This window comes from Chanodichthys erythropterus, chromosome 10 (genome assembly GCF_024489055.1).
Source record: "Chanodichthys erythropterus isolate Z2021 chromosome 10, ASM2448905v1, whole genome shotgun sequence".
Classification (NCBI taxonomy): Eukaryota; Metazoa; Chordata; class Actinopteri; order Cypriniformes; family Xenocyprididae; genus Chanodichthys; species Chanodichthys erythropterus.
In genome coordinates, this window is record NC_090230.1 from 28,295,364 (window position 1) to 28,364,064 (window position 68,701).

Here is a 68,701-nt window from a genome sequence, read left to right on the forward strand (position 1 = left end):
TTGATGGACTCGTAGAAAAAGGAGTATGAGAGAAGACTACGGTAGGCACGGATAACAAGTAAGGCTAGTGAAAAGCTAATGTATTGTGCTAGCGATTTAGATTTAAAGATTAAAAGCTAGCAACATCAAATTAATGTGATAGGCAATATTAAACAATATCAGATATATGGTGATGATAATATAAACAACAAGGAATGATAGTAAGAGATTCAAAACAAAGCTATACAGAGCTACAGGCACAAACCATTCTGAGCAGTGAGGCAGACAGAAGCAATCAATTAGTGGTAAATGTTTGTAAGGGTGGTGATTTGTGGAATTTAAAAACTTCGTTCATGGCACAATGTTTCTTAATCACTTTTGTTGGGAATGTTGAGGATGTTTTATCCGATTTAAAACTGGTTTAATCATTGAGTGTTTTGTGGTTTGTAACAGAGGTGTGTGTTGAATTGAAATGCTTCTCACTGGATGTTGCAGCGCCATTTAATAATGATGTCCGGGACCGGGAGTAAACGCAACTCCTTTGAGCTTGCGTTCCGTTATCCACTTGGCTGTGCAGCGTAGCTCAAACTAGTGAAACAACTTAACAACAGCACTATTTGTTCTCTCGATATACGGTCTGTTTGTTTTACTGACCGAGAAACCTCTTCAACGAATACGATTAGTATGTAAGCGTGTTAATTTTAGGAATCGGTACTATAGTTGAAGTGTTCCATACAGTTGGCACTACATGCTGGTCAAAAGACTTTTGAAACAACAAAGCAAAAACTGTAGATAATTGCTGAGCACAGGTTTGTAAGACATTACCACAAATATTATCTGGCCCAGGACTCTTGTGTGTATTGTATTATAGTGTGTATTGTGCATTTTTCAAAAATTTTCTTGACATCAGCTTCTTCTATGATAGAAAAAATATTAGTCAATGTCAAGATATTTTGTTCATTTTTATTTCTCTCTTAACTATTCCACTCAAAAATGAGAAAGGAACAAATTTAACCTGTCCGGTATCGTCTACGTTACGTGGTTGTGTTTCTCCTCATGATTCTCCTGTGTATTGTTTGGATTATTAGATTAAAGACTGTTCTTTGAGTTATTTCCTGAGTCGTGCGCTTCACTACAGCCACCGTCGCTGACACTAACAGTGAATGTTAATCTTCTCTAACTAATTTAACCAGTAATTTATCACATGGTACCAGAACAGACACAAATGAAGCCATAAAAACACATTTAAAACTCACCATCCAGACGCCACAAACAGAGCAAAACTAACTTGAGGAACATTTTCTTCATCGGTTCACTGAAAAGCCCACGATAGTGACTCTTAAAATGTCTGAAAACCCTCAGATTGACCTGAAACACACTGAACTGTGATATTTATCTGGTTGTGTGTGAATCCTCCCCCATCCTCAGTTAGTTTCCGCTCAGTGCATCTATCTACTATCTACTGAATCTACTGCAAGTCCGTAACCATGTCTTGAACATTGGGGGGATCTTTTTTTGTCTTTTTTTTTTAAATAAAGCATAAAGAAACAAAACTGTGAACGTAATTGCTGCTAATAGAATGCTATATCCGATATGTACAATAACATTTGTAGAAAAAAATAACATTACGATGTCCAGAAATCAATTTGAATGTTTAATGTGATAGTTTCATACTACAACATATGTTAGTTCCGAGATTCTTCAATTTAGTGAATAAATACATAGATCCGCTATGACCTTTGGAATTCCCTAGTGGTCTAGTGGTAGATTTTTTGTTAACAGTATCAAAGGTTGCGTGTTGTAATCCACCCTCCCATAGTTTTTTTTTTTTTTTCCCCACATTAAAATCAAAGATGTCCATCAATGTTTGTATATCAAGAACAGGGACACGTTTGTGTGCATTTGTTTCATGATTTTACCGGAAAAACAGAACCTCCGCAACAGCGTAAAGCTAACGATTGACGCACCCGTCTGTGCTGTGAAGACATGCACGAGCAAAAAGAGAATGTACGTTATTTGACTGTTGATGGATTCACTTTATTTCAGTGTAAAGATGTTTAGTGTGGAGTGGAAGATTGTGATCTTCTTATTATCAGGAGAGAAAATGAAGAAACGCTTCAGCCTCAAACTGCTGACACACACAGAGACGACAAACATCCAGCAGAAGCTGTTTATCCACCGACAGATCAAACCAGACACACTGATGCTTGAACAGATCAAATAAAAGGAAAAAAATATTACAGGGTTCATTCGACTCAAAAGCCAGTAAATAACATGTATAATGTTTGCATAATGTTGTAGGATGTTGTGCAGTCCCATGTTGACTGCTTCATCCACAGACCTGTTAGCTCGATAAGCAAACTGCAGGGGGTCCAGCAAGGGTCCAGTAATGTCCTTCAGGTAGGCCAGCACCAGTCTCTCACATGACTTCATGACCACAGATGTTAAGGCAACAGGTCTGTAGTCATTCAGTCCTGTGATTTTGGGGTGTTTTTGGGGATGGGGATGATGGTAGAGTATTTGAAGCAGGAAGGAACATCGCACAGCTCCAGTTGAAGGGAACAGATTCTGGAATCCACTGCCACTTCAGTGTATAGCTCTTGAGTGATTTTTAATGAAGTTATTAATCAATATTCATCCTTCTAAATGTTAAATGATTTGAATGACTTTTTCAAGCATATGTTAAAGCATTTCTTTTCCTTTTCATCTTCAAACACTAGAGAATAATGATGAATATTGTCTGCACCTCTCACTGAGAGAAAGAATATGTCATCAGTATATTTTGGGGAAGTTTCCTGGTCAGAGCTAGAAATGAATCTGTTTGTGAACATTTATTCACTCATCTCATCTCACACAAAAACATTCTTTATTCCTCAAAATGTAATAATTTACTATATTAAATTACACAAATATACTTTATGTATTTATTCTCATTTTATTAACCAATGTATTTGCTGCTGACCTTCAATGATCTAATTCAACCATACTAAAAAGCAAAAATGACTTTACTTTAGATTAGATTTAGAAATAAGTGTTGAACTTCCTTCATTCTTCTTTAATCCAGAATGGCAGCACAGCTGAAAGGTTTCCTTGAGCTGCGCCCTCTACTGTACAGGCGTGAATTTGAATTTCCTTCATATACTTGCATATACTTTATTCAGTTCACTTTTGGTGTGAAAGGGCCTTAACATTTGCCAAAAATAGAACTTTTTTGTTGTTATTAAAAAACATAAGTAAGCATAGCCCAAATGAGAAAAAGTAATGCAAAAGTAATGTAATGGATTACTTTTCATAAAAAGTAACTGACCAATAAGTTACTTTTTTAGGGAGTAACGCAATATTGTAATCCTTACAATCTTGGCCACTTTGAAGCTTGTATTCTCTTGAGAAAAGTTTGATGTGTGACTTTTACCGAAGAATCGTAAATGTCTTTTTTTGATGTTGAATTAATATAGTCCAGCTGAGGTGTATCAAAAGACAGAATTGAGTCCATATTTACTTCCACTCTCTCCTCAAGTATAACTGGAGACGCTCTGATTTTTGGTAATTCCTTTTCTGTATCTCTTACGTCCATCGACCGACCACTTTCAGTGTACTCTCTGTGGCCACTTCCAAATCTCTTCTATCAGTTTTGATACGAGACGTTAAGATTTCAATCCTGTCATTTCTTTAAGGTTTACAACTGGCTTCCACCCATCATTCAAGAGTTGTCTCATTTTTACAACCCCATTATGCTTTAAAACTGTAGATACACTTACTGAAGTCAAAAGCTTTGTTTGGATCATTGGATTAAAAAAATAATGGTTCCTCCAAAACCCAGTGTCCTGTGTCATCACTACTCCGATCCACTTTAAAAACTGTTTTCCAGAACTGTAACATTGACTTATAGAAGGGAATGATCTCTGACAAGCTCACCTTCCCCAAGTCCATTATGAACAAATGTTTATCCAAACCGAGTTCACCCCAGCCCTTGACCTCTTTCATGAAGAGGTAAATAAAGAGTGACCCACTCCAAAAAACATTCATGATTGTCTTTTGTATTTTACAAACCAACTCAACTCAATCCCTTCTCTGCCCATTGTAACCACATGGTAGTTTGGAGGTCCTACTTCTTCCCACTTACCAATAATATATCCCTCACTTTTCCCCCAGTTCACTCTGGCTGAGGATGCTTTTTCATATTTTCCAATAATTTTCGTTAAAACTTTCACATCATCCTGACCTTTAATAAACACAGTAACATCATCAGCATACGCTGACAAGGATACTTTAAATGTACTCTTTAAATATGGAATTGAAATTCCTGTTAGCTCTTTCCATAATCTGCACAAAAATGGTTCAATTACCAGACTATATAACTGTCCAGAAAGTGGGCAGCCTTGTCTGATACCTCTGGACATCATTATAGGTGCACTCAAACCACCTCCAGCTTTGACATCACAAATGTATTAGAATACAACAATTTTATATACGATATAAAATTCTCACCAAACCCAAATTCTTTTAATACAGTGAAAAGATACTTATGATCAACTTGATGAAAAGCTTTTTCTTGATCAAGCGAAATTACCCCTGAATTAAAACTATTACTTTGATTAAAATCAATCACATCATGCAATAAAAATAAATTATCCATAATTGATGGTATACAATGGGACTGGTCTCTATGAACTAAGTCTTACCTTTGAAACTATTTTGTAGTCTGAACATAGCAACAACACTGGTCTCCAGTTTTTTAATAATCCCAAGTCTCCTTTTTTATGAATTAAAGATAGAACTGCTCTGCAACAACTTGTGGGTAATGTTTTTCTTTTGATGCAATCCATCAACAGTTCATTAAAATCATGTCCAAATAATTCCCAAAAACCCACAGGTATACCATCCGGTCCTGGGATCTTCCAGGAGATAACTGTCTCATTGCATCTGTGAGCTCTTGCAAAGTTATTTGTTCATCCAGTGATTTTCTTTGCCCATCTCTCAACTGAGGCAGATCACAAAACAATTCAGCAATATTTCCAGAGTCACAACTCTGAGCACTATATAATTTAGAATAAAAATCTACTGTCATTTTCCTCATTTCCATAGGGTTACAGTTCCAAAAAGCACTAGTAGCATCCATATCTTTGATTGAGTAAATTATTGATCTTATAAGTGCTCCTTTTACCTTTTCTTGTTAAAAAGATCTAAGTTCTTCTTCTTTCTTGTTTAACCTCTCATTATTCACAGTTCCATTATTATTCAAAATGTCTTTTTCCAAGAGTGTAATGTCTGTTCGTAAACTTTTAACTCAATGCAGTAGTATGTGAAGTATAGTTCTGACAAAAAAACTTGATATTTGATTTATCGACATCCCACCATTGATCAAGATTTTCAAAAGTTTCCCTTTATCCCCAAAAAATATGAGCAGGTACGAATCGGATTCCATGATGCCACGAAACAGGGGGCTCACCTTTTGGTGGCACCACAAAGTCTCACATCACTAGTAAAAACTAAAAAATTGTCTGGACGGCTTGCATTGATTTAAATACTTTGTTCAGCCGAATCACAACAGAGGCAGGAGCACGATGCAGTCTTATGACGTCATATCGCCAGACTAAAATAAATGTCCTGTAGTCCTTAAGCGCGTGTGGCAGTTTGAATTCTTGGTGAAATATATATTTAAATTATTGTTGTCCATGATGTAATGGAAAAATTACTAATAAAAGAGCATGAGACTACATCTTGCATGCAGAATGCATATCCCAATATTAAAGGGCACCTATTATGCCCCTTTTTACAAGATGTAATATTGGTCTTGGGTGTCCCCAGAATGTATTTGTGAAGTTTCAGCACAAAATACCCCACAGTTAATTTATTATAACCATTTGAAAATGTCATTTTTGGGGCCTGTTTTAAAAAGAGCTGTTTTGGTGTGTACCACCTTAAATATAAATGAGCTGCATATCCCCGCCCTGCCTTTGGATGAGGGCGTAACTTGCATACGGTAGAAGCAGAATGGCTGAGAGTGAGAGACCCGCTGTTTTGTATGGCATTCAGCCGTACATGTTTGAACCGGAATCAGACCCAGATGATGAAGAGACTCCGGCAGAAGAAACACAATTGAGAATGGAGCAGGACGTCTCTGAATGGTTATTTGATACATTTATGTACTTATAGAGTTTTAATCACGTCCCCTTTGCAATTATGGATGTGCAACACACACACACACACACACACACTGTGATAACGTTCGCGCAATTTTTTGAAACTACAAACACAAATACTGTGATAACGTTTGCTAAGTACAAACGAAATTATATTTATGCGAGGGAACGGTTGCGTCATGTTGACATTACTTGTCGTACAGGTGCATGTGGCAAATGTGAGAAGATGGATACACACTATACAAACAAGGTTTAAATTATATACACAGACATTCTACGACGACGACAACAACTTTAGACGCATTTGTTATTGAATTGGCTGACATCGACTGAAATGACTATTTGCTCAAAAAACATTAAATACACTTACTTCTTCTGGAGGTGACGTTGGATCGCGAACAGTAGGCAACGATCCACACTTGAGGATTAACTTTGAAGCAAGACCTGCTTTGAATTGACCCTCGTTCTCAAAACAGTCAGTCAAAAAATGATTCGCGCAAACATAAACGTATTTTGGAATTTTGAGTGGCGCCTTTCCTTCGTAAATAAAATCCATCCACTGCATTTTCAGTGGCTCTGATGTCAGAAGTAAGTGAAAACTACTATGTTCATTATTACATCCCACAACAGAACACTTATGTTTCTTAGGAGACATTACCGGCTGTCGTTGAAACAATGGAGGATGGTTGACCGATCACCGAGGGCGGGGTCTATGCCAAAACCAGATTGTCAATCAAACCACGTGGGTGGGGCTTAGCGCAATTCTACGTCACAGTGAGAGCAATCTTAGAACAGGGCGTTCTGAGACAGTGCTTATGAATTATTGAGATTGTAAAAAAAACACTGGGTGGATTTTTCTCATTCTAGGGTGGTTTTGCTCACACACTGCCAACACACATTTATGGTCAAACACCATGTAAAAGTGAATTTTGCATAATAGGTGCCCTTTAAACTGCACAAATAGTATTAAAGTATTAAAAATAGTGTAGGAGTTCATAAAGAATGTTTTACACAAATACACACAGCTGTAACAGCAACAGAGAGCATTTCTACAGAATCTGGAATTATTATTGAAATAAATGTGTGACTACAATTGTTACAGAGACTCTGACAGGAGGATGTTAGTGAACCCAAAACACAAGACGCACGTGAATGTAGTGATCATGAAATGATATCAGAGTTATGACAAGAATAGAAGTCTGAACTTAATCTCACTGATTCTTGAGATAAGAGACAAAACATGTTTGAGATGTTAGTATTTATTATTGAATAACACATTATTATAAACTGATATATTTGTAGACAAAGGTCTCAGCTAATGAACATGTAAGGGAACAGGTTTTTCTGATTTAAGCACTTCCTGAAAAAGATGAACATGTAAAGCCATAAATGAATCAATCTCACCAATATTAATATATGCTGAATCAGTCATCATCAATCATGTACCTGATGTGTGAATATGTGCTTGATCTCCTTCAGCTCTTCTGGATCTGATGTGATAAACCACAAGAATGACAGTAGCCACGCCCACCAGAGCAGAGAGGACCAATCGGATCACAGCTTCAGTAGGACCACAACAGTGGACTGAGGAATAAAAACATCAAAGTGAGATCAGCTCAGTCAATAAACGCTAATATCATCAACGCTGCCGTACCTGAACATGTGTGACAGAGTTGAGTGATGTTCAGATGTTGAGTCTGGTGGCTGATGGGATTGTTCAGCACACAGCTGTAGGTGTTTTTATCCTGATATTCCACCTCCAGAGGTAGAGAGAGACTGATGCTGAGATCAGACGCACTGATGCTGGACAATGAACTATTTCCTTTGTACCAGGAGAGAGTCACATGACTCACATTCACCACTGAACACACCAATGAACATGATGATGATGAACATTGAGAAGAGTTACTGCTGATGACAGGAACAGGCAGACGAGCTGAAAACATGAGAGAATAAAGAGAAATGAGGATGAATGAAGAGATTCAAGAAACATCCAGAGGAACCAAGATGATCAAAAGTAGAGCATTTAAAACTATTGAATAGAAAGTTCAATATAAACCTGCTGTTCATGTGAAAGTGAGAGAATTAGTCATTTGAACTCATTAGTCATGATAAGATACTTCTTTAGATCTAGCTGTAATAAATAAAACATGTGAAACTGATATTTAACTCACCGTAGACAATGAGATGAATATAAGAAGAACTGCCGAGAGTGTTGGTCCATAGTACATATTGTCCAGCATGTTTCATTGTGGTGTTTGTGATGGTCAGAGATCCAGTTTGTTTGTCCAGTTTCAGTCTGTCTCTGAATCTCCCATCAAGAACATCATCATATACAGTGAATCTGTCGGCCCATTTATTGATTTGAGCTATTAAAGTGTCTCCAAACCACCACTTCATCCAATAATCATCCTTCATTTCAGAGTTTAAAGTGACTGAATCTCCCTCCAACACTTTCTTCTCTTCAACACCAAACACTCCTGAAGAACAGAGTTTTTCACAGATTAAAGCTTTAAAATCACTTGATGTTGGTTTGATGAAGCTTCACTGAAATACTTTGAATCATGTAAATGTGACGTGAATAATATTCTGCAGCAGCACAAAGACAAAAGATGATGAATGAAAAGAGAAATAGATTTATACTAAAAAAGACAGTTTTACTTTAATGGAGCCTTTAATTCCCCTTTGTAAAATAATGTAAAATAAAGCTCTGATGTTCCCAGAGTGTGTATGTGAAGATTTAGCTTTAGCCTTTCCAGAAGTGTCAGAGCTTCAAGAGCTGATGTTAGCAGCTCCGATTACCTCATGCAAACACGTGCTGAAACTGGCAGAAACTCTTTTATGTTCAAACTGGAGTCAGACAATGATGGAGAGACTCAAGAAGAAGTGACAACATGTTGAATGCAACAGGACGTTTTCTCTCTGTTTCCATTTGCCTGTGTTCTCTATCATTAGTTCATTAATCCCAGACCTGTTTCTGTTCTTCCAATGATCTCCCTGTTATTTAAAGCCTGAGTTGTGTTCAGTTCATCGTCCGGTATCATCTACGTTACGTGGTTGTGTTTCTCCTCATGATTCTCCTGTGTATTGTGTGGATTATTAGATTGAAGACTGTTCTTTGAGTTATTTCCTGAGTCGTGCGCTTCACTACAGCCACCGTCGCTGACACTAACAGTGAATGTTAATCTTCTCTAACTAATTTAACCAGTAATTTATCACATGGTACCAGAACAGACACAACTGAAGCCATAAAAACACATTTAAAACTCACCATCCAGACGCCACAAACAGAGCAAAACTAACTTGAGGAACATTTTCTTCATCGGTTCACTGAAAAGCCCACGATAGTGACTCTTAAAATGTCTGAAAACCCTCAGATTGACCTGAAACACACTGAACTGTGATATTTATCTGGTTGTGTATGAATCCTCCCATCCTCAGTTAGTTTCCGTTCACACATCCGTCTGCTTTAACATCACGAAAATCAACAAGTTTTTGCTGATCTTACATTTTCAAATGAATTCTGGGCCTGAATGAAAACTAACAGCAGAAGAGTGAAATATTGGACTAGATATCTGAATCTACTGGAGTTATTTATTGCTGTGAGCTGTCAATCATATTTGACCTCTGTAAATTAGGGTATTTTCTAACATCTCGTCTAATCTCGTATATATAGGCCTTATTACTGAAAAAAAAAATGAAATGCGCATATGTGACCTGCACGTACAATGTACATGTGATTACAAAAATCCAGCGGTGTACACACGTATTCTGATGACAAAATTCACATCACGCGCACTGTACGTAAGTGAAGTACATTTTGAGCTGAAAGATGTTTTGTGTGGAGTGGAAGATTGTGATCTTCTTATTATCAGGAGAGAAAATGAAGAAATACTTCAGCCACAAACTGCTGACACACACAGAGACGACAAACATCCAGCAGAAGCTGTTTATCCACCGACAGATCAAACCAGACACACTGATGCTTGAACAGATAAAATGAAAGAGAAAAACATCTCAGGGTTCCTTTAACTCAACCTTTCTTTCTTTCTTTCTTTCTTTCTTTCTTTCTTTCTTTCTTTCTTTCTTTCTTTCTTTCTTTCTTTCTTTCTTTCTTTCTTTCACACAACTACTAGTTGATCCAAAGTGCTGTACAATACAGGTAGAATTAAATGAATAAGAAACAACAAAACATTGAAACATAACAATACAACATAATACGATTAAACTTGGCTAGATAAAAGCTATTGACATAAAATGATTTTTAAGCCGGAATTTAAATGCAGGCAGAGAAGGAGCAGCTCTAATAGAAGCTGGTAAATTGTTCCATAGATTAGGACCAGCAACAGCGAAGGCTCGATCCCCTCTGCAATGGAGCCTAGATCTAGGAACAGTGAGGAGACCAAGATTACTGGATCTTAGAGACCTATTTGGTTTATAGATAGAGATTGCCTCTGAGAGATAAGGTGGGGCTTGATTATGCAAGGATTTGTAAACAAACGTTAACATTTTAAAACTAATTCTAAATTTTACTGGTAACCAATTTAGTGAAATAAGAATGGGTGAGATGTGGTCGAACCTTCGTCTGCCTGAAATCAATCTCGCAGCAGCATTTTGGACCATCTGTAAGCGCACTATAGAAGACTGACTTATACCATAGTAAAGTGAGTTACAGTTAAGCTTTCCTGTAGCTCAGTGGTTAGAGCATGGCACTAGCAATGCCAAGGTCATGGGTTCGATCCCAGGGATTGCACATACTCAGATACAAATGTATAGCATAATGCAATGTAAGTCGCTTTGGATAAAAGCGTCTGCCAAATGCATAAATGTAAATGTAAATGTAAAGTGAGTTACAGTAATCTAGACGAGATAGAACAAACAGGTGAATAATCTGTTCAAACTGTTTAACAGAGAGTGCAGATTTGATTTTTGATAAACGCCGTAAGTGGAAGAAACATGATTTGACCACTGCACTAATTTGTTTCTCAAAACCCAGGTTGCAATCAAAAAGGACACCAAGATTTTTGGCACAAGGTGTAAAGTAGGAAGAGAGATGACCGAAGTGAGGGGCAAAGTCTTCATATGACTTGGAGCCAAACAGCATGATTTCAGTTTTGTTCTCATTTAACACTAAGAGATTCTGCTTCAACCATGTTTGTAATTCACTTATACAATTCAACAGAGGAGCTAAAACATCTTTACTTTTATGCTGCAAGGGAAAATACAGCTGAGTATCGTCCGCATAAAGGTGGAATGACACTCCATATTTCTCAAAGATAGCACCCATTGGCAACATGAATATAGAGAATAAAATAGGAGCAAGAATTGAGCCCTGTGGCACCCCACAAGCAAGTGGGTGTGATGACGAACTATGCTGGCCAATAGAAACACTAAAGCTTCTGTTAAAAAAGCTTGAAACCAATTCAGTACCTTCCCCTGTAGACCAACACAGCTCTTCAACCTGGAGATCAAGATGTTGTGGTCAACCATATCAAATGCAGAGCTTAGGTCTAGTAGCACCAGAGTGTCACAGACACGTCAGGTTCCACCTCACTCCCTTACCCACGCACTCAATCACCAGCATACTGATCACCGCCACCTGAAGCTCATCAGCACTGCAATCACCACCACTATAAAGCCACCACACTCACACACATTCACTGTCCGGTCTCGTTTGCACTACGAACTATTGTATGCTTACCTTAAGGACTCCAAACGCCATACTTACCTGCTCCAGTCGTCTCCTCCATCTCCTTCGTCTCCTGTTCTCCTCGTGTGCCTACCTGCCTGTGTGTGTGAGTGTCTCCGCCATCATCCTCTAGCGCCAGTCTCCATTCGCATCTGTAAAACAACATAAGGACAGTATCACCCTCTCATCATCATTCTATACCTGCTTAAACTTCATTCCCTTACCTTGTGCTCTGCTGTATCTTCAATAAACCAACCTGTGTTGCTTTTACATCTGCGTCCGGACCATAACAACAGTCAACAGCATGAGCACCAACGACCCCTTTCAAGAGCTCGTGGACGCATTGCGCCGAGCACTCACCCCACAACCATCCTCACCGTCCTCCACCAACGCTGCAGCTTCCGCACCCACCATCACCGCTTCTTCTCCAGCATTCACCGCCAGTCCCATGGCCAAACCGGCACCCTACTCTGGATCAGCGGAGGACTGCAGCGGATTTCTTCTCCAATGCGAACTGGTCCTGGAGATGCAGCCGCACCTCTACCCCACCGACACGGCTAAAATTGCGTTCATCATCTCTCAACTGCAAGGTAAGGCCCTCCAATGGGCGGATTCTCTGTGGACCCAGAAAGGCTCTGTGGTAAAATCATATCCGGCGTTCGTCTCTCACTTCCGTGAGGTCTTCGGAAAACCTCTGACGGATTCATCGACTGGTGAGAAACTTTACAATCTAAAACAAGGAAATAACTCTGTTAACGAATATGCCTTGCAGTTCAGAACGCTAGCCGCCACCAGCGGATGGAATGAACAAGCCCTCATCACCACCTTTCGTCAAGGATTGGAGCCTAATGTGCGGTTGCATCTCGCTGCATACGAGGACTCCCTAGGACTCGAACGCTTCATCCAACTCGCCATCCGCGTGGGTTCTCGTATGCAGTCGTGTCTCCTCGAGCACCAGGGCCAGTCACTCTCCAACATCCTCCTCCGTCGGTCCGAACCCGTCAGCTCTCCAGAACCAGCCAGCGAACCCATGCAAATCGATCACTCACGTCTCACAACAACTGAAAGACAGAGAAGGCTGACCCTGAATTTATGCTTATATTGTGGATCTCCGGGGCATGTCATCTCCACATGCCCAACCCGTCCTCCTCGGCCCGTGGTGAGTGCAATAATTCCCTCCATTTAAAAAATGAAACCACTCACTACTATTGTAAACCTTACTGCTGCAAATGCCTCTGTTCCAGTGGTGGCGCTCCTCGAACTCAGGGTCAGCAGGAAACTTCATCTCCGCTTCAACTTCGTGTGGGAATTCTTCATACAGAGAACATCCATCTGCTGGTTCTGGAGGAGTCCACCGCTGACGTGGTTCTAGGGCGCCCATGGCTTGAACAACACAGTCCCACCATCTCCTGGCGCACGGGCGAAGTCCTGAAGTGGGGCGACCACTGCTTCCTAGATTGCTTCCCAGCACTTCCCGCTCCGAAATCTCCACTTTCCAAGACTCTCTCCATCAACGCCACGTCCATCGAAAGTCCTGTAGAGAAGCGCTCCGTGGATGTTCCTCCGGACTACGCCCCCTTCAGTGACGTCTTCTGCCCGCAACGCGCCTCCAAGCTACCTCCACACCGGCCATGGGACTGTGCCATCGATCTGTTACCGGGTGAGCCAGTGCCCAGGGGACGCATTTACCCCCTGTCATTACCAGAGGAGAAGGCCATGGAGGAATACATCAAAGAGGCCCTAAGTCAAGGTTACATCCGCCCATCTACTTCCCCTGCTGCTTCAAGTTTCTTCTTTGTGGCTAAGAAGGACGGAGGCTTGTGGCCCTGCATCGATTACCGTGCCCTAAACAAGATAACCGTCAAGTTCCGCTACCCACTTCCCCTCGTCCCAGCGGCCCTGGAACATCTCCGCGGTGCCACTGTGTTCACTAAGTTGGACCTCCGCAGCGCGTATAACCTCATCCGGATACGTGAGGGGGACGAGTGGAAGACCGCCTTCGTCACGCCCACCGGCCACTATGAATATCTCGTCATGCCGTATGGCCTGGTCAACGCCCCCTCCGTATTCCAGGATTTCATACACGAGGTGCTCCGGGAGTTCCTCCACAAGTTCGTGCTGGTGTATATAGACGACATCCTCATCTACTCCCGGAGCTGAAAAGTGCTCCTTCCACCAGCCCTCTGTCCAGTTCCTGGGGTACGTGATTGATCACAGTGGCATCCGGATGGACGAGGGGAAGGTTTCCGCTATCCAGACCTGGCCCACTCCAACAACCATCAAGGAACTCCAGCGCTTCCTTGGATTCTCCAATTTCTACCGTCGCTTCATCAAAGATTACAGTACCATCGTCAGTCCACTCACCAACCTGCTCCGTCATCAGCCCAAGTCTCTGTCCTGGTCCCCACAAGCCACCAACGCCTTTGAGACCCTCAAAAGAGCCTTCACCACCGCTCCCCTCCTCGTCCACCCTAACCCTGACCTACCTTTTGTCGTGGAAGTGGACGCCTCCACCACCGGAGTGGGAGCGGTCCTCTCACAGCAGCAGGGGACCCCAAGTAGACTCCATCCATGTGCCTTCTTCTCCCGCAAGCTCAACCCGGCGGAGGTCAACTATGACATCGGTGACCGTGAGCTCCTGGCCGTCAAACTTGCCCTAGAAGAATGGAGGCATTGGTTGGAGAGGGCTAATCACCCATTCCAAGTTCTCACTGATCATAAGAAACTTGAGTATCTAAAGGCAGCCAAAAGACTCAACCCTCGCCAAGCTCGCTGGGCCATGTTCTTCTCAAGATTCAATTTCTCCATATCCTACCGCCCTGGTTCTAAAAATACTAAAGCTGATGCCCTGTCTCGTCTCCATGCCCCAGAAGAAAAGCCTGAAGCTCCAGAAACCATCCTTCCTGAGTCAATCTTCGTAAGCCCCATCCATTGGTCCAAAGAAACCATACCCTCCTCCAATGCCTCCTCACGCACTCCGCCAGGTTGCCCCCAAGGCTTGCAATACGTCACATGGGCACGACGCACTCCACTTCTGCACAACGCTCACTCTTCACTTGGCACTGGCCACCCGGGGGTCAATGAGACCCTCTCGTTGCTCAAACAATGCTTCTGGTGGCCCAACATGGCCAACGACGTCAGAAGGTACGTGCAGGGGTGCAGGGAGTGCGCCATCTCCAAGAGCCCACGCCATCTTCCCACCAGCAAGCTCAATCCTCTGCCCGTTCCTGAGAGACCCTGGTCACACCTGGGAGTGGACTTCGTCACCGATCTCCCAGAGTCGGATGGTCACACTTGCATCCTGGTAGTTGTAGATCGCTTCTCAAAATTCTGCCGTCTGATCCCCCTGGAGGGTCTACCTACCGCCATGACCACTGCAGAACTGATGTTCAACCATGTCTTTCGTCATTATGGAATACCCGAAGACATAGTCTCCGACAGAGGGCCCCAATTTATCTCCCACGTCTGGAAGGCGTTCTTCTCCCTCCTGGGTGTGACTGTCAGCCTGTCATCCGGATACCATCCTCAGTCGAACGGGCAGACGGAACGGAAGATCCAGGAGATAGGCCACTTCCTGCGTACCTTCTGTCACGGCCACCAGAACTCCTGGAACCAGTACCTGGGTTGGGCCGAGTACGCACAAAACTCCCTACGACAAGCCACAACTGGACTAACACCGTTTCAGTGCGTACTCGACTACCAACCCCCACTGTTCCCATGGGATGGGGAACCCTCCAATGTTCCGGCAGTCGACTACTGGTTCCGGGAGAGCGAGAGGGTTTGGGACTCGGCTCACCACCAACTGCAGAGAGCCCTGCGCAGACGCAAAATGAAAGCCGACCTTCGGCGCTCCGACGCTCCAGTCTATCAACCGGGGCAGAAGGTCTGGCTGTCCACCAGGGACATCAGGATGCGTCTGCCCTGCAAGAAGCTGAGTCCCCGCTTCATTGGCCCGTTCACCATCATCACACTTACCTTAAGGACTCCAAACGCCATACTTACCTGCTCCAGTTGTCTCCTCCATCTCCTTCGTCTCCTGTTCTCCTCGTGTGCCTACCTGCCTGTGTGTGTGAGTGTCTCCGCCATCATCCTCCAGCGCCAGTCTCCATTCGCATCTGTAAAACAACATAAGGACAGTATCACCCTTTCATCATCATTCTATACCTGCTTAAACTTCATTCCCTTACCTTGTGCTCTGCTGTATCTTCAATAAACCAACCTGTGTTGCTTTTACATCTGCCTCCGTGTCTATATTGTAACACAGAGCCACGGTATTGCCTTTATCAGTTTCTAGTAAAATATCATTTACAACTTTTAAAAGTGCAGTTTCCATGTTGAGACTTAAAACCCGATTGAAATTTTTCAAGAATATTATTTGATGACAAATGGGACTGAAGCTGGGTCAATACAATTTTCTCCAGAATCTTGGAGAGAAATTGCAGGTTAGATATAGGCCTAAAGTTATTAATGTTCAAAGAATCAATATTAGGCCTCTTTAATAATGGAGTTACTGTAGCTGTTTTTAGGCAGTCAGGAACAACCCCAGTAGTTAGACTAGTATTAAAAATAGTTAAAAGATCATGTCCAACTGTACTGAAAATCTGTTTTAGAAATCTAGATGGAATAATATCGAGAGAACATGAAGTTGATCTTAGACTTTCAACAATGGCTCTACAGGATTCAAAGGAAACAGGATGAAAATCACTCCACAGCATCGGACTGCTTGAACTCTCAGGTTGAATGGAGTTTACCAAGGGCAGGTTGGATCTTAGTTGAATGGTTTTCTCATTAAAAAAGGTACAAAATTGTTCACACAGTGAAACAGAAGCATCAGGAAAAGTGTTGACAGGGGGACTGAGTACAGAATCAATGACAGAGAAGAGGGTTTTGGGTCTATGTAAATTGTCACCAATAAACTCAGATATTTGGACTTGGCGGCATTGACAGCTCTCTGGTACACATATAAGGAATCTCTCCACATTTCATATGAGACCTGTAACTTATCCTTACACCATTTTCGCTCTGCTCTTCTACAAGCCTTTCTGAGGCATCGAGTTGAATCATTTAACCAAGGATGGGGTCTAGTAACAATGCGTTTAGGTTTTAATGGAGCAATAAGATTCAGAGTAGACAAACATTTTTGATTGAAAGAATAAAAGAAAACTGAGTGGAGAAATAACGTTTTAAACAAGTCCCTGAGGGTGTGGCAACTACTGGATCGGGAAAATGAGAGGAGAAAAGTACCAGTTTGTGGTCAGAAAAACAAGTTTCACTGATTTCAATATCCGATATTTGGAATCCATGTGAGAGAACTAAGTCCAACGTGTGCCCATGAGCGTGAGTAGGCTCTTGCACCCATTGTACAAAATCAAATGAGTCAATAAGATTTTTAAAATCAGTTACCAGTGGTTTAGTGGGGCAACATAAATGGATATTAAAGTCACCCAACACTAGGATGTAATCAAACCGTGGAATGAGTTCTCCTAGAAGATCAGAAAATTCATTTAGAAATGTGTGGTGGACGATAGATATTAACACAGAGAACTGGATGTACCTCAATAAATTTTTAGAAGCTGTACCTCAAAGCTCGAGTAGACACAAGTCGGAATGGTACGCCTAACAAATTTTCGTTTGAAAACAGCTGCAAGTCCTCCTCCGTGTCCAGTTTTCCTTGGGCAATTATTAAACGTGTAATCCTGAGGAACAAGTTCAGAAAAGGGACTCGAGTCACCCTCTTTAACCCAGGTTTCCGTCAAAAATATAAAATCCAAATCCTTTGTAGTAAAAACGTCGTGCAGGATAAAAGTTTTGTTGACCAGGAAACGAACGTTAATTAATCCCATTCTGATCGGCGGGGGCTCGCAAGGCAAAGGATGACCTCGGTTCAGTTGACGGAGAACGCCGTGATTGACTCCTCCACCGTGAATCCAGGGAGGAATGGTGCACGCAGGCGCATCCAGGAAGCCGGGGACAATCGGACGAATCCAACGATAGGGCTTTTCCAGCGAGCGTCTTGCCACAAAACGTTCAGAAATGGGCCAGGGTGACAGTGAGGCAAAGTCAGAAAACCGTGTAGGTCCAAAGAGAAACTTGATCCTGAAAGCAACACCAGCCTGCTTCCCCGCTTTCTCCGCGGCGCGTCGAAAGGCTGTTGACAAATTAGATCGGGAATGTTCGAGGCGAGCGGTGGAGGACATGTATAAGATCCACTCCACACAGCATCATGTGAGTAAGAGATTAGATTCCCAATATCAAGTAATGTTTGACGGTCATAGGTTAATAGTGTAGAGTTCACAGTAGTTAAAGCTGAAGTGAAAATAGCTAAAAAAGCCAACAACAACACATGAAACAACACATGAAACGAACAGGGCGCAGGGCAGACTGCTTGCCACACACACAGGTGCCGTCTTGGCGTGATTGCCCAGGCACACATAGTCTAATAGGCCACTAGAGCCAAGCCTTACGGCCCAAAATTACTTAGTTGTGGCAAAAAAAGGGGCCAGGCACACATAGATAGCATGTATATAGATAGCAAGATTCTGCATTTTTAATAGATTAAAAAATAAATTGAAAGACTTTGAGCATAAACCTCAATAGTGTGGATAACCACATGATGGTATGGATGGCTACAAAAGGCTTCATTAGAGATTTAATTTAATCTTTTTCATCACATTTAAATAAAGTAAGAAAATCACAATTGAGGAATTAGAACAAATTTGCCTCTCCCAAGAGAAAGAGTTGAAGAAGAAATTCTCAAAATCTGTTGAAGATACTTTAAAGTGTTTCAGGTCAAAGCTAAATGATCTGCTTCGAAGAAAGGCTGAATTTATTATCCATAAAGTCAGGCAGAAGTATTATTATAATGGGCCAAGACCCAGCAAGTTACTGCCTCTAAAAACCAGACAGTGAAACTAGGGCTATTATTGATACCATTCATTCATGCACAAAAGGCCTAGTAACAAATCCTACAGAGATAAACAATACTTTTGCAGAACATTTTAAAGAGCTATATCAGCCAAAGGATAGTACTGATAAGGCTGAATGTCATAAATTTCTACATGACATTGATTTACCACAATAAATGCATAGTGAATCTGAAGAAAATGAACCAACCTATAACACTCGAGGAGCTGTATGCAGCACTGAAAACGGTAAAGGAGGGGAAATCATCTGGGCCAGACGGGATCCACCCAGAATTAATCTTTCATTTTTAGGATATATTAGGACCAATTATGCATGCTGCAATAAACGCAGCAAACCAAAAGGGACACTTTGAAAAACAAATGAATACAGCTCTAATCTCTTTAATTCCAAAAAAGATAAGGACCATACTAAATGGTCAAATTTTAGACCAATCTCTTTGATTAACTCAGATTTAAATATATCTGTAAATTAGTTCATAGTGATCAATCTGGCTTTATCCCACATCGTTTGGCTCCAGACAATATACGTCAATTGTTACATGTAATTCATGGAAGTAAAGCTAGAAATTCCTCTTCTGCGGTTTTATCCTTAGATGCAGATAAAGCTTTTGATACATTTCATTGGGATTATTTATGGATGGTGTTAGATGAATTTGGTATTGATGAGAAATTTATTAATATGGTACAAATAATTTATTATAATCCATCAGCAATTATAGCAACAAATGGCTTACATTCCCAACCTTTTGATATCTTTAGAGGAACCAGGCAAGGATGCCCCTCTCACCAGTGTTATTTGCATTGTCTCTCGAACCTTTAGCACAAAAAATAAGACAAGACAAATTTGTTCCATTTTAATTACATGCAATATCTCTCTACACAGATGATATTTTACAGTGTTTTTCAGATTTCGGCACAATCCAAAACATACTAGAAACATTTAATTGTTTTGGGAAATTTTCTGGATTTAGGATCAATTGGTCCAAATCATCTCTTCTACCATTAAATAAAAATGCTCAGAGTATCTAGATACCATCAGTTCTACCAGAAAGACTCGAGGAGGTAAGATAACGTGACAACGATATTTATTAACAATCAGCAAGCAAAATATTGTAAGAAAGTTCTTTGGCGTAGGCCCCGTCTGTAGCTCAGATCCTAAAGGGTTGTGGACTCTGCATTTCCTGCCTGAAGATGAAGGCAGGGGCGTAGCCGATCCCCTGGGAGGTATGGACAGGGACCATCTTGGTGGTGGTGGGGAGGATGGAGATGAAGGTTGGTGTCAGCATCTGCAGACTCAAACAAGTGTCAGCAATCTTTTATACTCCAAGTGTAAGATAATGATTTGTTAGATCTAAACTAATAGGTGACGTAACATTGAGTCTTCCTGGCAGAACTTATGCTTTAATTTATCCCAGTCATGAATCTGATAACTTACCTTGGGATTTTAATACAGCATAAATTATCATAAATTATGATAAAGTCTTTCAAAATCTTAATAGAGATATTGACAGATGGAGGACACTTCCTACATCACTACAATCTAGAGTCTTGACTGTGAAGATGAATATATTACCTAGGGTTATTTTTCTTAGTGCCATGATTCCTTGCACCTCTTTTAAAATGGTGGAAATCGACTTGACTCTTTAATTCACACTTTTCTTTGGAATGGCAAACAACCAAAGTTAAATCTGGCTACGTTGCAACGTACTAAAATGGAGGGAGGTTTCTCCCTTCCCAATATCATAAAACTGTGAGCATTAAAGACATGCTTGGACTCTATGGCTTCCACACCTTGCAGAGAAATAGAAGCAGAAATTGTCAGACCAATTAGACTTGAAGATGTACTTTTTCCTGGATTCTCTTTAAAGTATTGCAAACAATCATTCGGTCCAATTGTAACAAACACCATTAACACTTTTAGGCAGTGAAGAAATTATTAAGTTACAACAACAAATGACACCTATAGACTCCCTTATGGCATAATAGGAATATTAAATGTGGTTCTGAAACATTCATATCAGAACAGTGGTCAAAGCGGGGAATAAGGACTCTTGCTGACATATGGAATGATAATAGCATGTTTAGCTTTCAAAATATAGTTGCATCTTTTAATGTACCAGCATCACCCTTTTTTTCTGTTTTTGCAACAGCGTTCAGCCCTCAGAGCATATGGAGTCCCATGGGGATCAGCTCTCGAAGCACATCCAGTTCACAGATGGCTCTTTAATTCCTCTCAACAAAGGTTAGTGTCAGTTGTCTATCCACCTTCTTGAAGTTAAGCAAAAACAATTACCACTGCACACAATTTGGATAAGGGAGCTATCTGTAGACCATATTGATTGAATTATTGAATTCAGTTGTTTTTACGTTACTCCAGTCACTGAGCTGCTTTGTCCTGAGAGTCTTGTCTCCAGAGGAGAGTATGAAGGCCAGACAGAACAGGCCATATGCTCTATCTCAACGTTGGATATAAAGTCTCGTTGAAAAACTCATCAGGAATTTTTCTTTGTTTCCCAAAAATGGATCTTGATGGAGCGACCCAGTCTCTGGATGGTCTGAATCTACTCTGAGTCTAACAGAGTCAGTGGCTGATTTAAGCTCATCTGCTTTAAATGTGCCGATATCTACTACATCAGCTGTGGGCTGGCAGGACTAACAGAAGGTTGCTGTTGGAGGGTAGCGTTTCCATGCAAGGAGGTTGATCAGCCAGATCCACATCCTGGATGAGCATTAACTTTAGATAAATCGTTAAAATGTTACTTTCAATAAAAATTCATCAATTTAACATTTACACTTAAAAACTATAACATTTTCTAGATGGCTTGCATTGATTTAAATACTTTAAAACACCTAAAATGACAAACTTTTGTTCAGCTGAATCACAACAGAGGCAGGAGCGCGGCGCAGTCTTATGACGTATAGATATAGATATCTCACTGGTTCTTGAGATAAGAGACAAAACATGTTTTAGATGTTAGTTTTTATTATTGAATAACACATTATTATAAACTGATATATTTGTAGACAAAGGTCTCAGCTAATGAACATGTAAGGGAACAGGTTTTTCTGAAAATGTTTTCTTCTAAAAATGTACATTTATTCACTTCAGAACTGAATTTGTGTCAACTCCGTCAGACATTAAAAAGATGCTATTTTAATTTGATCCTCAACAACAGTGTAAAATACACATGACAAATATACAGCAGTAGTAGTAAAGTGAGATCTGTGTGTCTCTGAGAGAAATATGAACAATAAAGCCTTACAAATAAGTTTTACAAATCTGACACTGAAAGAGAAGCTCAAATAATCATCAGTATTTATTATGACAAAAACACACTTGAAGAATCTTTAAAGTTCAGCGTTCTGCTTCAGCTCTTCCTGAAAAAGATGAACATGTAAAGCCATAAATGAATCAATCTCACCAATATTAATATATGCTGAATCAGTCATCATCAATCATGTACCTGATGTGTGAATATGTGCTTGATCTCCTTCAGCTCTTCTGGATCTGATGTGATAAACCACAAGAATGACAGTAGCCACGCCCACCAGAGCAGAGAGGACCAATCGAATCACAGCTTCAGTAGGACCACAACAGTGGACTGAGGAATAAAAACATCAAAGTGAGATCAGCTCAGTCAATAAACGCTAATATCATCAGCGCTGCCGTACCTGCACATGTGTGACAGAGTTGAGTGATGTTCAGATGTTGAGTCTGGTGGCTGATGGGATTGTTCAGCACACAGCTGTAGGTGTTTTTATCCTGATATTCCACCTCCAGAGGTAGAGAGAGACTGATGCTGAGATCAGACGCACTGATGCTGGACAATGAACTATTTCCTTTGTACCAGGAGAGAGTCACATGACTCACATTCACCACTGAACACACCAATGAACATGATGATGAAGAACATTGAGAAGAGTTACTGCTGATGACAGGAACAGGCAGACGAGCTGAAAACATGAGAGAATAAAGAGAAATGAGGATGAATGAAGAGATTCAAGAAACATCCAGAGGAACCAAGATGATCAAAAGTAGACCATTTAAAACTATTGAATAGAAAGTTAAATATAAACCTGCTGTTCATGTGAAAGTGAGAGAATTAGTCATTTGAGCTCATTAGTCATGATAAGATACTTCTTTAGATCTAGCTGAAATAAATAAAACATGTGAAACACCCAGGTTACTTCACTGTTACCCTGTTCCCTGAGAAGGCAGGAATGAGAAGCTGCACTTTATCAGCGCTATGGGAACGTCTTTAGTTGTGAATATATGTGTATAACAACATCAATGAAATCGACCTATATTTATAGCTTTGTGTGACGTCATTGGTATGCGTCGTAAACGAGGCTATAAATAGTTGTTCCACCTTTGCATTAGCAGATATTTTGTCTGAAGAGCAGTCCTGGGACATCTCAGTGCAGAAATGAAGTGCAGCTTCTCGTTCCTGCTTTCTCAGGGAACAGGGTTAGTAACCCGGGGCGTTACCTTTCAAAGGCTACACTCCAAGCTAAGCTTTATCAGCGCTATGGGAACGAGAATACCCACACCGCCCATGGAACCCCAGGCTGTGAAGTGTGTCACAAAGTGCAGAGAGTCTCAGATACTAGCTTGCGATGTTGACTCAAGTACGCAAGAGCCCGGAGTAACATGAACATCCAAACTATAAAATCTTATGAATGTGTGCGGATAGGACCAACCTGCCATATCACAAACAATTTGTAAGGGGGCACCTCCCGCCAAAGCTCTAGAAGAGGCAGCCCCCCTGGTGGAATGAGCCCTGATGTCTGTTGGCGAAGTTTGACCATGTGCCTCATAGGCAAGGGCAATAGCATCTCTCACCCAGTGTGACGGTCTGTTTCGTTTTGCCTGCACCCCTGTTATGACCGGCAAGACAAACGAATAGTTGCTCTGATTTACGCCACTGGCTGGTGCGGTGGACGTAGGCCTGAAGAGCACGAACTGGACACATTCTGTAAAATCTCTCCTGCTCCGGTGTAGTGAACGGCAGAGGACAGAAAGCTTCAAGAGTGACCGGATGCAAGTTCGAGAAAGGAACCTTAGGCAGATAGTCAGGATGAGGATGCAAAATAGCTTTCACCATTCCTGTGGCAAAGTCTAAGCAGGATGGCACAATGGACAGAGCCCCAATTCTTTCTAGAGAAATTATAGCCATGAGAAAATCCATTTTTTAGAGTTAACAGCTTGTCAGAAACTGACTCTAACGTTTCAAAGTAGGTCTCAACTAGGCCCTCTATTACTTGATTCCATGAAGGGATCCTGGTTCTAGAAGGAGGCTTAAGCCACCTAGCTCCTCGAACAAAGCGAGAGAGCAGGACATGCTTGCCCAAAGGCACACCATCAATCAGAGTGTGGCAAGCCGAGAGAGTGGCCACTTAAAAACGCTGAGAGTGGCGGGGCATGTACCTGTCGATAATTTTTCCTGCAGGAAGTCCAGAACTGTAGCAATTTGGCAGTTTACTGCATTTGCATTGTGTGCAGTACATCATCTTTCAAAGAGACCCCATTTGTTGGTATAACTTACTCTCTTAGAGGGAGCTCTAGCATTTAAAATAGTCTCAATAACATCAGGTGAAAGCCCTGTGTCCCTCAGTCGGTTCCCCACAGGGGCCAAACATGAAGATTCCACATCTCTGGTTTGGGATGAAATATTGTCCCCTGTGCCTGAGGCAGAAGGTCCCTCCTGCTTGGTATCGCCCGAGGCAAGCCGTCAAGGATATTACAGATATTATTTCTGAAAACCATATTCTGTTCGGCCAACGCGGAGCTATCAGTAAGAGGCAAGTCACTTGTTGGTGAACTCTGGCTAGAACTCTCGGGAGCAGAAAGTTCTGCACACTGCCTATCGAATCTAACTCCTAACAAGTGTAGAGGAAAGAAAGATGACAGAGCTTGCTTTTTAACATGGTCTGATATAGTACTCTTTGTAACACACACAGAGATTTGCAACTCACAACTTCACAGTATGGCCTCTAAAGACAAAGTCCTGCTGATGCACCAGTGGCACATCTAATTATAGCCTCGCTTACGATGCATTCCAGTGACGTCACGCAAGGCTATAAATATTGGTCAATTTCATTAACGTTGTTTTACACATATATTCACAGCTGATCACGACTAAAGACGTTCCCATAGTGTTGGTAAAGTGCAGCTTTTGAAAGGGAAGTGATATTTAACTCACCGTAGACAATGAGACGAATAAAAGAAAAACGTTTTCTGAGAGTGTTGATCTCTAGTTCATATTCTCCAGAATGTTTCATTGTGATGTTTGTGATGGTCAGAGATCTAGTTTGATTGTCCAGCTTCAGTCTGTCTCTGAATCTCCCATCAAGAACATCATCATATACAGTGATTCTGTTGTCCCGTTTAATGACTTCACCTATTACAGTGTTTCCAAACCACAATTGAATCACATCATCATTTCCCATTTCAGTAAGACGAGAGTTTAGAGTGACTGAATCTCCCTCCGTCACTGACACTGAAACAGGGTTTGTCACAGATAAACTGATTATAATGGTTTATTAAATTAAATAGTTTAACATTTAAATTTGAAATAAACAATATCATAAAATAGCAAAAGAAACTAAATGATGTATGAATTCATTTAGACTTTGTCATTAAAAACAGATGAAAACATTATTGAACTCACCAATGACAGAGAGATAGAAATTAACTCTCCTGTTTTTTGTCTGTTGTATGTAAACTCCAGCATGGTCAGTTGTGATGTTTGTGATGGTCAGAGATCCAGTTTGATCATCCAGCTTCAGTCTGTCTCTGAATCTCCCATTAAGAACATCATCATTTACAGTGATTCTGTTGAACCGTTTATTGAATACAGCTATTACAGTGTTTCCAAACAACAACAAATTCATATCACCATCCTTCATTTCAGTTAGACGAGAGTTTATAGTGACTGAATCTCCCTCCTTCACTGACACCAAATCATCAAACTCTAACATGGAGAACAAACAGAAACAGATTCAACACAGATTAAGACACTCATTGACAAAAGTAAATGTTTTGAAACTTAAATTTGAAATGAATATCATCATTAAACAAAAGAAGCAAAATTGAGTTTGTATTAATAATAATAATAAGATAATAATCTTTTTGATGATTAAAATATAAAACATGTGAAAATGATATTTAACTCACCAGTGACAAAGACAGAGAAATCAACACTCTTACGGTTGGTCTGTAGTTCATATTCTCCAGCGTGTTTCATTGTGGTGTTTGTGATGGTCAGAGATCCAGTTTGATTGTCCAGCTTCAGTCTGTCTCTGAATCTCCCATCAAGAACATCATCAATTACAGTGACTCTGTTGGCCGTTACATTGATTTCAGCTATTAAAGTGCGTTCAAACCTCCACTGAATCACATCATCATCCTTTATTTCAGTAAGATCAGGGTTTAGAGTGACTGAATCTCCCTTCATCACTGGCACAAACTCACCAAACACACCTGAAGAACAGAGTTTTTCACAGATTAAAGCTTTAAAATCACTTGATGTTGGTTTGATGAAGCTTCACTGAAATACTTTGAATCATTTAAATGTGACGTGAATAATATTCTGCAGCAGCACAAAGACAAAAGATGATGAATGAAAAGAGAAATAGATTTATGTAACAGACTTTATTTGATTCTGTCGTGATGTATTAATTCTGTATGTTCTGGCGCTCGTTGTGTATTTGTGTGCACTGTATTCTCGTGGATATGAGAGTTTCTAATGATCTCCCTGAAGCTCAACAGTGTGTTCGTGTCCCTTTAAGAGCGGACCCCCCTTCGGCTCATTGTAGCTGTCAATCACACGACGGTCTCTTTGATCTTCGCTGTTCTAAAGCTCGACTGTACTTTCAGGTTGTGCGGATCGTCACAGTATAAAGAACGTTTCCTCCTTCGCGTGAGTCTCAAATGCTCACCCGAGAGCGGAAAACAGCGACGACAACAACAAATCAAAAAGTACATTAATAAAGTTCGCTCGAGCGCGTGAATATGCTGCAGCTGAACGGTGGAGGGGGAGATGATCTCGGGGTGAATGATGAGATGATCGCGTTTAAAGATGAAGGAGATCACGAGGAGAAGATCCGCAAGAGCGCGTTCACGGAGAGCGACCTGGCCGATCTCAAATCATCTCTGGTCAATGAGTCCGAGATCAGCCAGAACATACAGCACCAGCACCCTCGCAGACTAGCACCCCCTGCCCGCCCTCGAGCGCTGCTCTCGAGCTGCCCGCTTCGCGCTTCTGGGTTTCTCAGCGCTTCCCCTGTTGCGATTTAAAGAGCTATTTCCAGCGTTTTAACTGCTTAAAAGAACAATTTCTTCTTCATTTTAATGGCATTCTCTCGCTCTGTGGTTCATTGCTCTCTAGCAGCTGTTCACCGTGCCACTCACGAGCCGCCTTCAGCCGTCGTCTTCCGTCAAGTGAGTATACATGATGCTCTCCCCTGACTTAGGTTACACTCATGATACATATTCAATCTGGGGCCTGTACCATGAAGCTGGATTAACTGGCTAGCCAGGTAAGTTTCAGATTAGTTTGCACCAATCCTGGGTTTTAGGTACCATGAAAGTGACTTGGCTTTTAGCGGTGGTCATCGCCATGGTAACTTACGCTCCACGGCTAACCTGCTCCGGGGCAGGTTATGTTCAGGGTTAGAGATCTCAAACTGAAATTGGACCAATCAGGTGTAAGCTAAGTGACACTGACACACCCAACGCAATAAAGTCACTCCCCCAGTTTCTCTTCCTCCAAATTAAAGGTCATTATATAGTAAAAACAAATATTTAATGATGAAATTGTCTGGTTTTAATTATAATATAATTTATATATGATTTGTATATGATCTATATTTTTATTAATCCATTACACACATGCAAGTTTAGATTAACAGTTGTTATTAAGCACTTAGTTTCAATGAATATTGATCATATGTAGGCTAATATAAATAAGGTGTAAATATACTATTTAAATATGACTACATGTGAGCTTGTATGTTTGAGTCTCTATCGCTATATATTATTAACCATGTAAACTAACTTCACTTGGACTGATAGAGAAAGATAATTTCTTTTATTTGTCCTCTTTCAAAGATAAGTATTTTCCATTAGTGTAAATGCGTTTAAATTCTTAATTTTCAGTGAATTGAATCTCGCTGGCTCTCTCGTGAGAAGTGAATCACAGTTTATTTCTGTTGCAAGGCATGTGATTGGCTGTTCACCACTGATGTCACAGATTCATGTGCACACACTTCACAAACTCAGGATCAAAGCCTGAGTTGACAGAGAAAGTTGATGATCAGCATCATGGTACCAACAAAGCCGGATTGGAGTGGTTTGGTTTTGTCAACTCGAAAATAATCCTATAACCCTGAGTTTGTTCATCTACCATCATGGTACAGGCCCCTGGTAGAGTGCATTTCTCCGGTGTTTGTTGTAATGCTGAATCTTTCGGCACGCCGCTTGGCGGTCCCGCCCCCGCAAGCTATGTTCATTGAGAAATATGACACAACGCTCTTCCCTGTCTCAGGTGAGACCTATGTTATATATACAGTTGATATAGCATATTTCTGCCACGTTTGATGTGTTTCTCAGCGCATCGCTTGCCGGTTTCGTCCCGCAAGCCGCGTTCATTAAGAATGAGCATTCTCACAATGAGGACGCAAGGGCATATTTTATTGGTGTTTTCTTAAAATGTCAAGCCTCTCAGCACATCACTTGCCGGCCCCACCCCTGCAAGCCATGTTCATTGAGGACGTATGCGCTCACTGAAAAAGCGAGCTCAATGCTCACTTATGCTCTCGGAACCTGACATATGCTCTCTGTTTTAGTATGCTGGATATCTGTACACGTTACTTACTGGCTCTACCCCCGTAAGCCACGTTCATTGTCACGCGGGCCGTGACAATGAATCGAGGTTACTCACTGCATTTCGCCCAAAGACCCCCGTGCTTCAGCAGAGTGGTTCCCACTTTGGTAAAAAAAAATGTCCTTAGCGCCGAAGTGATGATGTTAGAAAAGGGAACCATAGAAATAGTTCCCCTCTCTGAGAGCGAATTAGGTATTTACAGCTGACATTTCCTTGTCCCCAAGAAGGATGGCAGTCTCAGACCCATCCTAGATCTCAGAATCCTGAACCGCTCCCTCATGAGATGGAAGTTCAGGATGTTAACGTTGAAACAGATCCTCGCGCAGATATGCTTCGGGGATTGGTTCTTCTTACTGGGCCTGAAAGACACGTACTTTCACATCCAGATAGCCCCCCCATCACAGACGATTCTTGAGATTCGCATTCGAGGGAGTGGCTTACCAAGAGCTCACTGCTCCCCAGCCAACGTATATTGTTCCTGAGTGCTGTTTTGGACTTAGCCCATATGAGGGCTACAGTCTCACTCAGGGAGCAGATATGATATCTCGGAACAATATCCCCTCAGACGAGTGGATGCTCCATCCCCAGACGATTCTTGAAATCTAGGAGATCTTTGTGAAGGCAGAGGTCGACCTTTTCACCTCAAAACTCTCATTGCCCAATCTTCATTTCAAAGGACACAGATGCACTAGCCCATAATTGGCCCAGCCTTCTTCTTTATGCTTTTCCCCAGATCGCTCTGATCCCTTAGGTCATCAGACGAATCAGGGAAGATAAACACAGAGTCCTCCTGGTGGCCCCACTCTGGAGGAGCCAACTTTGGACCTCGGAGCTGTTCAGGCTTTCAACAAAAGCCCCATGGCTGACCTCCCTGAGACGGGACCTCCTCTCTCAGGACAATCTGGCAAGAGATCTGGGCTCTGCACATGTGGTCCCTCAATGGGAGCCTGTAAACCTCCCAGAGGACATGCTGAATACTATTTCTCAGGCGAGAGCCCCATCTACTAGGTGTCTCTATGCCCAGAAATAGTCGGTCGGCATCGACTGGTGTGCATCTCTAAACAAAGAGCCTATTGAGTGTGACATATTTCTGATATTGTCATTTCTCCAGGAGTGTCTGGATAAGGGCCTCACGCCTTCCATGCTCAAGGTGTACGTAGCAGCCATAGCAGCATTCTCCGCACCTATTGCTGGCCAGTCAGTGGGTCGAAACAGCCTCGTTGTGCATTTCTTGAGAGGTACTAGATGGTTGAATTCCCCCAATCTCTCACTGTTTCCACTTGGGACCTTTCCACGGTCCTCAGAGCGCTCAAAGGGGCCCCCTCTGTCACTTAAAACTGCTCTGCTACTTACACTGGCATCGGTTAAGCACATAGGTGACCTGTAGGCCCTCTCTGTGAAGAATCCCTTAGTAGAATTTCTGGCAGAATGGAAACTTCTTCCAAATACTTCTCAATGGGTACTGCTCACAATAGAAAAGGGTAGAAGAATTCAGTTCGGGTCTCGCCCGCCCAAGATCAACTGGGTACTCAACTGGAACAGGAAGTTCTTGCAAAAAGGAGCTATAGAAAGGGTTTCTCCTCCCAGCAAACTGTCACGGTTTTACACTTGTTCAAAAGAAGGATGGAGGGTACTTTCATGTATCCATCCATCCTCAGCAAAGGAAGTTCCTCAGATTTGCTTTTGGGGGGAAAGCTTATCAATACAGGGTCTTCCTTTCCTCTTTCACCCTGCACCTTCACAAAATGCGTGGATGCAGCTCTGGCTCCTATGGGACTCCAGGGCATTCGCGTGTTGAATTATTTTGATGATTGTTTGATTTTAGCTCAATCCGAGCACATGGCAGTCCAACATCGAGATGTTGTTCTGAGGTAGTCCGGGATTCCACTACAATGCAGGCACGCCTGTCTCCTGCTCGTGTGAATTCCATTCTCTCAGCCATGAATGTGGTGAAATTAGACCAGTCACTCACTGTAAAACAGTTTCAGAGACTGTTGGGTCTGATGGCAGCTGCGTCCAACGTGACACCCTTTGGCCTGCTGCACATGAGACCCTTACAGTGGTGGCTCAGGGCCAAGGTTTTTTCTCAGAGGGGAAATCCTTTTCGCATGATCAAGGTCATGCAGCGATGCCTTTGTGCCTTAGTCATGAGGAAAAAGCCTGTTGGGGGTTCCTTGTCATTGTGTAATGCTAACGACGGATGCTTCCCTAATGTGTTGGTCCACACGGACAACATGTCAGTGGTTTCCTATATCAACCACCAGGGGGGTCTGAGGTCTCGCCAGTTGTGCAATTTGGCCTATCGGATCCTCTTTTGGGCCCAGGGGAATCTCCTCTCCCTGAGAGCAGCTTACATCCCAGGCAGACATCCTGTTGAGGTAGGAGCAGAGGCCAAGGGAATAGAGACTCCAGCCCGAGGTGGTTGAGCATATATGGAAAAACTTTAGTTGAGTGGAAGCCGACCTATTTGCTTAAAAAAAAAAAAAAAAAACATCTCACTGCCTATTGTGGTATTCTCTGACTCATCCAGCCCCTTTGGGTTTGGATGCCATGGTACAGACAAGGCCAAGGCTACATCTGTATGCATTTCCCCTGATTGCTGGAGAGGACAGGATCCTTCTCATATTGATAGCCCCGTTCTGACCGACCCAGGTTGGGTTCACAGACCTGGTGTCTCTTCTCGACGGCTCTTCTATGGAAATTCCCATCAGACAGGACCTTCTGTCTCAAGCGGGCAGCACGATACTTCACCTCAGCCCGGAGTTGTGAAAACTGTGGGCCTGGCCTCTAAAAGGGGGTAGGCTCATAGAATCTGGTCTCCCAACTGAGGTTGTGGAGACCATACTTCACTTCAGAGCTCCCTCCATAAGAACGCTGTATGCATATAAATAGAAGTTGTTTTTTACTTGGTGTAGACAACGTCAGTTGGACCCTGTGCTTAATGATATTTTATTGTTAAGTGATTCTGGTCATTCTGTGGTTCTTTTGCATTTAGATCTTACTGCAGCTTTTGATACGATTGTTCATGGGATCCTCGTTTCATGCCTTGAGGAAGCGGTGGGTATTCAGGGTACTGCTCTTAAGTGGTTTAGGTCTTTCTTATCGAATAGAAGTTTCTCTGTTAATAGGCCAGGCGTTTTCATCTTCTGCCCCGTTGACTTCCGGTGTCCCCCAAAGATCCATTCTTGCTCCTATTTTATTTTCCTTATATATTTTACCTCTAGGGACAATTTTTCAAAAGTATGGGATTTCCTTTCATTTTTATGCAGATGACACGCAAATTTACTTGCCCCTGAGGAAAAGTAACGAAAATGCTCTGGAATCCCTAGTGGATTGTTTAAAGGAGGTTGGAGTCTGAGGCTGATTTGGGGCCTGGAGAAGTTTTGACATGCCCTGACATTTGTGCTTTTTTCAGTTGTTCATAAACATATTAATGGCAAAAGTGTCATTACACTGTATTCAGCACAAACTAGGCTACCATAATATGCAGTGGTGGAAAGAGTACTAAAAATTTGTACTCAAGTACAAGTACTGTTACATTGCTGAAATAATACTCAATTACAAGTACTGGTGTCAAAAAAAGTACTCGAGTAAAAGTACAAATTACTAACTACAAACTACTCAAAGTACTAAAATTACTAGTTACTTTTTAGCCGGCGATATTTAATGAATTGCCAAACAATATTCAATCAATCAGTAGAAAGTAGCTACTTTTTAACAAAGCACTTTCACCTTATTCATGAAGTGCATGAATTAGTGGTCACAATACTGGAATTTCTAACTTCAATACAATACAAATGATCAATATTCAGTATCATTTTAAATACCAATAACATTGATCAATTACCGTTACAATAATCTCACTTAAATATTTGCTCACTCTGTGTATTTGTGTCTTTACAGTAGGGTAACTTTGTTGCAGTAGCTCACATGCAGCACAAGAAAGCTTGATTTCAAACTGAATTGAATTTACAAAAAAAGACAAGAAAACAGTCAGTAATAAAACAGGAACAAAAACAAATGACCTCAATTCAGTTGAGGTATATGAAATATAACAACACTGAATTTTTATATGCCCTGTATCTTAAAGGGTTAGTTCACCCAAAAATGAAAATTCTGTCATTAATTACTCACTCTCGTGTTGTTCCAAATTCATAAGACCTTCGTTCATCTTCAGAACACAAATTCAGATCTTTTTGATGAAATCTGAGCTCTTTCTGACCCTCCATAGACTGCAACGTTATTACGTTTTTATGGCCCAGAAAGGTAGTAAAGACATAGTTAAAACAGTCATGTGACAACAATGGGTTAACCCTAATGTTATGAAGCGACCGGAATACTTTTCGTGCACAAAATAAACAAAAAAAAAAACCACTTTATTCAACAATTTATTCTCTTCCATGTCAGTCTCTGACACTGTTGACGTAGTAAACACAGTCAGCTCATTTTATTGGCCGGATTCTGTGTCAGCGTCACATGCATGCGCTGTGGTGCTCACACGAACACCGTCAGAGAGTGACACGGAGGGAGTAAATTGTTTAATAAAGTCGTTATTTTAGTTTTTTTGCACACAAAAAGTATTCTGGTCGCTTTATAACATTAAGGTTGAACCACTGTAGTCACATGGGCTATTTTAACAATATCTTTACTATCTTTCTGGACCTGCAAAACATGCAGTTACGTTGCAGTCTGGGGTCAGAAAGCGGATTTTATCAAAAATATCTTCATTTGTGTTCTGAAGATGAATGAAGGTCTTACGGGTTTGAAATGACATGAGGGTGAGTAATTAATGACAAAAATTTCATTTTTTGGTTAAACTAACCCTTTTAAGAGCCATATAATGTTATTTAGATAAAAAGCATCAGAATGGTTTGACCTATAATGTTTGTATAGTGATGCAGTTACACAGACTAGGTTATTTATTATGTAAAAATCATATAAATGCCCCATTCTGAAACAAACATCTAGGCTACATTGTAAAGAAATTAAAGATCCACTTTTGTTTGTTGAGACTGTAGCATTTTCATCGGCCAGGCATGGAAGTCTATTATGATTGTTTGATAACTTTTGACAACGTTTATTTTAAGAGCACGGAGAGATTCGCGATTGCACACTACACAGAGCGCGCGCTCAGCGGAGAGGCAGTTCACTTGTTTATTTGAGAGCTCGTGTCGTTTTCAGCCATTACATGAATGTGCTCTCGCGATACAATAATGCGCTCTCCACAAACCTGAGGGTATGATTAAAATTATGCGCAATACCTGCAATCCTGCGCTGTAACTGAAACGAGTGACAACTGGAGGAGGCGTTGGGGATATGAGAGAAGAGAACGCGCCACTGGTAAAATTTCAGGGTTTTCATTGGTCCGTTTACGATCGGAAATCTTTATTGGCTACCGATATGCTGGTCAAAGCAGAGCCATATGGTTTCAATATTAATTCAAATTGTTGCCGTACTCAGTAACGGAATGTGATTTTACAAGTAGCGAAGTAGATTTCTAAGCTTAATTTGTACTTAAGTACAAGTAAAATTACAGATTAAAAAATGTACTCAAAAAAGTACAAAAACCCGAAAAAACTACTTAATTACAGTAACGTGAGTAGTCGTAATTCGTTACTTCCACCTCTGATAATATGTGAGGAACATGTATGTACATGTTTGTGTTTTCGAAAGAATAACATTTATGCGTGGTTATTGAAAAAACAAAAAACTTAAGTCACTGAAATAAGGCCAAAAAAAGTATATTAAATCTGTATTCACAAGACTTCTGGATATTGGAGGTTGTAGACTAGAGTTTTTGCTTCAAAATTATGTAAAAAATTATGCTGCCTGCTCCTTCATATAAAACAATATATTGATTTAGTTTTTGTAGGACACTTTTTGTCAAGAAACATGGAGGCGTGAATAATGAATAATGAGTCAAATACACCTGAGAAGACAACATAATCGCATAATAATGACCTGAAATCACTTGCATATTAATGAGGCCTTTCAGTCAGGTAGGCTGTGAAAAAACCCTCTGTGATCATGTCTCAGCTCATCATAAACAGCAATACTGTGAAATATTATTACAATTTAAAATAATGGTATTCTATTATATACTTTAAAATATAATGTATTTCTGTGATGCAAAGTGTCTGAACAATTATGTTACCTCTATGGCATTTCATATAGGCTTAAAAGCATGCACATTTGGAGAAATATTGATGGATTCTTATGTTTATGTCAATTTTCTATACAGAGGAGTAATATTTATTCAATAATTATTGTCATCCCTATGAGCGCTGGATACTGTGTTTTCAATTCATACTTGCAGCCAGAGGGCGCTCTCTGTGCACCTTTAGTCCACAAATGCCTCCTAAAGAAGAACAACCATGTGACTCTTCAGTCTCCAGGAACTAACAGAGCCTTCCAGAGATCGCTAACTATGGCTATGCAAAACACTTTTGAAGACAACAAATACATGATTGAGACGATGTATGCTTGTATTGACTGAATTTGTGTCTGAATAGCGCTGGCTCCGTGGGTGTGGCCGCATTAGTGGATAATGAGCTTAATCACGGACTTCTGACATGGCTCTCTTTTCATACAGATTACATAAACAGAATGTTTGTTTTCTGAAATTTCAACGTTTTTTTAGACACAAGTCTCATTTTTTTGTGATTAGTATTCACTAAGTTACAGTTCATTTTCTGAGAACTATCAGATTGGACTTCGTTCAGATGGAGACGAGAGATCACGGATCATGTTAGTTTTCTTTATTTTGCAAAAAGCACAACATTTTGTTTTTATTCTGAGTGTACACAAATAAAATAAGATATTCAACAGATTAAAATGGTGTATAACTCTTAAAGTCCCTGTAAAGTCATTTTAAAGTATGTGTTCTGAGTTTGTCACACCGCAGAAAAATGTGTTATTAACCACCCAGCCAAATTTGAATGATTAAAAAAATCTGCAAGTAAATGAAATAAGTTATCAAAATCTCAAAAAAAAAAATAGGCAGCGCTCTCTGCTCTCAAACACTGGGGGCGTGTCTGCTGTCGGTGCTGAAACCACACTCACTCTTGAGTCTAATAAGTCAAACATACTGATGCATATACATAAAAAGATTCATTTAGAGGGTTGCAAATTTTAGTAGAATTACTGTGGACTACGTACTAATTATAACATAAGCAAACTCAGCAACTTACACTCATTGGTGGGCACGTACTGCCAAATGTTGTTGTAATGAAGGGTCAGTGGAGAGTGGATCCATTTGCAGTCTTTATTACAATACAGCAAATACAACAGGGCAAAGACAGGCAAGAGGTCGGGGCTGGCAGTAAGAATCAAAGTCAGGTCACAGGCAGTAGTCGAGACAGGCGGCAAGCAAACACAGATCAGAGTCCAGGCAGAAATCAGGGCAGGTGGCAACGGTTCAAACAATGATAATCAGCCAGGTAATAACAGAGTAGCAGTCTACAGAAATAACGCTCAGAAATGATCACCTTAGCAAATCAAGACTTTATGATGTATGGGAGTGTGTGAGCGTCTTAAATAGTGTGTGTGTGATGTGGTGCAGGTGCATGTGGAATCAGTCCCAGGAATGAGGGCCTATGGGAAATGGAGTCCGAATTGTAAACAGTCAATATTCAGGTGATGGCTCCCTCCGGTGGTCCGGAGGATGAGTCGAGGGAGCCACATTCATGACAGTTGTCGAGTCAACAAATGATGGTGCCGCAAGACGGGAGGATGAAGGCCTGGACGGGAGAGACTCTGTCCGGCTCCATATATCATCGGTTATCAGTGGGACGGTAGGAAGGCTGAGGCGGGAGGGGGGCCGAGGTCTGTTCAGTCACATTCACCAAAAACAGTGTATTATCTGTGAATCCCAGCTGTCTGATGAAAGTTTGTAAAATTATCCGGTGTAGAACGATCACTTTAGAATCCTTCATATCATCGTTTAAGGAAATTTAAATAAGGAGACTGAGCATATATTATATTATAACAACCATGTAATATGCATTTGCGTGACGAAGGCATTACTAGCTAAATGTGCAAAGGGCTATGTAACTGTAATAACACTCGAGATTCAGCGAGTGAACCGCTGTAGCGTTAGAGGCTTCGCCACGCTCGGGGCGTCATCAACAGTTATATAGTGTTAGGGGAGGGGCTATGCTCGGGGGTCCAAGTGCGTCATCAGACCCCCGTTTTAGCTCCGCCCTGAAAATCCTGAGCAGAGACTTGGTGAAAAACTACACACAATTAACTTCACAATTAAGCATTACACAATTCACAGTCTTTGTAATGTGTTTCAGCAATAGATTTGTAACATTTATAAAGTGTTTAGAAAGAATTCTCAGATTTGACTTTACAGGGACTTTAATTGTATGTACCTCAGACTTCAGAGTGTTAAGTCTGTTTTGCTGCAATGTGAAAAAAATCCTGCAAAACACGCTGGCGCGTTACCTGACTCCAGAGAGTTCAGGCCTGGATGCCGGCAAACTTTTTAAACTTCAATGAGAGAAAAACGTCTCGGTTACGTATGTAACCCTCGTTCCCTGAAGGAGGGAACGGAGACGTACGTCAGTAGTGACCGACGAATTGGGATATCGCTTAGAGAGCCCTATCATCTTCGTGTAAACTAAAACAAGCCAATGGAATTGGCGTGCGATATTTGCATAATGCGCACCGCCCTTGTCAGGTGTATATAAATAGGAAGCAGATGCAATCGCACTCTGTTTTTCGCTGAGGAGACAACTGGTGTCCGCGCTACAGCGAGGGTACAGAAACTGTGGCGACGGGACGTACGTCTCCGTTCCCTCCTTCAGGGAACGAGGGTTACATACGTAACCGAGACGTTCCCTTTCAGTCGGTCACGTTCGACGTACATCAGTAGTGACCGACGAATTGGGATCCCAACTAAAGCGCCACAGTTACGAAACCCCTTCCAGTGCACAGCGCAAGCTCAGCCGCCCATAGCACCGGCTGGCAGTGAAGGGGGCGAGCTTACACTGAGAGAGTCTACTGCTGTCTAACCACTACCCACTAAGTAAACTAGACACACTGGGGAAGCGAACCCGTGAGGGACGCTGCGGAGACCACTACCTACCCAATGGGGGAGGAGTTTACGTGGGAATACACACATGGACTGGCCCGGGGGGCAGTACGCATATGGAGTCCCTGGGATGGCTCCACCTGGTTAGGGGGAGACTCATCTGACAGGTGACAGCAGAGCTGGCTCTGCTAAGGGAAAGACACGGACTCGGCCCGTAGGGAGTTTTAAACCGTGGAAAATACACATATGGGACCGCTCACGTAGAGGGGTCACGACATATGGGCCCCAGCCAACAGACAGCGTCAGCAACGGATGTAGGCCTGGCATCAGACACTCCGCAATGTCCGAGCCGAAGGGGGAGGCGGAGGAACTCGACAGGGTTCGCCAAGCGGGGAACACGACTGGAGTGAAAGTATGCACGTATCCGGCCAGTGGCGGGAATGGCATTGCAAGCCGACACTTAGAGTGGGTACAACACGTCTACCGACTAGTGGATGCGAGTACACGCGAGGATACCGGCTCTACACGTAGGCTATAAAACCTAGCGAACGTGTTAGGTGTCGCCCAGCCCGCAGCTCTACAGATATCTGTCAGCGAGGCGCCATGAGCCAGCGCCCAGGAAGAGGCCACCCCTCTGGTGGAGTGGGCTCTCAACCCGAGCGGGCAAAGCACGCCCTGGGATTCGTACGCCAAGGCGATGGCATCCACTATCCAGTGGGCCATCCTCTGCTTGGAGACAGCCTTTCCCTTCTGCTGGCCTCCGTAACAGATGAAGAGCTGATCTGAGGTCCTAAAGCTTCGCGTTCTGTCCACGTAAACGCGCAGAGCGCGGACGGGACAGAGCAAAGCTAGGGCTGGGTCTGCCTCCTCCGAGGGCAGCGCTTGCAGGTTCACTACCTGATCTCTGAAGGGAGTGGTAGGAACCTTGGGCACGTATCCAGGCCGGGGTCTCAGGATGACGTGAGAAGCACCGGGCCCGAATTCTAGGCACGTTTCGTCGACCGAAAATGCATGCAGATCCCCTACCCTCTTCAGGGAAGCCAATGCAACCAGAAGAACCGTCTTAAGAGACATTAGTTTCAGGTCGACTGATTGCAAAGGTTCGAAGGGATGACCCCGGAGAGCTGTGAGAACCAGGGTCAAATCCCAAGAGGGTATGGAGGAAGGGCGAGGAGGATTCAGTCTCCTGGCCCCCCTCAGGAATCTGACGATCAGATCGTGTTTCCCCAGGGACTTACCCTCAACTGCATGGTGATGTGCGGCAATGGCGGCAACATACACCTTGAGGGTGGAGGGAGACAGCCTTCGCTCCAACCCATCTTGCAGAAAGGAAAGCACGGATCCGACCGAACATGATCGGGGGTCCTCTCGGCGAGAGGCGCACCATTCGACGAACAGGTTCCACTTCAGCGCGTAGAGATTCCTAGTGGAAGGAGCTCTAGCGGAAGTGATGGTGTCTACGACCGATTGCGGGAGATCACTCAGAACCTCTGCATCCCGTCCAGGGACCACACGTGGAGGTTCCACAGATCGGGACGCGGGTGCCACAGGGTGCCCCGTCTCTGAGTCAGGGAGTCCTTCCTCAGAGGAATCGGCCAGGGAGGTGCTGTCACGAGGAGAATGAGGTCTGAGAATCAGGTCCGAGTGGGCCAGTACGGAGCCACTAACAGAACCTGCTCCCCGTCCTCCCTGACCTTGCACATGAGTTGTGCGAAAAGGCTCACTGGGGAAAACGCATGTTTGCGCAGACCCGGGGGCCAGCTGTGTGCCAGGGCATCCGTGCCGAGCGTGCCGCCGGTCAGGGAATAAAACCACTGGCGGAGGGCAGTTTCCGGGGAGGCAAGCAGGACTACCTGGGCCTCGCCGAAACGCTGCCAAATCAGCTGGACCGCCTGGGGGTGGAGCCGCCACTCGCCCGCAAGTAGATGCTGCCGTGACAGCTCGTCGGCTGCACGGTAAAGCACACCTGAGACACGAGTGGCCCGAAGGGACCTCAGATCCTTCTGACTCCACAACAAGAAATGGCGGGCGAGTTGCAACATGCGACGGAAGCGTCGACCACCTTGACGGTAGGTGTACGCAACGGCCGCAGTGCTTAGTGAGCGGACTAGAACGTGCTTGCCTAACAACAGCTCCTTGAAGCGGGCCAGCGCAAGACGAACCGCTAGCAACTCGAGGCAATTGGTATGCAAATGCAGCTGAGGCCCCGTCCAAAGACCTGTCACTGCATGCCCGTTGTACGTGGCCCCCCATCCCGTGGCAGAGACATCTGTGGAGACCACAGCATGCCTGGACACTCGTTCGAGGGGTACTCCGGCCCACAGGAACGAAGGGTCCAACCACCGGATAAGGGTGCGACGGCAGCTCGGTGTCACGGGGACACGGAGCGTGCCGCACTGCCACGCCCATCTCGGGACCCGGCCGCGGAGCCAGTGTTGAAGCGGTCTCATATGAAGCAATCCGAGCGGCGTTACCGCGGCTGCAGATGCCATATGCCCCAGGAGCCCCTGAAAATCTTTCAGTGGAGCCGCTGTCCTGCACTTGAGCGAGCTCAGGCAGTTCAACACCGACTGAACGCGCACCTCGGTGAGACGCGCAGTCCGTGCGACCGAGTCTAGCTCGAGACCGAAACGAGATCCTCTACCCGGGGGCGAGTTTGCTCTTGTCCCAGTTGACCTGAAGACCCAACCGGTTGGGAGCTACAACCATGTCGGGTAGGACTTTGTACTGACATGCCCGACCCTCGAACGCAGACCGACCTAGGAAGGGTCTGTGTCGAGGCAGAATCGAGACATGAAAGTATGCGTCCTTCAGGTCTATTGCTGCAAACCAATCCTGGGGACGGTCCAGGATTGGCCGTAGCCCACCGCCCTTTTACGGTACAATGAAGTAGGGGCTGTGAAACCCCGACTTCATATCGGCTGGAGGGACCGGCTTGATTGTACCCTTCGCCAGGAGGACAGCAATCTCCAACCGGAGAACAGGAGCACTGTCCAACGACACCGGAGTGAAGTGGACAGCCCTGAAGACCGGGGGACGCCGGGCGAACTGAATCGCATAGCCGAGTCTGATAGTACGAATGAGCCAACTGGACAGGCTGGAGAGCGTGCTCCACGCTTCCAGACACTGGGCCAGCAGGACCAAAGGCACCACAGACGCACCGAGGGTGGGGCAGCAAGGCAGAGAGGGACCCGACCCGGACGGCTTGGGGGCGGCCCGGAGTGGGGTCAGACTCTGCGAGGCAGCAGTGTGCATGGGAGACCGCGCACGGGACGCGGTCTGCACCATCACACTGCCACCTGCTGGCGAATGGGGGGGGAGCTGTCAGCGGCGAGGCGGAGCCTGGCACACTGACAGACACCCCTTGTTGTGACCTGGAGTTTGAGGAAACTGCTCTTTTTGTGAAAAAGTGGGTACCGCTGGACTCCGGAGAGCCAGCGGCGGTAGACAGACAAACACAAATTCCCCCCGGCCCTCCTCCGGGGGTGGGAGAGATGGTGGAAAACTCTCCCGAAGAGCAAGATCCTTCCCCTCCAGGTTGCCCGTGTCAGTGCCGTGTTTTGCTCTTACGCTTACCACCGGGCTTAGCGGAGACGGGCTGGGCACCACGCCCGCGACCGGCACCCTGCTGTCTGGCTGGTGTAGGCTGCTGCTTTGCTGTCTTAGCAGGGGCGGAGGACGATGCAGGCGGGCGCCCTCGGCGACGAGCGGGCTGAGGCTGAGCCACGGGCGGCTGGGTGGAGGCAGCAGCAGACCGCCGTGGCATGACGTGACTGATAGCCTCAGCCTGCTTCTGTGCAGCGGAGAACTGATGGGCGAAGCTCTCCACCGCGTCGCCGAATAGGCCGACCGGGGACACGGGGGAATTTAGGAACCTCTGCTTGTCGGCATCCCGCATGTCCGCCAGGGTCAGCCAGAGATGGCGTTGCTGGACTACCAAGGTAGACATCGCATGACCAACAGCGCGTGCTGTCACCTTCGTCGCCCGGAGGGCAAGGTCGGTGGCAGCGCGCAGCTCCCCCAGCAGCTGTTGGTCAGGACCTTCCTGGGGCATTTCCGACAGCGCTTTTGCCTGGTAGACCTGCAAAAGCGCCATCGCATGCAGGGCAGAGGCAGCCTGCCCACAGGAACTGTAAGCTTTCTCAGTCAGACCGGCTGAGAATTTACAGGCCCGGGACGGGAGACGCGGCTCACCACGCCAGCCAGCGGCCGTTGGACACAGTTGCATCGCAACAGACCGCTCGACTGGCGGGATCCTCGCGTACCCCCTGGCTGCCCCGCCGTCCAGGGAGGTGAAGGCGGACGGGGGGCCAGGCCTCGAACGAACACTATACGGTGTCTGCCAAGACCTGGTCACCTCGTCGTGCACCTCCGGGAAGAAAGGCATTGGGGCGGGACGCTGGGGCTGACCAGCGCGACCCGCCCCCAAATACCAATCATCCAGCCGCGATGGGCCGGGACAGGGTGGAGGGTTCCACTCGAGCCCGACACACAAGGCGGCCCGGGAGAGCACAGCCGAGAGTTCGGGATCCGATTGGGGCGGCAGCGCGTCCGGATCTTCCTCCCCCGAACACTCAAACTCGCCTTCCGACGCAGCGATCGACATCTGATCCTCCGCCGGCGCACCAAAGGTAACGGCTGGACAGTCCGAAGAGGGCCCAGCGGAAACCAACGGCGGCAGGATGGGTTGCGGAGCTGATGAGGGGGCAGGGGACCGCGGAGCGTTTCCGCTCGACGGGGGAGCCCTGACCGTTATCCTCAGGTTGCCCTCCCTATACAGCGCCGTACCGTCATTCCGGTTCCCGGGGCCGGAAAAAACGGTCGTACGCGGCATAGGAGAGGGGACTCCCGCTTCCTGAGACTTCAGGAAGGAGAGCCTCGACCTCAGCACCGCGAACATGAACCATCCACAAACGCTGCTTCAGCATGCTGAACGCCCAAACACGAGATGCAGCGATTGTGCCCATCAGCAGGGACCAGGGAACGACCGCACCCAGTAACCCACAGACGAAATGACATACTGTCAGGGTTCGTCTGTAAAGCTCTTTTAGAAGGGGAAGTCAACTCACTCGTGCTGAAGCACCCAGGGAGCGACGCGATGTGTCAGGTACACCACTCTCTGACACACCGAGGAACCGGCCCAAATCGCTGCCTCACACACACTCTTTTTTGTGTTGTTGTGAAAACAGCAGTTTTAGAGCTTATAGCTCGGCTCCTCAGACACTCGCGACCTCGCTGAACGTGCCCTTTCACCAGCACTGAAAGCTCGCTGTAAATCCTCTTCTGTTTAGGCAATGTTTTAGAATAAACAGACGAAGAAAAGAGTCTTCTGAACAGGACACCAGTGAATGGCTCCGAAGCGAAAGACAGAGTGCGATTGCATCTGCTTCCTATTTATATACACCTGACGGGGGCGGTGCGCATTATGCAAATATCGCACGCCAATTCCATTGGCTTGTTTTAGTTTACACGAAGATGATAGGGCTCTCTAAGCGATATCCCAATTCGTCGGTCACTACTGACGTACGTCGAACGTGACCGACTGAAAGGGAACTGAGCTTTTTTGGTTCGGTGGTCCTGCCCTTCCTGAACTTTCAAATTTAGGTGAGCTGACCCCTTTTTGTAAACCTGTGGTTAAAAAAATCGATAAACAGATAAACTCAGTCGTTAAAACAAGTTTTTTTCATTTACGTCTTTTGGCGAAGGTTAAACCTTTTCTTTCTTTTAATGACTGTGAGAAGGTGATCCATGCTTTTGTGTTTACATGGCTTGACTACTGCAATTCTCTGTATGTAGGTGTTTGTCAAAAGGCATTAAACCGGTTGCAATTAGTCCAAAATGCTGCCTCTATTCTCTTGACGAGGACGCGCAAATGGAATCATATTTCTCCTATTTTATCTTCTCTGGGCTGGCTGCCTGTCCAGTACAGGATTGATTTTAAGATCCTGGTTTTTGTATATATGTGCCTAAATGGATTAGCTCCCTCTTACTTGTCAGAGACTTTACAGGTGCATAAGCCTTCCAGGACTTTAAGATCTTCTGATAAGTCTGTTTTAATTATTCAGAGGACGAGATACAAGCGTAGGGGTGATCAGGCCTTTGCAGTGGCTGCACCAAAGAGATGGAACAGTTTACCATCTCATATTATATGTGGGACAATTAAAAGGCCAGTTTCAGAAGAGCGAAGAGCACGCACAGATGTGTAGGGGGCTAAAAGCTCAGTAAGATAGTGAGGAGCCAAACCATTCAAAGCTTTGTAGGTAAGCATGAGAACTTTAAAATCCACCCGAAATCTGACAGGGAGCCAATGTAAAGACTCCAAGACTGGAGTGACGTGATCCCTTGTCCTGGTTCCAGACAGGATTTGGGCGACTGAATTTTGAACCAGCTGTAATTTATTTAGGGTAGCATTTGAGACCCCGACCAGCAAAGCATTACAATAATCCTCCGTCTTGTCACTGTTCAGACATTTCCAGACATCCATTTTTTTTTTTATCTCAGAAATACATTGAGAGAGAAAAGACACAGCCACATTAACATCTGGTTTTGAATGTACATAGACCATAGTTTAATCTGCAAAAAAGTGAAAGTTGAGACCAAGTGATCTTAAAAGTTGACCCAATGGATAAATGTAAATGCTAAAAAGTAAAGGGCCCAAAATTGATCCTTGAGGAACACCAGATTTCACAACACCAATATCAGACCTGCAACCACCCATAGCAATGAACTAATTTCGATCTGAGAGATAAGACTCAAACCAGCGTAGTGCAGTCCCAGAAACACCAAAGACAGTCAAACTGAATGATCAACAGTGTCGAATGCGGCACTGAGATCGAGAAGAATCAAGATAGAAAGACAGCCAGAACTAGAAGCTATTAGCAAATCATTAGTGACCTTAACTAAAGCTGTTTCAGTGCTGTGGAGTTTACGAAATCCCGATTGAAGGGGCTCAAAAAGATTGTTTGTAGTAAGATGAGAATTCAATTGATTAGCAACAATTCGCTCTAAAATTTTGGCAAGAAACGGACGATTGGATATGGGACGGAAATTATTGAGATTATCAAAATTGATGTTATTATTTTTTTTTGGGTACAGGGGTCACAGCAGCAAATTTAAATGCTGCTGGAACTACACCAGTACACAGAGAATCATTGATGATGCTTAATACAGCCGGACATAAAGTAGTAAAACACAACTGAAACAGCCTGGTTGGTACATGATCAACAATGGAAGTGGTAGCTTTCATTTTTGAAACTTCATTGCAAAGAGAATTCAAGTCCATTGTGGAGATGTTTGAGAGATGGATACCAGAAAATTCTGAAACAGATAAAGTAGAAACAGACAAAGTAGAAACAGACGAAGGAAGAGAAGAAATAATACATTTACGAGTGTGATCAATCTTAGAGCTAAAGAAATCAAGAAACTTATTACAAAGGTGAGTTGAGGCAGAACCAGTCATTTAATTGTTACATTTAAGTAGTTTGTTGATTGAATGGAACAATTGTCTCGGGTTATTCTGATTGTTATCAACAATCTGTGCAAAATAAGCAGACCTTGCTGCTGCAATTTTAGTCTTATATTCAAGTAAGTGGAATAGATCCAGGCCAGATGAGAGAACAGAGTTATCTATGAAGACTTTGTCTTTCAATGCATCAAATGGAGAAAAACCACTTAAAGAAGAATCAATGAATTCAGTAAAATCAGAGGGGTCAATAGATCTCCATTTGTGATAATTTATAATGCATGAAGAGGTAGTTTTCATGTCAGGCAGCTCCATATTAAAATAAACAGCAAGATGATCAGACAGCCCTAAGTCAGAGGTGGACAACTGGGACACAAATGAACCATTTAGGATCACTAAATCAAGAGTTTGCTTTGAGAAGCACTCCAATAAAGATGAAAAGTCTTTTGTTGTTGTAGAATCTTTTATGTCCATGTGGATGTTAAAGTCACCCAAAATAAGAGTTCTCTCAAATTTGAGGCAAAACAAGGACAACGTATCTGCAAATTCAGACAAAAAGTCTTTATTTATCTTAGGAGGCCTGTAGACTATGCATTGTAAAAAAAAAAAAATCTCGTAAAAAGACGGTAATTTCCTTCAGCAGGGGCGCCAGAAAAATACCATAAAATAACGGAAAATAACTGTTATTTTATGACATTTAATAAGACATTTATTTTCTGTTATTTTTGTGGCGCCCCTGCTGCCAGAACATTACCTTAAATTAACGGAAAATAAATGTCTTATTAATTGTCTTAAAATAACAGTTATTTTCCGTTATTTTATGGTATTTTTCTGTCATTTTTTCTGTTCATTTTTCTGGCGCCCCTGCTGCCAGAAAATTACCGTCTTTTACGGAATTTTTTTTTTTTTAATAAAATACAGTTTACAACCATAATTTTACATTAAAAAGCTAAAGAAAATACAATAGATTTTATGTAAAATTATGGTTATAAACTATTTTATTAAAAATTATATAGTTTATATCCATTTTACGTTAAAAAGCTGAAGAAAATACAGAAGATTTTACATAAAATCTTCTGTATTTTCTTTAGCTTTTTAATGTTTAATGAAGGACATTTACTTAACACAATAAAATTCCCTATAAATAAGGTTAAATGCTGCTATATACAAATAACCAGTCTTAACTGCAAAATAATGTTTATTAGTTTATTTTATAAAAAGCCAAAAACAGTTTTAAAACTTGTAATGGTTTCAATTACAGCAGTATACTTATTATACAGATACAACAAAGAAAAAAAGGTTACAGTGGAATAATAATTAAACAGTCTGCCTTCAAAACCTGGCCACCGGTCGACAGATGAATTACAAGGAGTCATTAAAAAACAAACACTTAAAGCAGGAAAGAGTGAGTGTTCTTAAAGTCCATGTGACACTGATGAAAATTTATGTGCAAGTGAATGGAGGGAGATTGAAGAATGTTCTCCATGTTTGCCTTCTAGTCATAGTCTGCAGTTTCAGTTCAGAGTGTAAGAACCTTTTGAATAAGGGTGTCAAACTCAGGGATGGAGCTAAACTCTGCAGGACAGTGATCCTTCAGAAACTAATTAAACACACCTGAACCAGCTAATCAATGTCTTTAGGATTGCTAGAAACTTCCAAGGCAGGTGTTCTGGAGCGGGTTGGAGCACATTGCAGGACAGTGGTCCCCCAGGAGCGGAGTTTGACACACATGCTGTGGACTGAACGTCATCTGCTTTCTTGAAGTTTCTTCTCAGCTTTTGATCCCTTGGGGTTTATCCTGAAAAGGCATCTGTCAAACAAACAACATGAGTAATGAAACAGACTCTACTATAGAACTCTTTTAATAAATTAACAGTAAAAATATCAGAATAGTGGAAAAGGACACAAAGCGTGTTTGTGGAGGGAATTTGAGTGAATGCCAGAGGGTCTACGTCTACATTAACAGATACTTTTGCATATTTCTCTTTATGTTTTGGCCTTCCTTTCACACTGAGTCCTGAGAAAACATGATCATTTCTTACGTTTAACAGCATGCGCAGGAGGATGATTTAAGAGTCTTCCGACATCTCAGTGTGAAAGAGAAACTTTTGGAAAATGCTGGAACAATAATGTGGTCTAAGAACATCTCAAAATTAAAACAAAGTTTTCAAATGTGTCCGGATTAATGTAGATAGAGAGAGTAGACAGATAATGTAGAGAGAGTTTCATAACTGTTTTGATGTATGAAATTAACTGCTGGTTTCGTACCTCTGAAAGAGCTCCAGCGTTGCTCCTTGGCCTATATTTCAGTCTAAACTTAAGTTTTATGTAATTGAATTACATTCAAATTTTCCATCCATTTGAATTTCATAGTTTTTACATAAACTAATAAACTTAATGTGACTCATATTTGTAAATCATATGTAAATGAAATAGGTAAAATGTATCTAATAGTATGCAGAAAACTGTCCAGGTTATACAACACTGCTTAGTGTTCATGTGTTTGCGCACTACTGAGTCAAAATATTGAAGCAGTGTTAAAGTTAATGAGATAATTAAGTGTTTAATTGAGCGATGATTGACCATTATTGAAGACACCTGATGATAACAAGCAGAATCAACAAAGGAGAAAATCACAATTTTTAAGCCACCATCATGGAGATGAGTGTTTGCTTTAGTTGAGCTCTTGAACCTTGACTATTTAATGTTAGATTTTGTTTGGGCTGTTGTAACAGCTAATCAAGATAAGAGAAAAGATGATGTTGGTTATGTTTTCACATAATCATTATTTGATCTGAATCACTGAACTCATTTAGAGCCCAATCTCTTGAGTTAGATTTACATTATTGATTACAGCAGCACTGTGATTCTACTGCACAAGATCAGCTTTATCAATATAATCGGAAGGATTTATCAAAAGTTGCTCTGGGCTTTTTTTTTTTTTTTTTTTTTTTTTAAAGGTAACTCATTTAGTGACAGACATCAAGAATCAGCCTGTGAATCTCAACAGTGGTGACCATCAAAAAGCATGTTGCAGTGCATTCTGGGAGCCACCAATCAAAATTTATCCATGGCTCCCATCATACATTGCTGCGTGAATAAATTATGAACTGAATTGTCTTAGTAATTTCCTTTATTGTCACTATTTTTTTCTGTTTTTTTTTTTTTTAACTTTTTAGTAGATTGTTTTTTAATATTCAGAGTTGATGTGTTTATCAGAATATGTTGCCTTTCACCATCATTGAGATTCACAGGCTGATACTTGATGTCTGTGTGTGCCTAAAACAAAGATTTTTTTTAATTTGTTTATTCAGAACAACTTTTGTGAAATCTTTTGGATTATATCGATAAAGCTGATCTTCTGCTGTAGAATCACAGTGCTGCTGTAATCAATAATGTAAATCTAACTCAGAGATTGGGCTCTGACACGACCACAACGCAGCCCTGAAGTATCAGCAGAGATCGAGTCGACTAGATCATCCACTGTGAAGGCCTCATCGACACGACAGCCAGTGCCACAGTTCCTCAACAAACCGTCCATACCGGCGTGATGAATACAGTCCTCAACTGGATGGAACTGAAATAAATACTTTGATTGTTGCGATCCTATCAGACTTATGATAGCAACCTGAATCGTAACAAAGCACTGTTCGCCAGAGGAGAACTGGCCCCCCAACTAAGCCTGGTTTCTCCCAAGATTTTTTTTTTCACCATTTTAACACCTATTTGCCACCTGATGTCACCTGATGGAGTTTGGGTTCCTTGCCACTGTCGCCTTTGGCTTGCTTAGTTGGGGACACTTGACATTTGACTTGACATTTGATATTCAACAGTATTCTTGACATTTATTCAACAGTGCTTTGATCTGCCTGCATTGATTCTTTAAGAGCTGCTGTGCAGCCAAAATAATGTACCAGTTATCAATGTAAAGCTGCTTTGACACAATCTACATTGTAAAAAGCACTATATAAATAAAGGTGACTTGACTCTAAATGAGTTCAGTGATTCAGATAAAATAATGATTATGTGAAAACATAACCAACAGCACCTGGTGATCTTTTCTCTTTGCTTGACTAGCTGTTACAACAGCCCAAACAATATTTAACATTAAACAGTCAAGGGTCAAGAGCCCAACTAAAGCAAACCCTCATCTCCACGATGGTGGCTTAAAAATTGTGATTTTCTCCTTTGGTGCTTCTGCTTGTTATCATCAGGTGTCTTCATTAATGGTCAAGCATCGTTCAATAATCACTTAATTATCTTATTAACTTTAACACTGCTTCGGTGGGTGGGTGGAATAAAAAATATGGCAGGACTTTTACTTTCTGACCCCTGGTCTTTACACCTCTGCTAAACGATGACTTGCATCATCAACATCTAACCATCAGCACCGGATCACACATTCTCTTGACGTTTATACCAAAAGGCGCTTTATAAACACTCATTTATAGCAGCTAAAGAACTCTTGACACAATGAAACCAAGAACCCAATTAAAGCCAACACTGACCTCAAAGATGGTAATGTCAAATGAATCTCAATAAATCATCAACATCTAGGCCTACACCTCTGTTAATTCTGTAATAATTCTGTAAACTCTGTAATGTTTTGTAGAGTAGTTTGTTTATGTAAAAACTATGTAATCCAAATGGATGGAAAATTTGAATGTAATTCAAATTTTGTTTTTTGAGTGAACATATAATAATAGAGAGAAGTTTAGAAAATGTGTATTTTACCTGCTTATTTTCGCTTCACATCCATGAACAGCAGCAATCCTAACGGTCGAGTGACTCCAGTCAGCTCCGCTGCTCCACCGTGTGCTTTGAAGAGACTGTATCCTTGCGCCGGGCGGGAATTCCTTCATTTCGATATTTAAACTCTACATTGTTGAAATGTCCGCGTATTTCAACAAAGAATGTATGATTATATTATATTACGAGATGATATTATGAAAAGAAATTCGTTACGAAACGAAACATTGAACGCAGCAGAAATACTTTGACAAGTGGTTTAAGTCCAATAAAAAAACAGAAATTTTATGTTTTTTCACAGTTACATGTTTTTCCACATTATTATACAGCAGATATGTAAATTTACATTATATTTCTGTGATTTTACAGAATACAGAAAAATCTGTAAAATATTAATCAACATTTTATGTAAAATTACACATTATTCTGTAAAAATACAGAACATTTCTTTAAAAAAAATGAAATTTAATGTAATACTAAAATGCAAGCAATTCCCTGTAAATTTAATAGTGTAAAATAAATTACAGCAAATATCGGTAAAACAACAGGCATTTCAGTGTATAATGACAAAATGGGAAAAATCTGTACAAAAAAAAAAATACAGACCATTTTAAAAAAAATTTACATTTATTTTTAACAGTGTGGCTATGGCAGTGGAGAGGGAGGCAGATACACTCAGTACAAGGCATTCGAACAAGTTAAACTGAGGGACATCCACAGGGCTCTTGATGAGTTGGTGATTATGCAGAACAATGATACCCCAACCTCTACCAGAGGATCGCGGGAGATCAAACAATCCATATCCAACAGGAGTAAGTTCATTAAAGAGAAGACCATCAGACTTTTTGTGCCACGTTTCTGTTAAACACACAAGGTCCAATTTTTCTTCTGTAATGATGTCAGATAACATCACAGCTTTGTTATTGACAGAGCGCGCATTGAAAAGTGCTGATTTCAACACGCAAGGAGCAGCTGATGAAACCCTGAAAGGGAAGTACGAAGCTCACCTAATAGGTAGACCATGCAATGGGCACACATATTCATGGAGGCCGAAAAGGGGCCTACAACATGATAGTAGTTATGTAAAAACAGAAGTCTATACAGAAAGTGGCTTGGTTTAAGGTCCACCCTGAAGATCTGTCTTGATGGGGTAGACAGAAAACTTCAATTGCAGCAAAAGAAGCTGAAAGTGCCCTCACAACAATCCACCTAACACAAGAGGAGTACAACTTACGCCAACACGTATTAAGGAAGGCCTGGAAGGGCCTATAACCTTAACGGACACGTGGCATCAGCTGATGGCAGTGTTTAGGCCCTAAGGAAGATAAACAACCCGACAGAGGAGGTTGGATTATCACTTGGGCCTCTGGCCAACGAAAGTGTATACAGATCATTCTCAAAGAGAAATACACCCAAACATACTCCAGTGTGTTCAAAAAGGTGGCCCGTAGACCTAGCAACTTCTATGACACATGGTGTAAGTCTCGTGGCCGTTTCTAGGAGCACAAAAGATCCACCCTAGGCGCTAGGTGGCTCTTAGCTCAACTAGAGTAGCAATAAGAGGCAAATGTAGGTTAAACCAAACCTCAGTAAGGTTTCACTACCATACTGCACCTGAGAGGCTAGCCACTCAGAATACTCAGTAAAGCACCTTGTTACTCTCATAGCGAGAGGAGTACATGACTGAACTCCACATGTTGCACCGGAGGCCGAAGTAGGCCTACCTAGTAAACATATGGCATCAGCAAGTGGCTGCCATAACCAGACTACCAAAAAGCCATGTATTAAAAACTTCCTCAGAAGAAATACATAGAACGCTGCCACCCAACGTGAACAGGCCTGATTAGGGCCTATCTGTCAGGGTGGGGTATGGCCCTTTTGAGGTAGCTCACCTTACCTGACACAATCCAACGAGCAGTGTATTCAGAAAAAGCACCTTTTTACTCTTTAAAGCAAGAGGAGTACAATGCATGCCAACACATATCAAGGAAGGCCTGGAAGGGCCTATAACCTCAGACATGTGGCATCAGCTCGTGGCAGTGTTGGCCGATGTTAATGTTGGATTCACAAGCATCCTGTCAGTATGTCAGCTAAAAAGGAGGCCTATAGGGCCTGCAATCTCAGCAACAAGTGGCATTCTGCCCGTTTGTCCATATTATACATACTGTGCCAACATGTAAACTAAAAGGAGGCCTTATTAGGGCCTACAGTAGTAAACACGTGGCATCAGCCAGTCCAAGACCATATCAACCATCAGGCCATGCATTCAGTGGAAAACCTTTCATGCACTACTTAGAGAAGGAATGCACATTACGCTGCAGGCCTACTCAACAGAGGTGGGGTGTGGCCGATGGTGGTATGGGTTCTCGGGTTCCCAGGCATCCTGCCAACAAGTTAGCTAAAAAAGGAGGCCTAAAAAGACTAAAAAGGGCAGATTGATTATTGTTGGTGTGGACTGCAGCCATTGGGGAGGACTAGAGGATTTTAATCCACAATATAAAATTAAGACCAAATCCAAATTTTACAAAGGTGCAGAACAGGTAGTTCCACTCCACCCGATCAAAGGCTTTTTCAGCATCAAGCAATATCAAGATCTCTGGTGTGTCGCGTGGGGAGAGGCTATAAATATTTAAAAGCCTCCTAATATTAAAAAAGTGTACTGATTCCTTATGAACCCAGTCTGATCTGATTAAATTATGGAAGGAATGAGCGCATCAAGACAATGTGCTAGTAGCTTCACAAGATTTTTAACACCTGAGTTTAGGAGGGAGATCGGGCGGTAGGAGCTACACTGAGAGGGATTCTTATCATTCTTCAAAATAAGAGAAAAAGTTTCTGCATGCATAGTTGAGGAGAGAGTTTAAAGACAAATATTCTTTAAATACAGTGTTCTATTAATTTCAGTTGTTTGACCCCTAGAGTTAAGGTACGTGTTCACTTTGAGAACTTCATCTGTGTTTCCAAACGCAATGACTTCAGTTTTTTTCTTTGTTTAACTTATGCACATCCCATTTTTAATTCCATCAATGCACTGGCACAGGGAGTCAATGGGGCTGTAGTCGTTAGGTGATAGGGCTAGGTCATTCTGGGTGTCATCTGCATAGCTGTGATAGGCAATTTGTTTTTTTCTCATTATTTGGCTCAGTGGCAGCATATATAGGTTGAACAGGTGGGGTGCAAGTATTGAACCTTGAGGGACTCCGCATGTCATGGATGTCCACTTTGACTTATGGTCACCGATACTCACATAATAACCTCTCCCTTCTAAGTATGACCTGAACCATTTAAGGACCATCCCAGAAAGCCCAACCCAGTTTTCCAGCCTGTCAAGAAGAATGTTGTGATCGACAGTGTCAAACGCAGCACTGAGATCGATTGGTGCCAGCACTGATAATTTACCTGAATCTGTGTTTAGGAGAATATCATTTATTATCTTTATGAGTGCTGTCTCTGTGCTGTGATGCGGTCGGAAACCAGATTGAAAGTTGTCAAAGTATCCATTCAAGCTTAAGAACTTGTTCAGCTGATTGAAAACAACTTTTTCAATGATCTTGCCTATGAAAGGAAGATTTGAGATTGGCCTGTAGTTGCTCAATATGGTGTTATCCAGATTGCTCTTTTTCAGGAGGGGCTTAACAACTGCAGTTTTCAGGGATTTTGGAAAAGTCCCAGAGAGAAGTGAGCCGTTTACCACTTCTAGAAAATCTGCTTCTAAACAGTTAAACAAGCTTTTGAAAAAAGATGTGGGAAGTGTGTCAAGGTCTCAGGTTGATGTTTTAAGGTGCTGTACTGTTTCTTCCAAAATTTTGCCATCAATTGCTTTGAAAACAGACATAATAGCTACTTACTTTTTGTGATCTGATCTGTTTTTCCCCAGTGCAGCTCAAGGATGTGCTTATCGCCTGATATTATTAATTTTCTCAGAGAAGAAGGAAGCAAACTCACAGCATTTGCTGTCTGAGAGCATTTCACTGGGAATCTGACTTGGGGGGTTTGTTAGTCTCTCTACAATAGCAAAAAGAGTGCGGGTGTTGTTTAAGTTTTTGTTTATAATATTTGAGAAGAAGGTCTGTCTAGCTTTGCCTAGTTCCACATTGAAAGCATGAAGAATATCTTTATAGATGTTATAATGGATTTCAAGTTTTGTCTTTCGCCACATGCGCTCAGCTTTTCTGCATTATCTTTTCATTATTGCACTGCTGTTGAGTTTCTCCATGATTATTTTTTCTTCCTGACTTTCACAGGAACAATGTTATAAATAACATTCTGTACTTTTGAGTTAAAAGAATCAAGGAGAAAATCAACAGAGTCTGCAGATATGCTTGGTGTTAAAGATATAGCCTTCATAAACAGTGCACTAGTATTTTCATTTAAGCATCAGTTTTTGACCGAGATAGATCTAGCCTGAACAGTCAGAGAGATCAATATATCAAAGAAAATACAGAAATGATCAGATAGTGCTACATCCTTAATGTCAATAGATGAAATGTTTAGACCCTTACTGATAATTAAATCTAGAGTGTGTCCACAGTGAGTCAGATCAAAAGTATTCAAAACTGTTAGGATTTCTTTTGCCATATTGGATTCTGCATTTTCTATGTGGATGTTAAAGTCCCCAGTAATAGCAAAACAGTCAAACTCTGAGGAAATAGCTGATAACAGTTCTGTAAAGTCCTCCACAAAGGCTGGAGAGTATTGGAGGCCTGTAAATAACTATAAGTAGAATGTGAGGAGCACCTTTTAACACAATACCCAAGTATTCAAAAGACAAGTCATCACCAAATGACACTTGCTTGCATTGATAGACATCTTTAAATAGAGCAGCAACACCTCCACCTCTCCTAACAGCTCTGCAGACACTCATAAAAGTAAAGTTAGGAGGGGCTGTTTCATTCAGGATCGTTGAACTGCAACTGTATTCAAGCCATGTTTCATTTAGAAGAATAAAATCTAGGTTCCAGCTCTCTGTGTCCATCGTCGATTCTAGTTCCGAAATAGAAGGCAGATCGCTTGAGTTAAGGACGTCTGCGGCCTAGTGTTCGCAGGGCCGCTGTATTTATATTCACGCAACTTAGTCGCCATTTGAGTAAACGACACAGGTACTCTTTATTCAGAGAGCTCTCACAGGTATTAGGAAAAAGTTTGGAAACGCCCTAGAAAAGTGGGGTTTTGGACAATGTTGGCATGAATCATTTTTAATTTGTTATAATGTTGCACTGATAAGGGACAACACAAACTATGAAAACATATTTTATTACATAAACAGTTTATACATAGAAAAAATTTTAATTTTCGATTCATCAAAAGCTATCTGACCTAAATTGGGTTCTGATTGGTTCATTGTATTCTAAACTTAATTGGCAATCAATTGCTGAAGCTATTAAGGTGTGCTGACCCAAAAATCTTTTACAAACCTGGACCAAGTTTAAACCAGTAACCAGGCATCACAGCTGGCAATGGGGCATGTCTGACTTTAACATGCATATATCGGCATTATTATGTAATGAAAATAAAAATTATTATTGCTGGTCTTCAATGATAATGTCAAGTTACTTTAAAGTGTTTGCACCAAAAAAATTATAAGGATTTATGCTGATATCGTCCAAAACCACACTTTGCCAGGGTGTTTCCAAACTTTTGGAGGGCAGTGTAAATTTGCCAAAAATGTGCTATAAAATAATAATTTTAGCAAAAACTAGACAGGAGTTAAGTTCAACACCACTTACTCCATTTTATGCTCACTAGTGTCCCAATCCCTGCAATTTTGAAATACCTATGTTGTTGACCTATGGGTCCTTTGGGAGTGGAATGAATTGATGATTTTTGACCATGCAAACTGGAAGTCCTGGGGGTAATTTTTGAACTTTCTGGGTCACACATGTGTTGAGCAGATGTGTGGTGGCATCCGCATTCCTGCTCACGGGCCACTCTTATCGCTGTCTCTCTCTGTGCAAGTGACAGAAATAAGAATCTATCGAAGAAACAGTCAGATAAAAATAACAAAAGAATAAACATGGTATATTTTATGAATTAGACTACACACACACATTTCAAACATTCAGTTCTTTAAATGATTATAAATAAAATATATAATTGTATATAACACTGCAATTAATAAAAAACACTTAATAAATTTACTGAAGCCAATTATTATAGTTTAGTTAAATGAAAATTAAAATATCTTACAATTTTCAGTGAGCGGTCCTTGCTTGTTGATGTCCTTAACATTAAATGGTTTACAAACTATCTCATTGTCTCTCCAAATTACTTGCTACAATACATGATAGTCACAGAGACAGTGGGGGAGAGCGGTGGTCAGCGGGGGTTGATGAAACATTATTTTGGGTCATTTTGGATCTGACAAGCCATCTCTCACATTGTGTAACATTTTCAATAATTACCAAGCATTTTCAGAGAGAAACAGTGATTTCATTGTTCATTGACTTATTTATTTTTTATCATTGCAAAAGGAACTACTTCTTCAGCTCTCTGAATTTTTTATTTATATATTAATTTAGCTAAAACTAAACTATGCTTAAATTGTTTAAATATTTTTAGCAACATATTTGATATTATTTATATTTAGAATCATTTTAAAATAGAGATAAGTTCCTTTTATAGAACTAACCTGAGGCATCACAGGGTCTGAATGAAATCATTGTTTCTCTCTGAAAATGCTTGGTAATTATTGAAAATGTACCTCATGCGGTCTGGGCATGTGTCACACTGAGTTTCGAACCCACGATGCAGAGCATTCAGGATCCGTGGCGTAACACATTGAGCTAATCAGCCATGCAAGTTCATCAGTATGCTAAGCAGAGGTTTCAGTGTGAGAAAGAGTTCACAAAAAAAAAGCTTCATAGCATGTTAACCATATTAGTATGCAAAGTTATTTAATGCCAACTAAGTTTTGGTTAACCTGTTGACTGAAGACCACATTAGAAAGAATAGCAATAGTTTAGCATGCTAAGCAATTACTGTGCTAAGCTAACTAGTATAAGACAACAAACACAAGCAAGGTCACATTCAGAGATGAATATCTTGGGAATGGTAGCGAATATCAAAAATCCGTTCAGTCATTTCTGTGCGGCTCGGTCCAAAGATCATCTGAGCTGATTTTGGACAAAATTGACCAAAATTTGTGGGAGGAGTAGCGAAAAAACTGTTTTTGATTTAATTCAATATGGCAGACAGGTACATTTAAGGAAAATGACAAATGACACATTGTCGGAATCGGCATAAGCCAGGGAATAAAATGACATAAAGCAGACAAATTTTGGATAATGTTTTCAAAAGTTATAAGCAATTTTGCAAAAATCATTATATCTGTGGAACACTAGGTGGCGCTGTGCTGAAACTTCTCATGTACATTCAGGACACTCTGATGGTCATATGTACCAAATTTTGTGATGATATGTCAAATTGTTTAAAAGTTATTGCAATTTATGACAAAATTCAAAATGGCGGACACGTGGTTCATCCGATGTTGACGAATTCGATATCCTCGGATTCGGCATGGCACAGGGAATCCATAGACACCAAGATCTTGGTTTTCTAATAAAGTGTTCAAAAGTTATTGGCCAAAATAGCCATTTTTCAGATCTCATGACCTGTAGGTGGCGCTGTTCCCAAATTTGGCATGGAACCTCAGATCATGGTCTTGATCAAGTGTACCAATTTTAGTTTTGATTGCTCAAAGTTTGGCCGAGATACAGCCTCTATAGCAATTTTGGGTCAACTTCATTAACTTCGTGACATCATAACTTTTGAACAAAGATGAATAAAAAAAATCTGTTCAGTCATTTCTGTGCAGCTCAGACCAAAGATCACTTGATCAAAGTTTGGACAAAATTGGACAAATTTTGAAGGAGGAGTAGCGAAAAAACGGAATACTGTACTTTTCAAAATGGCCACTACTGTACTGGGTGGAGACTTAATGTAAGATATTGAATGTGATCAGTATGAAGAGAGGAATCAGTTGTATTGACATTCATTTTTCTGGAACAAAGGGTTCAAAAGTTATAACCTTTACAAAAGTGAATATTTGAACTGGTGGTGGCGCTATAGACTTAGTCCTAGATACTCCAAAGTTGGTCAAATTACTTTTAATTACTATCACTACAAGCATGCCAAATTTGATAATTTTCCCTCTTATGGTTCATTGATTACCATACAGGGGGAAGAAGAATAACTACGAATTTGGACATAAAGGAATTGCATGTGATAGCTTCAGATTAGACCAGTTTTAGGCAGAATGCCTAGAACAGACACAAGTTCTGCATCTTTTCCTGCCACAGTACCTCATGCGGTCTGGGCATGTGTCACACTGAGTTTCGAACCCACGATGCAGAGCATTCGGGATCCGTGGCGTAACACATTGAGCTAATCAGCCATGCAAGTTCATCAGTATGCTAAGCAGAGGTTTCAGTGTGAGAAAGAGTTCACAAAAAAAAAAGATTCATAGCATGTTAACCATATTAGTATGCAAAGTTATTTAATGCCAACTAAGTTTTGGTTAACCTGTTGACTGAAGACCACATTAGAAAGAATAGCAATAGTTTAGCATGCTAAGCAATTACTGTGCTAAGCTAACTAGCATAAGACAACAAACACAAGCAAGGTCACATTCAGAGATGAATATCTCGGAAATGGTAGTGAATATCAAAAATCTGTTCAGTCATTTCTGTGCGGCTCGGTCCAAAGATCATCTGAGCTGATTTTGGACAAAATTGACCAAAATTTGTAGGAGGAGTAGCAAAAAAACTGTTTTTCATTTACTTCAATATGGCAGACCGGTACATTTAAGGAAAATGGCAAATGATACATTGTCGGAATCGGCATAAGCCAGGGAATAAAATGACATGAAGCATACACATTTTGGAAAGTGTTTTCAAAAGTTATAAGCGTTTTTTAAATAATCATTACATCTGTGGAACAGTAGGTGGCGCTGTGCTGAAACTTCTCAGGTACCTTCACGACCTTCTAAAGGTCATACATACCAATTTTTGTGAAGATATGTCAAATTGTTTAAAAGATATCGCAATTTATGACAAAATTCAAAATGGCGGACACGTGATACATCCAATATTGACAGAATCGGTATCGGATTCGGCATGATCCAAGGAATCCATAGACACCAAGATCTTGATTTTCTGACAAACTGTTCAAAAGTTATTGGCCAAAATAGCCATTTTTCATATCTCATGACCTGTAGGTGGCGCTGTTCCCAAGTTAGGCATAGACCCTCAGACCATGGTTCTGATGAAGCGTACCAGTTTTTGTTTCGATTGCTCAAAGTTTGGCCGAGATACAGCCTCTATACTAATTTTGGGTCGACCTCGTTAACTTCGTGACATCATAACCTTTGAACAAAGATGAATAAAAAAAATCTGTTCAGTCATTTCTGTGCGGCTCAGTCCAAAGATAATCTGATCAAAGATTGGACAAAATTGGACAAATTTTGAAGGAGGAGAAGCGAAAAAAACAAATACTGTACTTTTCAAAATGGCCGCTACTGTAATGGGTGGAGACTTAATGTAAGAAGTTGAATAGCATCAGCATGAAGAGACGAATCAGATGAACTAAATTTAATTTTTCTATGACAAACAGTTCAAATGTTAAAACCGTTAGAATGTTGAAATTTTGAACTGGTGGTGGCGCTATAGAGTTGGTTCTAGAGACTCCAAATTTGGTCCAATCACTATTCATGAGCATCTCTACAACTGTGCCAAATTTCATCATTTTCTCATGTTCCGTTGATAGGGCTGCCATAGACTCCCATTCGGGAGGAAGAATAATAATAAATATAGCTGCGAGCAGCGATGGCGGGCCCAAGCCCGGTGGCACCGCCACCCCGGTGGCTTCAGGGCAACTGTGCACAGCGGGCAATAGGCACTTAAAACGGTTAAACATCAAAGGACTATGTCAAATTCACTCCACATTTACTGCACTACAAGGTGCCGCTATAGAGCCCCTCCTCCCTGCCCATTTTCAAAGGATTACATGTGCCAAGTTTTAACATTATTCTGATGAATTTTGAAGCAAATCAGGTAAAAATAAGAGGGTGATCTCAATGTATGCTGAAAGTGACACATTTTCTGCTTCCAGTTGGTGGCGCTATGACTTTGAATCACAATAGTCAAATCCATGTGATCAGCCTTGTACAACGAAGACTAAGCCAAAGTTTCATCAAAATCAATTAATGTATGCAGAAGTTATAACACTTTGTTTCCCTTTTCTTGCCATAAATTCGTTGCCTCGCCACGGCCAAACCGTTTGAGATATCCAAAATCCGTTTGCAATTAAACAACTTCAATGTGTTAGCAACAAGTTAAAAAAAGCTTGGTGTAAATTGGATAAACCCTGTAGGAGTAGTAGTATAAAATTCATAGCCTGTTTTTTCAAAAAATTAACATTCAAACCAAAATAGCTGACTTCCTGTTGGTCGGAGCTAATGAATGTAAATTAGAAAATTGTCCGGCTTGATGAGAATAATATGTGTACCGAGTTTGGTGACTGTAGGAAAAACTAACCCCCACTTTTGTCAAAAGGTGGCGCTACTGAGCCCCTCCACCACGCCCATTTCTATGGCTTTGTCCATGTCTACTGGTTGACAATATTGATGTGTGTGTCGAGTTTCATGCAATTTGAAGCATGTTAAGAGCCTCAAAAACACTCAAGAATATTATTACAGTTTGACCTGTTGCCATGGCAACAATATTTCAAATATCAAAAATCCTGTCATAGGTCTACATCTGCTGTGTATTGACATTACACTGATGAAGTTTGAAGCAAATCAGGTAAAAATAAGAGGGTGATCTCAAAGCATTTTAAAAGTGATACACTTCTTGCTGCCATTTGGTGGCGCTATAACTTTGACTCACAATAGTTACATCCATGTGATCAGACTACTACAACCAACACACTCCTGAAGTTTCATAAACATCAATCAATGTATGCAGAAGTTATAACACATTTCCTGTTTCCCTTTTCTCGCCATAAATTCGTTGCCTCGCCACGGCCAAACCGTTTGAGATATCCAAAATCCGTTTGCAATTAAACAACTTCAATGTGTTCGCAACAAGTTAAAAAAAGCTTGGTGTAAATTGGATAAACCCTGTAGGAGTAGTAGTATAAAATTCATAGCCTGTTTTTTCAAAAAATTAACATTCAAACCAAAATAGCTGACTTCCTGTTGGTCGGAGCTAATGAATGTAAATTAGAAAATTGTCCGGCTTGATGAGAATAATATGTGTACCGAGTTTGGTGACTGTAGGAAAAACTAACCCCCACTTTTGTCAAAAGGTGGCGCTACTGAGCCCCTCCACCACGCCCATTTCTATGGCTTTGTCCATGTCTACTGGTTGACAATATTGATGTGTGTGTCGAGTTTCATGCAATTTGAAGCATGTTAAGAGCCTCAAAAACACTCAAGAATATTATTACAGTTTGACCTGTTGCCATGGCAACAATATTTCAAATATCAAAAATCCTGTCATAGGTCTACATCTGCTGTGTATTGACATTACACTGATGAAGTTTGAAGCAAATCAGGTAAAAATAAGAGGGTGATCTCAAAACATTTCAAAAAGTGATACACTTCCTGCTGCCAGTTGGTGGCGCTATAACTTTGACTCACAATAGTCACATCCATGTGATCAGACTCCTATAACGAACGCACTCGTGAAGTTTCATAAAGATCAATATATGTATTAAGACGTTATAACACATTTCCTGTTTCCTTTTTCTCGCCATAAATTCGTTGCCTCGCCACGGCCAAACCGTTCGAGATATCAAAAATCCCCTGGCAATTTTTAATCATCAGTGTCTTGACTTCATGCTGACCGAGTTCGGTGGCGATCGGATTAATCGTCTAGGAGGAGTATATCAAATTCCAGAGCATGCGTTTTTCAAACAACCCTTAATAGCTGACTTCCTGTTGGCGTGGCGATTAACTTAGAGCGCGAAAGTTGTTCGGCCCGATGAGGTCTATATGTGTACCGAGTTTCATACTAATACGTGCAAGCATGTTTAATATATGGACCAAATTTTCAGACTTTTTTCAAGGGGGCGCTGTCGAGCCCCCCTGCCACGCCCGGGTACCAGCCTCTCCGGCGTCCTAATGGCCGCGGATTCCAATGTGTGTGCCAATTTTCAAGAGTTTTTGAGCATGTTAAGGCCCCCAAAAAGCCCCGGAAGACGGAAAAAAAAAAAAAAAAAAAAAAAAAAAAAAAAAAATAATAATCCTTAGAAGAACAAGAGGGCCCTGCGCGAATTTTCGCTTGGGCCCTAATAATATAGCTGCGAGCAGCGATGGCGGGCCCAAGCCCGGTGGCACCGCCACCCCGGTGGCTTCAGGGCAACTGTGCACAGCGGGCAATAGGCACTTAAAACGGTTAAACATCAAAGGACTATGTCAAATTCACTCCACATTTACTGCACTACAAGGTGCCGCTATAGAGCCCCTCCTCCCTGCCCATTTTCAAAGGATTACATGTGCCAAGTTTTAACATTATTCTGATGAATTTTGAAGCAAATCAGGTAAAAATAAGAGGGTGATCTCAATGTATGCTGAAAGTGACACATTTTCTGCTTCCAGTTGGTGGCGCTATGACTTTGAATCACAATAGTCAAATCCATGTGATCAGCCTTGTACAACGAAGACTAAGCCAAAGTTTCATCAAAATCAATTAATGTATGCAGAAGTTATAACACTTTGTTTCCCTTTTCTTGCCATAAATTCGTTGCCTCGCCACGGCCAAACCGTTTGAGATATCCAAAATCCGTTTGCAATTAAACAACTTCAATGTGTTAGCAACAAGTTAAAAAAAGCTTGGTGTAAATTGGATAAACCCTGTAGGAGTAGTAGTATAAAATTCATAGCCTGTTTTTTCAAAAAATTAACATTCAAACCAAAATAGCTGACTTCCTGTTGGTCGGAGCTAATGAATGTAAATTAGAAAATTGTCCGGCTTGATGAGAATAATATGTGTACCGAGTTTGGTGACTGTAGGAAAAACTAACCCCCCACTTTTGTCAAAAGGTGGCGCTACTGAGCCCCTCCACCACACCCATTTCTATGGCTTTGTCCATGTCTACTGGTTGACAATATTGATGTGTGTGTCGAGTTTCATGCAATTTGAAGCATGTTAAGAGCCTCAAAAACACTCAAGAATATTATTACAGTTTGACCTGTTGCCATGGCAACAATATTTCAAATATCAAAAATCCTGTCATAGGTCTACATCTGCTGTGTATTGACATTACACTGATGAAGTTTGAAGCAAATCAGGTAAAAATAAGAGGGTGATCTCAAAGCATTTTAAAAGTGATACACTTCTTGCTGCCATTTGGTGGCGCTATAACTTTGACTCACAATAGTTACATCCATGTGATCAGACTACTACAACCAACACACTCCTGAAGTTTCATAAACATCAATCAATGTATGCAGAAGTTATAACACATTTCCTGTTTCCCTTTTCTCGCCATAAATTCGTTGCCTCGCCACGGCCAAACCGTTTGAGATATCCAAAATCCGTTTGCAATTAAACAACTTCAATGTGTTCGCAACAAGTTAAAAAAAGCTTGGTGTAAATTGGATAAACCCTGTAGGAGTAGTAGTATAAAATTCATAGCCTGTTTTTTCAAAAAATTAACATTCAAACCAAAATAGCTGACTTCCTGTTGGTCGGAGCTAATGAATGTAAATTAGAAAATTGTCCGGCTTGATGAGAATAATATGTGTACCGAGTTTGGTGACTGTAGGAAAAACTAACCCCCCCACTTTTGTCAAAAGGTGGCGCTACTGAGCCCCTCCACCACGCCCATTTCTATGGCTTTGTCCATGTCTACTGGTTGAAAATATTGATGTGTGTGTCGAGTTTCATGCAATTTGAAGCATGTTAAGAGCCTCAAAAACACTCAAGAATATTATTACAGTTTGACCTGTTGCCATGGCAACAATATTTCAAATATCAAAAATCCTGTCATAGGTCTACATCTGCTGTGTATTGACATTACACTGATGAAGTTTGAAGCAAATCAGGTAAAAATAAGAGGGTGATCTCAAAACATTTCAAAAAGTGATACACTTCCTGCTGCCAGTTGGTGGCGCTATAACTTTGACTCACAATAGTCACATCCATGTGATCAGACTCCTATAACGAACACACTCGTGAAGTTTCATAAAGATCAATATATGTATTAAGACGTTATAACACATTTCCTGTTTCCTTTTTCTCGCCATAAATTCGTTGCCTCGCCACGGCCAAACCGTTCGAGATATCAAAAATCCCCTGGCAATTTTTAATCATCAGTGTCTTGACTTCATGCTGACCGAGTTTGGTGGCGATCGGATTAATCGTCTAGGAGGAGTATATCAAATTCCAGAGCATGCGTTTTTCAAACAACCCTTAATAGCTGACTTCCTGTTGGCGTGGCGATTAACTTAGAGCGCGAAAGTTGTTCGGCCCGATGAGGTCTATATGTGTACCGAGTTTCATACTAATACGTGCAAGCATGTTTAATATATGGACCAAATTTTCAGACTTTTTTCAAGGGGGCGCTGTCGAGCCCCCCTGCCACGCCCGGGTACCAGCCTCTCCGGCGTCCTAATGGCCGCGGATTCCAATGTGTGTGCCAATTTTCAAGAGTTTTTGAGCATGTTAAGGCCCCCAAAAAGCCCCGGAAGACGGAAAAAAAAAAAAAATAAAAAAATAATAATAAATATAGCTGCGAGCAGCGATGGCGGGCCCAAGCCCGGTGGCACCGCCACCCCGGTGGCTTCAGGGCAACTGTGCACAGCGGGCAATAGGCACTTAAAACGGTTAAACATCAAAGGACTATGTCAAATTCACTCTACATTTACTGCACTACAAGGTGCCGTTATAGAGCCCCTCCTCCCTGCCCATTTTCAAAGGATTACATGTGCCAAGTTTTAACATTATTCTGATTAATTTTGAAGCAAATCAGGTAAAAATAAGAGGGTGATCTCAATGTATGCTGAAAGTGACACATTTTCTGCTTCCAGTTGGTGGCGCTATGACTTTGAATCACAATAGTCAAATCCATGTGATCAGCCTTGTACAACGAAGACTGAGCCAAAGTTTCATCAAAATCAATTAATGTATGCAGAAGTTATAACACTTTGTTGCCCTTTTCTTGCCATAAATTCGTTGCCTCGCCACGGCCAAACCGTTTGAGATATCCAAAATCCGTTTGCAATTAAACAACTTCAATGTGTTAGCAACAAGTTAAAAAAAGCTTGGTGTAAATTGGATAAACCCTGTAGGAGTAGTAGTATAAAATTCATAGCCTGTTTTTTCAAAAAATTAACATTCAAACCAAAATAGCTGACTTCCTGTTGGTCGGAGCTAATGAATGTAAATTAGAAAATTGTCCGGCTTGATGAGAATAATATATGTACCGAGTTTGGTGACTGTAGGAAAAACTAACCCCCCCACTTTTGTCAAAAGGTGGCGCTACTGAGCCCCTCCACCACGCCCATTTCTATGGCTTTGTCCATGTCTACTGGTTGACAATATTGATGTGTGTGTCGAGTTTCATGCAATTTGAAGCATGTTAAGAGCCTCAAAAACACTCAAGAATATTATTACAGTTTGACCTGTTGCCATGGCAACAATATTTCAAATATCAAAAATCCTGTCATAGGTCTACATCTGCTGTGTATTGACATTACACTGATGAAGTTTGAAGCAAATCAGGTAAAAATAAGAGGGTGATCTCAAAGCATTTTAAAAGTGATACACTTCTTGCTGCCATTTGGTGGCGCTATAACTTTGACTCACAATAGTTACATCCATGTGATCAGACTACTACAACCAACACACTCCTGAAGTTTCATAAACATCAATCAATGTATGTAGAAGTTATAACACATTTCCTGTTTCCCTTTTCTCGCCATAAATTTGTTGCCTCGCCACGGACAAACCGTTTGAGATATCCAAAATCCGTTTGCAATTAAACAACTTCAATGTGTTCGCAACAAGTTAAAAAAAGCTTGGTGTAAATTGGATAAACCCTGTAGGAGTAGTAGTATAAAATTCATAGCCTGTTTTTTCAAAAAATTAACATTCAAACCAAAATAGCTGACTTCCTGTTGGTCGGAGCTAATGAATGTAAATTAGAAAATTGTCCGGCTTGATGAGAATAATATGTGTACCGAGTTTGGTGACTGTAGGAAAAACTAACCCCCCCACTTTTGTCAAAAGGTGGCGCTACTGAGCCCCTCCACCACGCCCATTTCTATGGCTTTGTCCATGTCTACTGGTTGACAATATTGATGTGTGTGTCGAGTTTCATGCAATTTGAAGCATGTTAAGAGCCTCAAAAACACTCAAGAATATTATTACAGTTTGACCTGTTGCCATGGCAACAATATTTCAAATATCAAAAATCCTGTCATAGGTCTACATCTGCTGTGTATTGACATTACACTGATGAAGTTTGAAGCAAATCAGGTAAAAATAAGAGGGTGATCTCAAAACATTTCAAAAAGTGATACACTTCCTGCTGCCAGTTGGTGGCGCTATAACTTTGACTCACAATAGTCACATCCATGTGATCAGACTCCTATAACGAACACACTCGTGAAGTTTCATAAAGATCAATATATGTATTAAGACGTTATAACACATTTCCTGTTTCCTTTTTCTCGCCATAAATTCGTTGCCTCGCCACGGCCAAACCGTTCGAGATATCAAAAATCCCCTGGCAATTTTTAATCATCAGTGTCTTGACTTCATGCTGACCGAGTTTGGTGGCGATCGGATTAATCGTCTAGGAGGAGTATATCAAATTCCAGAGCATGCGTTTTTCAAACAACCCTTAATAGCTGACTTCCTGTTGGCGTGGCGATTAACTTAGAGCGCGAAAGTTGTTCGGCCCGATGAGGTCTATATGTGTACCGAGTTTCATACTAATACGTGCAAGCATGTTTAATATATGGACCAAATTTTCAGACTTTTTCAAGGGGGCGCTGTCGAGCCCCCTGCCACGCCCGGGTACCAGCCTCTCCGGCGTCCTAATGGCCGCGGATTCCAATGTGTGTGCCAATTTTCAAGAGTTTTTGAGCATGTTAAGGCCCCCAAAAAGCCCCGGAAGACGGAAAAAAAAAAAAAAAAAAAAAAAATATATATATAGCTGCGAGCAGCGATGGCGGGCCCAAGCCCGGTGGCACCGCCACCCCGGTGGCTTCAGGGCAACTGCGCACAGCGGGCAATAGGCACTTAAAACGGTTAAACATCAAAGGGCTATGTCAAATTCACTCCACATTTACTGCACTACAAGGTGCCGTTATAGAGCCCCTCCTCCCTGCCCATTTTCAAAGGATTACATGTGCCAAGTTTTAACATTATTCTGATGAATTTTGAAGCAAATCAGGTAAAAATAAGAGGGTGATCTCAATGTATGCTGAAAGTGACACATTTTCTGCTTCCAGTTGGTGGCGCTATGACTTTGAATCACAATAGTCAAATCCATGTGATCAGCCTTGTACAACGAAGACTAAGCCAAAGTTTCATCAAAATCAATTAATGTATGCAGAAGTTATAACACTTTGTTTCCCTTTTCTTGCCATAAATTCGTTGCCTCGCCACGGCCAAACCGTTTGAGATATCCAAAATCCGTTTGCAATTAAACAACTTCAATGTGTTAGCAACAAGTTAAAAAAGCTTGGTGTAAATTGGATAAACCCTGTAGGAGTAGTAGTATAAAATTCATAGCCTGTTTTTTCAAAAAATTAACATTCAAACCAAAATAGCTGACTTCCTGTTGGTCGGAGCTAATGAATGTAAATTAGAAAATTGTCCGGCTTGATGAGAATAATATGTGTACCGAGTTTGGTGACTGTAGGAAAAACTAACCCCCCCACTTTTGTCAAAAGGTGGCGCTACTGAGCCCCTCCACCACGCCCATTTCTATGGCTTTGTCCATGTCTACTGGTTGACAATATTGATGTGTGTGTCGAGTTTCATGCAATTTGAAGCATGTTAAGAGCCTCAAAAACACTCAAGAATATTATTACAGTTTGACCTGTTGCCATGGCAACAATATTTCAAATATCAAAAATCCTGTCATAGGTCTACATCTGCTGTGTATTGACATTACACTGATGAAGTTTGAAGCAAATCAGGTAAAAATAAGAGGGTGATCTCAAAGCATTTTAAAAGTGATACACTTCTTGCTGCCATTTGGTGGCGCTATAACTTTGACTCACAATAGTTACATCCATGTGATCAGACTACTACAACCAACACACTCCTGAAGTTTCATAAACATCAATCAATGTATGCAGAAGTTATAACACATTTCCTGTTTCCCTTTTCTCGCCATAAATTCGTTGCCTCGCCACGGCCAAACCGTTTGAGATATCCAAAATCCGTTTGCAATTAAACAACTTCAATGTGTTCGCAACAAGTTAAAAAAGCTTGGTGTAAATTGGATAAACCCTGTAGGAGTAGTAGTATAAAATTCATAGCCTGTTTTTTCAAAAAATTAACATTCAAACCAAAATAGCTGACTTCCTGTTGGTCGGAGCTAATGAATGTAAATTAGAAAATTGTCCGGCTTGATGAGAATAATATGTGTACCGAGTTTGGTGACTGTAGGAAAAACTAACCCCCACTTTTGTCAAAAGGTGGCGCTACTGAGCCCCTCCACCACGCCCATTTCTATGGCTTTGTCCATGTCTACTGGTTGACTATATTGATGTGTGTGTCGAGTTTCATGCAATTTGAAGCATGTTAAGAGCCTCAAAAACACTCAAGAATATTATTACAGTTTGACCTGTTGCCATGGCAACAATATTTCA

The 68,701-nt window shown here is 41.7% G+C and overlaps 2 protein-coding genes across 2 annotated transcripts; both read right to left on the minus strand.

Annotated features, from left to right (window-relative positions):
* Positions 1 to 7,471: 7,471 nt before the first annotated feature.
* On the minus strand, positions 7,472 to 12,261 carry LOC137028251 (CD48 antigen-like). Its single transcript, XM_067397019.1, has 8 exons — positions 12,189 to 12,261; positions 12,036 to 12,084; positions 11,906 to 11,963; positions 11,553 to 11,583; positions 8,297 to 8,602; positions 7,777 to 8,058; positions 7,569 to 7,706; positions 7,472 to 7,482 (listed from the first exon to the last, which is right to left on the minus strand). The coding sequence occupies exons 1-8, from the start codon at positions 12,259 to 12,261 to the stop codon at positions 7,472 to 7,474; spliced, it is 948 nt and encodes a 315-aa protein (XP_067253120.1).
* Positions 12,262 to 22,089: 9,828 nt separating this feature from the next.
* On the minus strand, positions 22,090 to 26,203 carry LOC137028252 (CD48 antigen-like). The gene is made up of 4 exons (XM_067397020.1): positions 25,912 to 26,203; positions 22,407 to 22,688; positions 22,199 to 22,336; positions 22,090 to 22,112 (listed from the first exon to the last, which is right to left on the minus strand). Exons 1-4 carry the CDS (start codon positions 26,189 to 26,191, stop codon positions 22,090 to 22,092), a joined length of 723 nt encoding a protein of 240 aa, XP_067253121.1. The 5' UTR covers positions 26,192 to 26,203.
* Positions 26,204 to 68,701: the final 42,498 nt, after the last annotated feature.

Coding starts and splice junctions, on each gene's coding strand:
- LOC137028251 (XM_067397019.1), bottom strand. CDS start 12,261: ATGGGACTGGCGGTGAATGCTGGAGAAGAAGCGGTGATGGTGGGTGCG. Junction 11,584..11,905: donor ACACTCACACACACAGGCAG/GTAGGCACACGA, acceptor CTTGATCTCCAG/GTTGAAGAGCTGTGTTGGTC. Junction 8,603..11,552: donor GTGTTGGTCTACAGGGGAAG/GTACTGAATTGG, acceptor TCTGTTCTTCAG/GAGTGTTTGGTGTTGAAGAG.
- LOC137028252 (XM_067397020.1), bottom strand. CDS start 26,191: ATGAAGGGAGATTCAGTCACTCTAAACCCTGATCTTACTGAAATAAAG. Junction 22,337..22,406: donor ACTCTGTCACACATGTGCAG/GTACGGCAGCGC, acceptor TTTATTCCTCAG/TCCACTGTTGTGGTCCTACT. Junction 22,113..22,198: donor AGCACATATTCACACATCAG/GTACATGATTGA, acceptor CATCTTTTTCAG/GAAGAGCTGAAGCAGAACGC.